At 42.2% G+C, this 72089-nt stretch overlaps 1 protein-coding gene and 1 long non-coding RNA gene across 3 annotated transcripts; both read left to right on the forward strand.

The window, feature by feature from the left end:
- Nucleotides 1–13536: 13536 nt before the first annotated feature.
- LOC143933264 (uncharacterized) lies at nt 13537–14363 on the forward strand. 2 transcript variants are annotated; one of them, XR_013263074.1, is made up of 3 exons: nt 13537–13557; nt 13717–13806; nt 14283–14363. It is a non-coding gene; the product is annotated as an uncharacterized LOC143933264 (long non-coding RNA). The 2 variants fall into 2 exon arrangements; XR_013263075.1 differs by having other exon boundaries at nt 13717–13836; nt 14283–14360.
- Nucleotides 14364–20487: 6124 nt separating this feature from the next.
- TMEM45B (transmembrane protein 45B) lies at nt 20488–52620 on the forward strand. Its single transcript, XM_077457871.1, has 6 exons — nt 20488–20625; nt 31596–31787; nt 34138–34350; nt 35287–35471; nt 46229–46374; nt 50123–52620. The coding sequence occupies exons 2-6, from the start codon at nt 31604–31606 to the stop codon at nt 50235–50237; spliced, it is 843 nt and encodes a 280-aa protein (XP_077313997.1). The 5' UTR covers nt 20488–20625; nt 31596–31603; the 3' UTR covers nt 50238–52620.
- The last annotated feature ends 19469 nt before the right edge of the window (nt 52621–72089 follow it).

Below are 72089 nucleotides of genomic sequence, written 5' to 3' on the forward strand. Positions count from 1 at the left end.
ATCGTCGCGTCAGCTTCTCCCTCTGTTCACAGATCATACGTACGACACACGCGTGTTCCGTTTTATATACAGTGCGCATTTGCGCGAAACTTCCGCCTGCCCCTGACGTTCTTTCTAGGCTATTCCCTGCCCCTTCGCTTTCGGCGCAGTGGGGAGAGCACATGGCGGAGAGAACGCAGGTGCGCAATCAGAGTTCCACTAACGAGGAGGACGAGGAAAGCCCGGAGCCTGAAACGTCCCGATCCTGGAAGAGAAGATTTAAGGCCTCAAATATGTCTTTTGGAGAGATGTTGGAGATGGTGGACATATTGAAGAGGACCGACTATGATGGGAAGTATGGACCTTACCCAAACCCAAATATCAGAAAGGCAATGATCGTGACTAAAGTTGTGAAGAGTCTTCAGAAGAATTTTGGGGTACGACGATCCAAGGATAAACTGAGAAAACGCTGGTCAGACCTGAAACTGAGGGAGCACGATCAGTACAGAAGGATCAAGCATGTTCTTCAAAAAAAGTAAGTAGTTGTCGTGTGTTCATATGATTATTCTTGCTTGCATACTGCTCCATGTGCTTTGATTTCATGTTGTACAGTTTAAAATGGCCACTTTCAAGTTCATGGGTTCAATCGTTCGTAAGAAACATCGTTCTGCAGGTAAGTATTGCAGCTTAACAAAGTGTCCACAATAATGTTCTCACCTTTGAACTCGGCCAAAAAACACAATTGTACCACACTTCCAAGCAATGTTTCATATTCCTATTTCTGCCCTCTGTGTGCTAAGTATTCCTTTTTTACATTCTCATAAGGGAGAGAAGACGCGGGAAGTCTGAGGACACCAGGGACCCCACCCCTCCCAAAGAAGGCGAAATTCCAACACCAGAAGCAGAGGAGCAGGAGGGGGAGGAAGGAGAGATCGTTGAAGTTGGACAAATTGTCACCACAACAGGTGAGTGTCGGAGACCACAGCTTCCGGTAAGCTCATCAATGTATGTCGGCATATTTATAATACATGGTGTGTTTTTTTGCTTTTTATTGTAGGTGATGTGGAAGAAGAATCACATTTTACCAGTGAAAGTGCCCAGATCCTGATTGGGGAAATAATGGGGTGCAATCGGGATTTAGAAAATATACAGCAAAACATCAATGATGCTCAAAATAAAATGAAGAACATCATTGATGTTTTGGGGAGAGTGTGAAACACCCCAAACTAGCTAGGGTTTTCTTTTTTTGTTTTGAAACAACAACTTTTGTATTTTACAAAAAGCCAAATTTGGAAGATGCACAGAGTGTGTCAACATGTGCTATCTCCCATCATGGGGGATCAATGTACGTGTTTTGTGGAAAGTGGCTGAGTTGAAGGGGTTGCAGCCCCAAAACATCTACATTGATCCCCCATGATGGGAGATAGCACATGTTGACACACTGTGTGCATCTTCCAAATTTGGCTTTTCCAGGGGTGACACCCCATGTGATGAAGGCAATATCGGGCCAGTTTGTACATACTCATGCCTGATATTGTCTTCACTTTTCAAAGTTGAACTTTGTAAGTTCCTGTGTTCTGTATGTTACGCTTTGATACATGCCTGTTTACACAAAAACACCAAGTTACCCAAAAATTACCTTAAATAATGTTTTTGATACACCCAATATGTTGGTTTGTTGTAAAACCCTTTTCTAAACGCACATGTGAATGTGCTTTGCTGAAAAAGTTAAATTATCAACAATGTGTGGCTTCCTTTTTCAATGCGCAAAAGCAGTATTTGGAGTAAAATTGTTGTTTTCGGTGACAATGGGTGTTATTTACTAAAAGCAACTCCACTTTGCACTCCAAGTGCAGTTTAAGGTGCACTTTTGCAGTGCACTTGTAGTGCATAGTGGATGTGCCTTTAGTAAATAACACCCACAGTGATGTGTTAATTTTCACAATCATGCCATTTTCATGACCCCACATATTTCTGCCATGGTGCTGAAAATGAGCAAGATTTTGGTCAGTAATGCACTACATACATTAGTTAACAAAAACAAGGTGTGTTTGTAGCAGACCCACAACATAATAAGATTATCTGAAGAAGAGACTGTCACCTCATCTCGCTCAGAACTTGGGTTTGCACTGCTGTAGAAAAAGGCACAACAACAAAAATCCAAAATTTACCTAGGAGACACCTAAAACCAAGCCAAGCAGTAAATGAAAACAAAGATTATTGTAGTTTCAAAGAAAAATGTATTACAAAAATGCCTCTCAGACATTGTCTGGCATATCAATGGCCCCCCTACCCACAAAGTACTCCATGTATTGGGTTCGGACCTCACTGGCGCTTTGGGGGGGGGGGCAAGCCAGGACGAGCAGCTTCAAGGGACGTGAGGTTCTCATTTTCAAGCAAGTCTGCATCTTGGCCAACTGAGACCACATAGTTTGCTGAATGTCTTTTTAAGAAATTGTGCAGAACACAGCAGGCAAGCACTATGTGATTTATTTTATATTCCGCCATGTGGATAGGCGTTAAAAAAAGGCGGAACCGGCTGGCCAGTATTCCAAAAGTGTTCTCCACCACTCTTCTGGCTCTGGCCAGCCGGAAATTAAAAATCCTCTGGTCCGGGGTGAGGGTCCTCATCGGCAAAGGCCGCATCAGATGGTTTGCCAGGGAAAACGCCTCATCCGCGACTAAGACGAACGGGAGTCTATTCTGATTCTCCTCTGGGGGTGGCAAGCCCAGACTGCCACTCTGGAGACGCCAGTAGAATTCCGTCCGTGCGAACACTCCACCATCCGACATCCGGCCATTTTGCCCCACGTCCACATACAAGAAGTCATAGGTCGCTGACACCACCGCCAACATGACAATACTATTAAACCCCTTGTAATTATAATAGTACGACCCCGAGTTGGGGGGTGGGACAATGCGGACGTATTTCCCATCAATTGCACCTCCACAATTGGGAAAGTCCCAATGACTGGCAAAGTGGGAGGCCACAGTCTGCCATTCCTGTAGCGTTGAAGGAAACTGTGGAGTGAAACAAGACAAAAAATGTGTAATTTTGCACATCAACATTGCAAGCAGATTAGACACCAACATTTTTGGCCAAGATCAGTATAACATTTTGGGAAATGAGTATTTAAAGCCTAAAGTATAAGGTCCCCTTATCAGAGTCATCACCCCCCCATCCCCCCCATCTGATGGGCCCTTGCAAAAAATGAGGGGGGGGGATGTTTTGGACAGGTAACCCTCTCCACTTGATTGAGAGCTGAATGCCTAAATAATGTGTGATACTTTGGGAAGCCCCTCCTTACTTACACTATTGGCAGCCCACGGACAGGTAAGAAGTGTCATAATACCAAAAATTGAAAAAAATGGAAGCACATTTTGACATTCTGCTATTACATGCTTTGGTGAACTCGTCCATAAATGTGACCATCAAAAAGCTAGGTAGAGTGTGTATTGGGTTTGGTAAAGTCAGCAGATAGAGGATTGCTATCAGCTGACCTAGCAGTTGGGGGGGGGGGGGGTTCCTAATGAGTTTGGCATAACCAAAAAAAAAAAGTCACTCTGCATGAATTGAAGCACACACATAACATTTGTAGACATTTTAGGGGGTGTTTAGGGGAAAACAATACTATGGAGCTGACAAAAGACATTGGTAAGTGACTAGACTATAGTTTTATGGGCCAAGAAGAGCATGGTGGGGAAGTTAGTGAGGCAAATATGCATGAGGACAAAAGGGCAGAGCATATGAATTAGAGCATATTGCAATCATGGTAATTAGGGAAGGAGGAAAGAAATGCAAGACATTAGCAATCATTAAATACATAGAATGTGAAGTTAAAGAATAAAACTTATCTTCATATAGTCCTTCTGCAGGACCTGAATGATGGCAAAACAGGTCTCTGGAATAATGATCCCCAGAGCCTGGAGGGAGATGCCTCTGGAGAACTTGAGGTCCTAAAGGCTTCTCCCTGTCGCCAAGTAGCGCAACGTGGCGATGAGCCTCTGCTCCGGAGTGATGGCTTGCCGCATGCAGGTATCCTGCCTGGTGATATAAGGGGACAGCAAAGCCAGCAGACGGTGAAAAACGGGATCCGTCATCCAGAGATAATTCCTGAAATCATCAGGATTATTCTCCCGGATCTCACGGAGCAAAGGCATGTGCGAGAACTGGTCACGCTGGCGCAACCAATTCTTGGTCCACAAACGCCTCCCCTCCCTGTTCATGGACCGGGCTTGTGTCAAAGTAAGAACCCCAACACGAAGCTCCTGCACAGCACAAACTCTACGACAAGTACGTACACGAAACATGGTTTGAAAACGGTCAGCTGGTCAGAACGGACAACAAAAAGCACTGATAAACAGCAATGCCTGAAAGAACGACCTGAATAGCAGAAACAAGCAGACAATAAGCAATGCAAATCAAAGCGTACTATACCAAGATATAGTCCACAATAAGAAACAAATGCTTACTGACTACATGCACTGATAATCAGATACGCAAAGACAAGCAGAAACTGAAGAGCAGTAGCGAACTGAATCACAAATCTGAAAAGCGCGAATCGTCTCACCAAACTTCTACTAACACGCGATAGACATGAGATCAGCAGAAGGAGCCCAAAGGGTGCCGCACCTGGTGCTGAACTTCCTTTTTCTAGTGCCGCCGTATTCAGCTTATGTCACCGCGTTCTTGGCAACCGGAAATTCCGACAACTGAGTCCGACCGTGTGTATGCAACATCACTTCCGGACCTCTTCCGGAATTAATCCGTCGGAATAACTGCGACGGATTTGGTTGCATAATGTGAAAGATAATATTACGCCGAGTAAATAGATACCAAACATGTCATACTTTATAATTGCACGCACTCGTGGATTGATGACAAAGTACGGTACCTAAAAATCTCAATAGGCGACGCTTTAAAATTTTTTTACGGTTACCAGGTTAGCGTTACAGAGGAGGTCTAGTGCTAGAATTATTGCTTTCGCTCTGACGATCGCGGAGATACCTCATATGTGTGATTTGAACACCGTTTACATATGCGGGCGTATGCGTTTTCTTTGCTTCGCGAGCTCGTGGGGACGGCGGGCGCTTTAAAAAATATATTTTTATTTTTTTTATTTATTTTAAAATGAATAAATTGTTTTACAAAAAAAAAAAAATGTATCACTTTTATTGCTGTCACAAGGAATGAAAACATCCCTTGTGACAGTAATAGATGGTGACAGGTACTCTTTATGGAGGGATGAGGGGTCTAAAAAAACCCCCATCCCTCCTTTACACTTCAATGTATTCAGATCGCCGAAAACCGCGATTCTGAATACCGTATATTTTTAAACCGGCGCCATTGGCAGCCGAGTAAACGGGAAGTGACGTCATGACGTCGTTTCTGTGTTTACTATTAGGATACTGGAACGAAGCCAATTATGGCTTCGTTCCAGTTCCTCCCCAGCAGCCGGAGGCAGCGGATGTGTAATCGGTGCTCCCGATCGAGCGGGAGCACCAGTAACAGCGGCGGAAGGCGGCGGGAGGGGGGACATCCCCTCCCACTCCTCCGGCATAACAGCCGAGCGGCTTTTAGCCGCATCGGTTGTTATGGCTGGATAGCCAATCGCCCACTGGAAAAAACGGTACCAGAATGATGCCTGCAGGTGCGGGCATCATCCCGGTATACCCCACAGAAGCCGAGTACGCACATCTGCGTACGCTCGGCGGGAAGGGGTTAAATGCATCATTCAATATCTCAGGAATTATATATAAAAGTGTTAACATCCATATCTACGTTCAAACCATACGGGGTATAACAAGGTATCTTATGTATCCACAACATTTCTAGTTTCTGTTAAAGACTTGCTTGGTTGACATTTCTTCTCGCTCCAGATCCTACTTGCTGTTCTACTACGCTCATCTCTGGCTCCCTGACGTTTTGGCTTTTCTGACTTTCTGTTCCAGTTCCTGAACTCTGGCTATGGTTTGACTATGTTTACTCTGTTTACCTTTTTATTATTATTATTATTATTAAACAAGTGTGATTTAACTGTACTTCTATCTCAGTCTGATTCATGGTTTCTAACAGTAGGCGAAGACCATGAATTCAGAATATGCAGTCAATCCACTTGTTGGTAATATTTTTTCCAGATTGGATTGGTTTCTGACTATTAATAAATGAATCCCTGTTTTTAACTCTATTTTTATTTATCTATTTTTAAGCTTATGAGCACTCTGTGAGATGTAGGTGATGCCCAATTGTGAACCTAATGGTGGTGGATCATCTCCCGATGAAATTTGTGTTTGTTTTGAATAAATGTTTAAGATAGGGGCTTCCATGAGACTTGCATACTTCCACCTTTGGAAAATCACCACTAGAGGCTGCTATGCCATTCAGTGGGTGTCCCCATTGAGGCTTTTTATTTCTCCAGCCTTTGATACTGGAGCTTTTCCGGTCAGTCCAATTCCCAGAGAAAATTCTCTTTAATCTCACGTCCCCTCTGAGAGGTATATGATGCCCAATTATTTACCCAGCTAGATGATGGACCTATCCCCAATCCAATGTGGTTTGGTTGAAATAGAGGTTTATTTTATGAGGTCTAATGGAAGCTGCCCAGTGAGCTGTGAATCCATTAGTGACCTTTCATTGGGATCATAAACATTGCTCGGATTTGGAATTGTAGTATCTTTCCCTTTGATTCTTGATAGGAAAGATCATTCTTACTGTCAACGAGCTGTGAGCTTTCTATTCCTCATTAGTTTGGGCACTTGCCCTTTTTCAAAATGGAGTACCTTTGGTGAGCGCTTCCTGAAGCTCAGAACGAAGTGTGGTTTTTCCTTTGGAGATACATATAAGGTGGTGAGTCAGCATGCTGCCCGTGCCCCTGGATGATGTCAGTTGTGATGAAACACATAGGGAGGAGCGACGTACTGACGTCACCGCATTCGTGCAGGTCCCAGAGCGATGGGCTGCATTGCAGAGCCAACCGGCTTGATTTTTTATGCTCTAGCTACTTAAATGTAAGTGCTATACATTTTTTACAATAAAATTACCATAAGATTTTACACTATGGAAGCCTTTTAATTCTTCATGGGGATCGTATGGCAATAATTTCCTTTGAGTGGTGGAAACCTATAAAGACGCTGTGGCTGAGACTGTTGCTGTGTTTAACAAAGGCCCTGGCTGGGTATTAAGCCGAAAGCGCTTGTGATCTCCTGTAATAGGAGATCATAGGAATTTGGTAAGCGGCAGCGTGTCTAGGTCTAGTGGTGGAAGTCGACTCTCTCTTTTATATCACGTTCCTTGGGTGCATCGTTCGTCATTTCACATTGATGTCACTACACTAGATGGACTTTATTTGTTGTTACCTGTTACTTTTTACTCATTTAATCAAATTGTTTAGAAACTAATGTAACTTATTTATTGAAAAGTCTTCAAATATTAACCCCCCTGGCGGTATTCCCGAGTCTGGCTCGGGGTGAAAATTCAGTACCATTAGCGGTAACCCCGAGCCAGACTCGGGATCGCATCGCTGGATCCAGGATGAGTATGCTTACCTTGTCCCCTGGATCCAGCGATGTCTCCCCGCACTGCAAGCGGCTCGCCCTCCGCTCAATGTATCACATCCCCAGGCTCTGTTCCCTGTGAGCGTTGCAACGCACGGGGACAGAGAACGGCGCCAAATTCAAAAAGTAAAACACACACTATACATACAGTATAATGTAATATTACAGATTACATTGCTGTATGTAATTATTTCACATCCCCTTTGTCCCTAGTGGTTTCTCCAGTGCCCTGCATGCAGTTTTATATTATAAATACTGTTCTTTCTGCCTGGAAACTGGAGATTGTCCATAGCAACCAAAACTGTGCCTTGAGGTTTTAGACCAGCTAGAAAACAGCGATAAATTAGAATCACTTGCAAAATTGAGCGATAGTGATTTGTGGGGAAATTCGTCATCAAATACTGAAAAGTAATGACAGTGACAACTGAGTATATTTCAGTGTTTTTGATTTGATTATTATTATTATAATTATACAGGATTTATATAGCGCCGACAGTTTACGCATCGCTTTACAACATTAGGGTAGACATTACAATACAATACATTTCATTATTGAATAATTTTTATTATTATATTATTATTTGGTATAATTATTTATAGTTATTTATTATATTACAATTTATGATTAAATTTTTCAAACTTTATCATACTCGGGATGTCTGCTAGACTCTGGTTTGGACAGATTTAAGTGAGTTATTCCTAAGAATTACAGGACTACAATGTAAAACGCCAAATTTTCATGCAAAATAATTGTACCGCTTTCAGCACCTAAAATCTGAAATAATCGTACCGCCAGGGAGGTTAAGCAAGCCTAAAGAGCCATTTCACTATCTCATTTAGGTCAGTCAGATCACCTCTCTCCATTTTTCATTCCGGCATATACTCCTATCAGGCAGAAACTTTTTCCAGAATGTAAAATAGTTAAAACTTGGCAAGAGGATTCTCTTTCACGGTTACAGGAATGCTTTGAAAGGACAAATTGGGAGATATCTGGGCAACAGGACTTAAGTCTGTACACAGAAACAGTGCTGGACTACATAAAAACCTGTGTGGATAATGTCACTGAGGATAAGCGCATTCAGGTTTTTTCTAATCAGAAGCCTGGATGACTAAGGAAGTAAAAGCTCTTCCTAAAAAAATGGAATAGGGCATTTAGGATAGGAGATAAGGCAATGTATAGTAATGCAAGCGCTAACTTGAAAAGTGACATAAAAGAAGCCAAATTAGCCTATAAAAGAAAATTGAGGATTATCTTAATAGAAATGATGTGAGGGAGGGCTGGAGGCGCTTTTCTGGTTGAAGAAAAGGTTTAAGATTGCGTTACCCAAGCAGGATTTGGGGTGTCCCTTAGATCTAGGAAATTGTTCCATCTAGGAAATTGTTCTTAGATCTAGGAAATTGTTCTATCTAGGAAATTGTTCTTAGATCTAGGAAATTGTTGGTCATTCACACAGGGGCGTAACTAGAAATCACAGGGCCCCATAGCAAAATGTTGTATGGGCTCCCCCCACAAAAAAAAATGAACTAATGCCATTGAACAACAGATTACCACACCCATGTGGCACAGTACCCAGGCAACAGCTTATATTCATTTTGAACAACAAAGTATGCAGTATACTGTATGCAGCCCCTGAAGGACAAACATTGCTGACCTCAATGCCTTCTAACCAATTTCTGTTCTGATTAAACTTATGTGTAAATACAAGACAGATAAGGGAGAAATAAGACAGCAATGATGAACAGTAGCCCTAAGTTTATTCTTAAGGTCTTAGGAACATCTGCACCCTTGAACCTGGCATTGCTCCCCCTCTCTATGCCAAAATGATCCTAATGAAGAAATATAGAAAACATTTTCTTCACAAAAATAGCAAAACAGTGCAAAACAGATGACAGTCTCCCACTCCCTACCTCCCGTCCAGACTCCAGAGCCTTTTCATGTGCCGAAAATCATGTCCTTTCACAGGCGCGCTCGAGCGTTCTGCCCCGCCCACTCTGCTCTCTGCTCATGCTGTATGCGGCTGCGTTTGTCGGGACAGGACCGGACTCGCGCTGCACGGGAGACTTAACAGTAATTTTACATTCCTCATCCTCACCTAGGGGTGGATCCAGAGTCTAGTCTCGGGAGGGGCACTGCCAGAAAATACTTTTTTTGGGGGCAATTTATCGGGGCAATGGCTGATGTTGGCCCTTCAGTCATCACAACACCATGGTTGGTATAGTGTCAGGATGCCAGGATGCAGGGCGGGTGCCGGGCAGTGAGAGATGATTTTATCTCTCTGCTCTGCCACCCACTGATTGGCCAGTGCATCCACCAAGCCTTCCAGCTGGCAGCTTCCCATCCATCCCAGCAAGCCACCCAGCTGCATCCGCTTGCACAGTCAGTGTGGCTATGCGAGCGCCGAGCAGACGGGCAGCTCAGTGGCTCACCAGCCACCCACTCACAAGCCAAATCACCGGGCCCTACTCGGCTGTGGGCCCCATAGCACCCGCGTTGGTCGTTTTGGCGGTAGTTCCGCCACTGCATTCTCTATACAGGAATATGAGATGAGGCAGGCATTTAAGGCTGTTAATATAAGGAAATCATCAGGTCCAGATGGAATCCCAGGGAGGGTTGTTAAAATTTTAAGCGCCCCTGTCTCCGTGAGCTTGTACGCAGAAGCGAACGCATACGTAAGTCCCCCCCCACATATGAAAACGGTGTTCAAACCACACATGTGAGGCCACAAACATTAGAGCAAGAGCAATAATCCTAGCCCTAGATCTCCTCTGTAACTCAAAACATGTAACCAATAAAAAAAAATTAAAGTGTCGCCTATGGGGATTTTTAAGTACCAAAGTTTGGCGCCATTCCACGAGTGCGTGTAATTTTGAAGCATGACATGTTGGGTATCTATTTACTCGGCGTATCTTCATCTTTCACATTATTTCACATTATTACACAAAAATTGGGCTAACTTTACTGTTTTTTTTTTTTTAAAGCATGAAACTGTTTTGTTTTTTTTCTGAAAAAAAGTGTTCGAAAAAAATTGCTGCTTAACCACTTCAATACAGGGCATTTATACAGCTTCCTTACCAGACCAATTTTTAGCTTTTAGCGCTCTCACACTTTGAATGCCAGTTATTCAGTCATGCAAAACTGTACCCAAACAAAATTTTTATCATTTTTTTCATACAAATAGAGCTTTCTTTTGGTGGTATTTAATCATCACAGGGTTTTTTTTTTTTTTTGCGGCATAAGTGAAAAAAGAAATGATAACAAACAATGTAGCGCTGTGATGTAAAAAAAAATGCAACCAAAAACTAGATAAAAATCACCAAATAAACTGGTAGTGAAAAATTTGAAAAGACAGCACACATATCACATATTGTGCGATCCCATGAAGAATGCAAAAAAAAATTTTTTGTGCTAAAATACCAGTATAAACATTGAGAAGTCCAACTATGACAAAATAACGTAAAACGTGAGTCCAGATATTCCGTTGGTATAAACTATGTATAGCCTTCCGTTCACAGCCAGAAAATATTATAGAAAACGGTGGCTACCCAACGGGTAGATTTTCAAGGGGTTAAGACACGTATGACTGCTATGTTACTTCAAGAACGTATGTCCAGTATTGTCCATGACTCTCATGCTAAATTTCTGAAGATCTGGGAGCCGTGGATCTCTTATGAGTTCCCCACGCTCCATGCCTGGGCTTGGTCTGAATTCACCTGGTGGGGCGTCCGAGCCCGAGCTTTCCCCCCTTCCTTTTCTCCCCCCCCCCTTTTTTTTTCTCTCTTTCTTTTCTGTCTTCTCTTTCTCCCTACCCTTCTTTCTTCTGTTCTCTAGTTCTCTTCTCTCTCATTAGTAATCTCTCCCATTGCTAATTAAAAACTGCTACCTCCCATGGATGGGGGTGGCAGGAACAGGGCTTACTCGCAGAACATAATTAAGAGACGAGTTGTTTGACACTGAATCAGTCTGAATTCCATTTTTTACTCATCTCACTTTATTATCCTGAGTTTATTGGAAATATATTGTGATGGTTAGCCCTTTGGATTTATATTCGTGATTAGTGGCCCCTGCGAGGGCTCACAAGGAGATGATTATGCTCTTTTGTTTACTACTGTTTATTCAAAAAACTCACAATAAACATATTGAAACAGAAAACGGTGGCTACCCTTACCGAAAGTAATGGACACAAACTACTGTATAGTAAATGTGTCATGCAGGCTTGTGTGCGTCGCGCACAATTTGCGTACATCAGGTCATGGATCACCGACCGAGTAGTCTCTGCCCACTTCAGGATCGCTACACCTCAGATCTCCAGGGGTTCTCGACTCTCTCTCGGAAGTTCCAGTAGGTTAGAAGCTCGGAGCGGGTTCACCATAAACAAAAAGTAAGGACACAATGCTTCTCATAGTGAAATTCCACCATTGAAACCCATATTGCTTTTTTATCTTTTATTCGGATCACGTGATTTTTTTGGATATTTTTATGTAATTTGGAATTTTTTCAAATAAAACCTTCAATGCAGCCCCTGAAGGACAAACATTGCTGACCTCAATGCCTTCTAACCAATTTCTGTTCTGATTAAACTTATGTGTAAATACAAGACAGATAAGGGAGAAATAAGACAGCAATGATGAACAGTGGCCCTAAGTTTATTCTTAAGGTCTTAGGAACATCTGCACCCTTGAACCTGGCATTGCTCCCCCTCTCTGTGCCAAAATGATCCTAATGAAGAAATATAGAAAACATTTTCTTCACAAAAATAGCAAAACAGTGCAAAACAGATGACAGTCTCCCACTCCCTACCTCCTGTCCAGACTCCAGAGCCTTTTCATGTGCCGAAAACCATGTCCTTTCACAGGCGCGCTCGAGCGTTCTGCCCCTGCCCACTCTGCTCTCTGCTCATGCTGTATGCGGCTGAGTTCTCGACTCTCTCTCGGAAGTTCCAGTAGGTTAGAAGCTCGGAGCGGGTTCACCATAAACAAAAAGTAAGGACACAATGCCTCTCATAGTGAAATTCCACCATTGAAACCCATATTGCTTTTTTATCTTTTATTAGGATCACGTGATTTTTGGGATATTTTTATGTCATTTGGAATTTTTTGAAATAAAACCTTCAATGGTGGAATTTCACTATGAGAGCTGTCTTTTCAAATTTTTCACTACCAGTTTATTTGGTGATTTTTATCTAGTTTTTGGTTGCATTTTTTTTTTACATCACAGCGCTACATTGTTTGTTATCATTTGTTATTTTGACTTAGTTTGTTTGTATGTTAGCTGCTGTTTTGTGTTACATCACAATTTTTTGTCACTCATTTAGGGAGCGCAGTGTTTCCCCCTCTTTTTGATTTGAACATAAGTGAAAAAAGAGCGAAAATTTTTAAACAAAAACAGTTTTTTTTAGTTTCTATGATAACATTTTGCAAATAAGTCATATATGTATAACACTTTTGAAGGTCCTGGAGCACCAGGACAATAGAATTACCCACAAAATGACCCCATTTTGGAAAGCAAACACCCCAATGTGTATTCTATGAGGCATGGGCTGCAAATAGGTACTCGGATACTCCGACGGGCTGGTGACAGGTACTCGGGTACTCCGACAGGCTGGTGACAGGTACTCGGGTACTCCGACAGGCTGGTGACAGGTACTCGGGTACTCCGACAGGCTGGTGACAGGTACTCGGGTACTCTGACGGGCTGGTGACAGGTACTCGGGTACTCCGACGGGCTGGTGACAGGTACTCGGGTACTCCGACGGGCTGGTGACAGGCATTCGGGTACTCAGATGAACTGTGACAGGTACTCAGATGGGTTGTGACAGGTACTCAGGTACTCGGATACTCAGATGGACTATGACAGGTACTCAGATGGGCTGTGACAGGTACTCGGGTACTCAGATGGGCTGGGACAGGTACTCGGGTACTCAGATGGGCTGGGACAGGTACTCGGGTGGGCTGGGACAGGTACTCAGGTACTCGGGTACTCAGATGGGCTGGGACAGGTACTCGGATACTCAGATGGGCTGACAGGTGCTCAGGTACTCGGATACTCAGATGGGCTGTGACAGGTACTCAGGTACTCGGGTACTCAGATGGACTGTGACAGGTACTCAGATGGGCTGTAACAGGTACTCATGGTACTCAGATGGGCTGTGACAGGTACTCAGGTACTCAGATGGGCTGGGACAGGTACTCGGGTACTCAGATGGGCTGAGACAGGTACTCGGGTACTCAGATGGGCTGAGACAGGTACTCGGGTACTCAGATGGGCTGGGACAGGTACTCGGGTACTCAGATGGGCTGGGACAGGTACTCGGGTGGGCTAGGACAGGTACTCAGGTACTCGGGTACTCAGATGGGCTGGGACAGGTACTCGGATACTCAGATGGGCTGACAGGTGCTCAGGTAGTCGGATACTCAGATGGGCTGTGACAGGTACTCAGGTACTCGGGTACTCATATGGACTGTGACAGGTACTCAGATGGGCTGTGACAGGTACTCAGGTACTCAGATGGGCTGTGACAGGTACTCGGGTACTCAGATGGGCTGGGACAGGTACTCGGGTACTCAGATGGGCTGTGACAGGTACTTGGGTACTCAGATGGGCTGTGACAGGTACTCGGGTACTCAGGTAGTCAGATGGGCTGACAGGTACTCGGGTACTCAGATGGGCTGACAGATACTCAGGTATTCGGGTACACAGATGGGCTGGGACAGGTACTCGGGTACTCAGATGGGCTGACACAGGTACTCAGGTACTCGGGTACTCAGATGGGCTGTGATGGGTGATGACAGGTACTTTGATGGGTGGTGACAGGTCCTCTTTATTGGGGGGGGTGGGGTAATCAGTGTGTGTTGGTGTACACTGAGCGGTAACGAGATGTTACCGCAATCTCCTCCTCACACACGATCAGTGTGTAAGGAGGAGAACCCGGTAACATCTCGTTAGCGCGGTTTGTTTACATTCTGTGACCGGCTGTGATTGGACACAGCCGGTCACGTGGTAAAGAGCCAATTTCATTGGCTCTTTACTGCGATCGGGGTTGGGCTGTGTCAGGGTGACAAGCTGCATCCCCGATCGGCGCTCTGCATGCGCCCTAGACGCGTGCACGAGCCCTATAACGGCACAGTACATGTGACCGGCTGTGATTGGACACGGCCGGTCACATGTATCGAGGGGGGGGGGGTCGATGGAGAGGAAAATCCCACAGATCAGGGATGGGCTGTGTCCGAGGGAGGCCCGCAGGAGCGACCCACTACCGAGGCCGTCTTATGACGTCCACCCAGGATGGGAATTCCCATCTGTGGCCGTCATTTGACTATGGCCCGGTATTGAAGTGGTTAAATACCGTGCAAGATAAAAAGTTGCAACGATCGCCACTGTATTCTCTAGGGTCTTTGCTAAAAAAAACATATATAATGTTTGGGGGTTCTATGTAATTTTCTAGCAAAAAAATTATGAATTTTACATGTAGGAGAGAAATGTCAGAATTGGCCTGGGTGTGAAATGGTTAAGCTACATCCCTATGAAGGTCGGCTGTGGGGATTTCCATTTAAAAGAAAGGCATGCCTTGGCATTGTCAAGAAGATGGCACATGATTGATTTTTTTGTAGACTTTCCCAGGGGCATTAGAGGCATGGAGGAGGAAAAAGGCTGGGTCGTCTGGTATTGGGTGTTCTGGGTATTTTTGGGTGATGCATTTGACCTCTTTCCAAAAGTGTTCTAGTTTGGAGCAAGTCCAAAAAATATGAAGAACGGTGCCCCGTTATTTCTGGCATCTCCATCAATAATCAGAAGTTGGAGGAAAAAATTTGTGGAACCTCACCAGCATTCTATACCATCTAGTTAAAATTTTAAAGTTAGTTTCTTGCACTTTCGTGCAGATAGAGGATTTGTACGTAAATCGGAGGATATGTTGTCGTTGTTGTGTACTGCATGAGTTACCAAAATCCTGTTCCCATTTACAAATGCAGCTTAGGGAATGGGGTCCGAAAGTGTGATGAATAAGTTGTGGTTGTCTGAGAGTCTTTGAGGCATCGCTCCTGAATCTGAGCAGTACTCCTCAAAAATTGTAAGGGGTCTATTAAAGCTGCTCGGGGACGGGAGGGATCTGAAAAAATGAGTGAGTTGAAGAACCTTCCAAAATCCCAAACTGAAGGCACCAGCCGGATTGGCAAAAGCCAAGATTGACGGCAAATTCCCCTCAATCAAGAAGTGAGAGGCCTGCAAAATACAAAATAAAATAAATTAAAAAAATTAAAAAATTAAAAAATATATATTTAAAGCGATCAAAAGTGGTAAGTGCACACACAATAAGTGTCAAAATTTCATATAAATAGTAACATCATTAAATATTGCAGTCCATTCCAAATTGATCACCGCTTATATTGGTGATATAGATATATATAAAAAATAGGCTCCTACAGCATGTGAGTACATTGACATATTTTATACAATAAGTTTGGAGTTAAAACGTTATCACACTACCTAGCCTATTTTTATATATATATATATATATATATATATATATATATATATATATATATATATATATATGATCTGGGGACAACCATATGTAAGCGCCTGAGGATACACAGAGTCCAATAACCTTGAGCCCAATGATGGTTCTACTGCTTGTCTGACCAAACTTAATCGTGCGGTCGTATCCCCCCTGAGGTGAGCACAATCACACAGGGGGGGGGGGGGGGGGGGGGGCACGTGTGAAAAGTCACCAAGAGTTTAATTCTGAAGCACTATCACAGGTCACTGAGGAAATTTCTTTAGAAGCACTATATATATATATATATATATATATATATATATATATTTATGTGTAAAATTTGTTCACATTGATTTATTGCACTGGAATATTTATAACACATATTCTATATTTTTAAATATTATTTTGTATTTGCACCATATGAATTGGAATTGTTTTATAATCATTGTGTTATATTGAAGCAGATTCATTTATGTAGTGGGACACAACATACATTTTTTTTTGCACTTAATCTTCATGGATTGATAGCATGTTTGAATATCTAGTTTGCAGTATTATGTAGAGATATTTACACAGTGAAGCACAATATTTATATATAATTGCTTGACTTAAACACAACATATGGGAGTGTGACTGGTGTCCCCTTGCCTTCCTATTAAAAACTGACCACACTAAGCAGGAGAACACAATGTGGTCAGTTCTCTAGCTGTAATGGAAATGAGGATAGTTTTTTTTATTTTTTTATGCTGAGTTTGAATAATATATACGCAGCAGTGGAAAATTTTACTGAACGCAATATAGGTGAGAAGTATGTTACAATATTTTTGTTGCAGGAGGAGGGTTTAATAACAGTTTAAAGGTATAGGGGAGTTACAAGAGTCTATTATTTACTCCTCACAAATTTATTTGCCAAGAATAGTTATCTTGGTTGATTGTAATGCCCCATACACACGGTCGGACATTCCGACCACAAAATCCGTCTGATTTTTTCTGACGGATTTTGGCCAAAACTTGTCTTACATACACACGGTCGCACAAAGTTGATGGAAAATCCGATCGTTCGGAACAAGATGACGTACAAACCGTACGACGGCAATACGTAGAGGCCAGTAGCCAATAGCTTTTGTCTCCAATTCTTTTCTGAGCATGCATGGCACTTTGTACGTCAGAATTCTCTACACACAATCGGAAAAAGTCTGATCGGATTTTGTTGTTGTAAAATTTTAGATCCTGCTCTCAAACTTTTTCCGTCGGAAATTCCGACAGAAAAAGTCCGATAGAGCCCACACATGATTGGATTTTCCGACAACATAATCCGATCAAACTTTTTCTGTCGGAATTTCCGACCATTTCTATGGGGCATTAGAGATCTATTGATTTCTCCCTAAGTTTGGCCTTGTTGCTCTTTTCTCTTCTACCACTAGGTGGCCGGGTACTTGGTGGTACTAGGTACAAAAAGGGCAATGCAAGGTCAGGTTATGGGTGTATGGGGTATCTCAGTCAATGGACAGGGGTTTTCATGAATCCCCTGGCTTGTTGGGAGGGCCTATATATTCAGGTGGAGTCAGGTGATCTGTGTTCTGTGCCACCTAGACAGCTGTCTGGGTGGACATGTGTTGTATTGCCCGAGCTGCTAGGCCAGAGATTGGGCCTATGCCAGGCACATCTGGCTGCTAGGCTGCGTGAGGGCCTATCCAGAAGCAAGAGAGCAGCGTAGGGTTGGGACTGCAGCTTGCAGTCCAACCAGAAGTGACAGTTCTGCCGACCGGAGAACCTGTTGTGGTTGGAGGTAGAAGGAAAGCTGTCGCCACTAAGGGTCCAAACAACCTATAGCCAGGAACCACAGCGAGTAACTGAAGCAAGTACAAGAGCAGTATTCTCACTAACCGAGGACGATGAAGAATCGAGAAACTTCAGTGGGTATCAAACCAGGGACCCAGCCAGCAGAGGTGAGGCTTGCAGAACAGCCTTGTGTGTCAAGCCAGGGACCGAGCAGGCCAGTGTGGTGAAGCTTGAGAGGTATCTTGAGTGCTAAGCTAGGGACCCAGCAGAGAGGCGGGAGTGACCCTTGAGAGAGATACTACCGTGAAGATTGGAAGATTGGGTTCAGCGACAGTGAATCATCTAGTCTAGTGAGAGTCCGGGAGCTCAGTGGGCTGAAGAAATACAAGGAGTGATTGTAGTGGAAGTGAAAGAAACTGTCAAGCTTTGTGTTAGGAACTTTTAAAGACTGTTGCCATAGGAGACAGCATTCCTGCACATGCAGATGAGGTGTCTTGCTGGATGCCTTTGCCTGCATGGCCGTCCTCCTATTGAAGTCTCGGAGTCTGCCAATTGAACTTGCAACTACCTAAGGATGTCCTGGTCCTAACCCTCTCTCCCCTAAAAGTTTGTTAAGAGAAATAAAATCTCTTTTGCATTCAAGAAGTGTCTGGCACCCAATTACTTTAATCACCTTTGCATGCACCCACTATGCCTCACAACCCAATACATACAGAAGGACGTCAGCTATCTCTGGCCCTAGAGGTTGTCATTAGACCAAAGGAGGCCCAATACCTTGCTAAATATTTATGGGAACATTTTGGTACAAAGTGTTACAACATCTTAGGTTTTTGTTATCTCTGTCCCCATTTGTGATATTTCAACTCCCTTCCTGGTATGGTGACAATGTTCCAGAGAGACAAAAATTGACAGGACATCTCTCCAGAAAGTAAAAAGTAACAAAAAAACTTTTTCCAGTAAAGTAAAGGTGGATTAGACTTACTAAGGGAAGGAAAAGCTTTACTAGGGGGGTCATTTACTAAAGGCAAATCCACTTTGCACTACAAGTGCACTTAGAATTGCAGTCGCTGTAGATCTGAGGGGGACATGCAAGGAAAATAAAAAACATCATTTTAGCTTGCACATGATTGGACGATAAAATCAGCAGAGCTTCCCCTCATTTCAGATCTCCCCCTAGATCTACTTCCAAGTGGATTTGCCTTTAGTAAATGGCCCCCTTGGTGTCTATGGTGCCTCATATGCCCCTTAATTTTTGTGCTTCTGTGTCACAAGTACAGAAAGTAAGTGGAGATCTCCAAATTTGAGATCACCAAAACAGTTTTAGTTCTAGTTGGTTTTCAATAAAACTCTATCAATATGCAATGAAGAGACCCCCTAGGATCTGCGTAAGCTGTTCCGGTCCTGAGGAATATCTACAACTTTTTTTCATAGCCTGTACATATAAAACTTAGACTCTGATGCTGCGTACACGCGATCGGAATTCCGGCCAGAAAAAGACAGATGAGAGCTTTTCGTCGGAAAATGTGACCGTGTGTATGCTCCATCGGAATTTAGCTGTCAGATTCAACTACGAGACGGAAGCTATTGGCTACTGGCTATTGAACTTCCTTTTTCTAGTCCTGTCGTACGTCACCGCGCTCTAAATGATCGGAATTTGGTGTGACCCTGTGTAGGCAAGACAGCTTGAGCGGAATTCCATTGGGAAAACCATCAGAGCTTTTTCCAACGCGAATTACGATCGTGCGTACGCGGCCTTATGCCGCGTACACACAACCAGACTTATGTCCGACAGACTTTCGAAGGAGTTCTGACAGAGTTCCGGCAGAGTTCTGACGGACTTTCCGAATGAGCGGACTTGGCCACACACAATCACACCAAACTCCGACGGATTCGAACGTGATGACGTACGACTCGACTCGAATAAGGAAGTTCATAGCCAGTAGCCAATAGCTGCCCTAGCGTCGGTTTTAGTCCGTCGGAATAGCATACACACGAGCGGATTTCTCGGTAGGAACTGGGTCCGGCAGAGTTCTTGCGGAAAAATTTGAATCATGTTCCATTTCTAAAGTCTGTCAGACTTTTGCGAATCAAAAGTCCGTTGCAGCCCACACACGATCGAATAGTCTGCCGGAATCATTCCGTCAGACTTTGGATGTTGAAAAGTCCGGTCGTGTGTACGGGGCTTTAGGCTGCATTCACACTTCAGCATTTTGAATCGCGAGCAGATTTGCCACGAATATGCCCGCGTTTTGAAAGCGCTGATGTGTGAATAGCAAATTGCGAGACTCTCTTTTGAGATGCCACTCATTTGAATGACACCTCAAATCGCGTTGTCGGTCTGCCGCGATTGTTGCGTGATAATTTGAAGTATGCCACCCAAAAGTAGCTCCTGAACTTTTTTCCGCGACATGCTTCCCACGATGTGTGTTGCTGCGACTGCAGCACAATTTATCGCACGGAGACATGCACCACGATTTGAAAGGATAGGAGTGTCTTTTTGTTTTTTGTGTCTATCTATAAAGACTTTGTGGCTGCTTGATGTTCAGCCTTGATTTCTGAGCACAGAGAAAATAAACTAGACATTCATGTTATGTGATGAGCATTATCTGGTATATGCCGTCGAAAGAAAGAAAGAAACTGGTCAAGCGGTGCTTATGGCTGCAATACTGTCAGAACTGGTTCTATTGCACCTATGTCATTGTGTGCAAAGGTCGCACAGGAACACACACCTCCCAGCCTTCACGGAGATGAGGTATGTGTAGAGTCTACACCTGTTCCACATCTCCATGTTCACAGTGCAGAAGACAGCAGACAGGTGAGAGACGAAACCTTATCACTTTCATTATGGGGGTTCCTTCCTGCTAGCTGCCTGGGGACAACACCACCTCCATTTATCACACCAACAAAATTTACTAAAAGTTTAAATTTACTTGTAAAAATTAATAAATTATTACAGTGCAGAGAATTCATAAGGAATTCGAAAGTTGTAGTATGTTTGCCTTGCTGCATAATGCTGGGAGTTGTAGTTCACAGCTGTTGGAGGGCTTGCGGTTTTTGGATTAGCATTTATAATGGGTACTATACCTCCCCCCATCCTCATAAATGACATTATTTGATTTAGGTGAAAACATTGTATTCACAGCCATGTGAACATACCAGTCTGATGTGTGTGCACCTTTTTCTTTGCCTTCTCTCTCCCCCACTTCTCTTTTCTCTCTCTCCCCTCTCTATCTCAGCTTTCACTTGATATCTTGCTTTTGTTTATTTATCTCTCTCCTTTCTCTTCTTCCTCTTCCCTTTTTCTTTCTTCCTCTCTCATCCTCTCTTGCTCTCTCCCTTTTCTATCCCACGTTTCTACCTTCTCTTTTCTCTCCCTCACGTTTCTACCTGCTCTTTTCTATCCCTCACGTTTCTACCTTCTCTTTTCTCTCCCTCACGTTTCTACCTGCTCTTTTCTATCCCTCACGTTTCTACCTTCTCTTTTCTCTCCCTCACGTTTCTACCTGCTCTTTTCTATCCCTCGCGTGTCTACCTTCTCTTTTCTCTCCCTCACATTTCTACCTGCTCTTTTCTATCCCTCACGTTTCTACCTTCTCTTTTCTCTCCCTCACGTTTCTACCTGCTCTTTTCTATCCCTCGCGTGTCTACCTTCTCTTTTCTCTCCCTCACGTTTCTACCTGCTCTTTTCTCTCCCTCACATTTTTACCTGCTTCTCTCTCTCTCTCTCTCTCTCTCTCTCTCTGGAAGGCTGTCCAGAAGGTTTAGGAGTGTGTATATGGGAATGTTTGACAATTTTTCCACAAGCGCATTTGCGAGCTTAGGCACTGATGTGGACGAGAAGACCTGGCCCGCAGTCTCTGCTCGAAGTCATCCCAAAGGTGTTCTATCGGATTGAGGTCAGGGCTCTGTACAGGCCAGCCAAGTTCCTTCACCCCAAACTCACTCATCCATGTCTTTATGGACCTTGTTTTGTGCACTGGTGCGCAGTCATGTTGGAACAGGAAGGGGCTGTCCTCTGCAAGCCAGGCCTTCTCATCCAACATCAGTGCCTGACCTCACGAATGTGCTTCTGGATGAATGGTCAAACATTCCCATAGACACACTCCTAAACCTTGTGGACAGCCTTTCCAGAAGAGTTGAAGCTGTTATAGCTGCAAAGGGTGGGCCAACTCAATATTGAACCCTACAGACTAAGACTGAAATGCCATCAAAGTTCATGTGTGTGTCCAGGTGTCCCAATACTTTTGACAATAATATATATATATATATATATATATATATATATATCTCAAAAGCATAGTTTCATAAAAAGCACCTGATGGTGTACAACCTTTTTAACCCCTTTACTGCCATTGTATGGATAAATTTGTTGAGTATAGCCTCAAATAGAAACACTTAAACCTAGGCATAAAAAAGTACCATCATCCAAAATGATATAGGGAAACAGGGGGAGGGGTAAGAGAGTGAGGGTAGCTGCTGAGGCTAGCCAAACAAATACTCAGACCCTCAATTTTGGTAGTGGACTATCTCGGTACTGAGAAATACAATTACAATTCCTATGCCTTGTACACACGGTCAGACATTCCGACCACAAAATCCGTCAGATTTTTTTCAGACGGATTCTGTACGAAACTGGTGTTGCATGCACACGGTCGGACAAAGTTGTCGGAAAATCCGATCATTTGGAACGAGGTGACATTCATTGCGTACGACGGGACTATGTTGCGGCTAGTAGCCAATAGCTTTGGTCTCGTAATTTGGTCTGAGCATGCGTGGCACTTTGTCCGTCGGTAATTCTCTACAATTGATCGATCAAAAAAAGTCTGATCAGATTTTTTTGTTGGAAAAAATTTGAAATCCTGCTCTCAAATTTTTTCAGATGGAAAAAGTCCGATAGAGCCCACACACGATTGGATTTTCCAACAATAAAATCCAATCGGAACTTTTTCCGTCAGAATTTCCGAACATGTGTAGAGGGCATTAGATAAAAATCCATTTATTACATATAAAAAGGAAAAAAGGACATACAGAAAATTATATTAAAATGATTGCTTAAACAATTTACAAATACTCAGAGGTTTCCCCTAGAGGTATCTGTTGGTGAAGTGTTCCCCATAGATTAACCAGACCTCAACTAGTTTCATGGTACAAACACCGCTTCGTCAGGAGGAGTAATCTATAAGATAAGTAATCAGAAGAAACACAAGAACATGCAATGAAAATTTATAACAACAACAAAATCAAGTATATAGATACAATTCAGCAAAAACAATGGAAGGTTTTTAGATAATATGTTCTTATCCTCCTGTTCAGACTTAATATGAACTGTTTGTATTAGACCCAAAACCACCAATCAAGTTCAACCTTTCATTGTCGTTCCTGTGCAGTTTTTATTCGTATCTGTTTATTTTATTTAAGAGAGATGGGTCTTTTTATAGGACACAATGGAAAAGACTTTGATTGGCATGATTGCCTTGTAGCGCTGTACCTTGGGTTGAATTGCCACCAGCAACTGATGGCACTGGGATCACAAAAACAGAATCCTCATCCAGTGTGAGAAACTGTGCGGTGACTCCATTGTACCCAAAACTACTAGTCAGTTTTGAGTGGGGCGAGGTCATGCCATGCTGCTGCTGGGAATGAAGCTTGCATTGTTAATGACAATAAGCAATGAGTACACAAGCCACAAGATGAGCGCTCAGAAGGATGTGCTGTTAGGTGGCCTGAAATTGGAAGCGGTTTTGTTGCCATTGTACCTGCTACTGTGTTTGTGTATAGTAACTGAAAACATGTGTGTATCACTGTCTGTTGGCGACGGCCTCAGGAGTCTGAGATTAAAAGTCTTGAGAAACCAGATTGTGCTATGGAAATAGAGAAGTATGTCAGACCTGATAGATTATCATCTGTTTCTGTAACATGTGATCTTGATTTTCATCTGTCTCTTTCTGGCACTGTAGAAGATAATCAGAATCTATCTGGGCCCATTCACACTTAAAGCAATTCGCTGCGGTGTGTTAATGTATGTTACTGCACCTTTTAGGACAGCTCATTGATGGTCTGCCAATGCACCGCAACGAAAGGGGAAAAAAAAAAAAAAGAATGGGCTACCTTAATCGTCACACCTGAGCGGTTTCAGCTCGTAAAACGACAGAAAAGAACGACTGGAAAACACTCAACAAGCAAAATCCTATTCATTTCACTGGCACCTGTTCAAATCTGAGCGTTTTGTCACCTGAAGCAAAACGCCTGAAAAACGCCCTAAACTCAGAAAAGAACATGAGCTTCTTTCAGGCAGATTATAGGCGTTTTTCTGCCTTTTACATTGGTAACCTGAACAAAATTGCCACAAAATCTCAGTAAAAACATGCAACTTTGAAACGCCCAGGTGTGAATGCAGCTTAAAGGGAAAGCTAGCATTTACTGTAGGTGTCAGAGTCTAAAGGAATGGCACCTCTTTAATTATCCTATTTTACCTATTATTATCCAGTTATTTACTTCAGGGTTTATGCTACACAAATGTTTTCTTTTTCAGGGCCCATTTAGACTTTGGCGTCCTGATGCAGTGCGCTAACAGGCATATTTTGACCATTACATGCGATGCATTATGGCAGCTCATACAAATAAATGGGTTGGCAGTGTATCAAAGCGACTCAAAAAAAGGACATACGCCATTTTTGGCAACACAGCGCACTGCAGATCATGGTAATGCATTCCTGTGAGTTGTTGTGCGCTGCAATGCATTGGCATTGAAGTTGCATTGTCTTAGGCTGGATTCAGTGCAGTTTTAGTGCTTTTTGCATTTTTCAGATTTGCGCTACAGTCTATTTAACACGGTTTCCTATGAAACACGTTCTGTAGTACAAATCTGTAAAATGCAAAAAGCACTAAAAATGCATAGGTGTGAATCCAACCTTAGTGAATTGGGATGCTAAAATAGCACTGCAAAGCACTAATGTCAAAAAATAATGCACTAATGTCACGTACATGCAGTCGAACTTTCCATCAGAAAAGGTCAGACGGAATCATTCCATCGGATATTCCGATCGTGTGTGGGCTTTAGTGGACTTTTTCTTTCGAAAATTCTGATGGACCTAGAAATAGAACACGTTTTTAAATCTTTCCAATGGAATCAATTCCTTTTGGGAAATCCGTTCGTCTGTATGCTTTTCCGACGGACCAAAACCGACGCAAGGGCAGCTATTGGCTACTGGCTATTTAACTTTCTTTTTCTAGTCCCGTCGTACATGCTGTACGTCACGACGTTCTAAATGATTGGACGTTGGTTTGATTGTGTGTACGCAAGTCCGTTTCAGCAGAACTCTGTCAGAAACACCATCAGGGTTTACTTCCTCTTTAATGTCTTCCAGTTGGGTTTACATCTACTTTCAAGCAGCTGTGCATCATACAATTATATTTGTTGGGATGTCCATGGACATCACATATGCTTGGGTGATGTTAGCTGTGGATGAGCTAAAAACGAATCAGTCAGGTAATTGTAGGTGGAAGGTCTAATTAATAACATCAATGCAACGGGGAAGATTAGCTGTCCCTGCAGTCTCCAGGTTCCCATGGCGTGTGAAGCTCTGCAGTACCTGTGTGTGACTGGTACACTCTCAACTGTCTCAGCCGCAATTAAACATTATGTGTGTTCACAGGTAGCTATTAACACTGGGGGAAATACAACTTTAAGAGCACAATTGTTACCAGATGCAATTTGTATGTTTGTGTACATAGCACTAAGCAGCTCAGTTAGCTCATATCTGACAGTGTACATGAAGGAACAATTCAAATCACACAAATAACATTCCCAGTGTGTAGCAAACAGAAATAAAAATTGTGATTATAAAGAGTCTTGGCTACATATATTTATTCAGTTTTTTAAAGCAGTTTATGTTACCATCAGAGGAAACCCAACACTCTTTTTTGCCGCAACACAGTAATGCATGTTAACTCATTTGATATGAGTAATGCCGCGTACACACAACCTTTTTTTCCCATCAGAATAACCTCTGATGGGTTTACTTCCTCTTTGTTTCCCTGAAAAGGCAAAGCATAATGGGCTACTATGCGTCGCTGTGGTATTAGATATATTTTACATTTAGTTTCAAATGGTTATTTAACAAAAATCATCCCTGTACAGGTCTTTTTGCAGTGGAACGTTGTTAAAAATTCTTTCCTCCCTAGATGGCTGCAGGGATTTTCTAAGCCTGAAATGCAAATTTCTAATTTTTCCTTCATGCAACCACAACATCGGCACCTTTCACATTTCCGGTTTGTTGTGACCACTGGATTCCTGCAGAAAGAATCTGCATATTCTTGCTGCTGGAATGACTGTTATTCGATCTGCAGCTGACTGCGTCCAGGCTCAGACATCTGTCCCAAACCACAGCTAATCGCTCTGTGCGTGGCTACATGTGATCAGCAGCGGCCGCTGTCGACCCTCCATTAGTTTAAATGGGCTGCTGCTGATTGCATAACCCACTATTTCCAGCAGCAGGAGTCCACAGATTCTTGGTGCAGGAATCCGGTGGCTGCAACAAACTGGCCGTGTAAAAGGGGCCTTATAAGGCACCTGCCCTGCATATAAACTATATTGCCAAAAGTATTGGGATCTCAGTCTTAGTCCATAGGGTTCAATATTAAGTTGATATAAACAAACCCAAAGATAGATCCAAGGAAAAAAAACAAGCTTTATGCCGCGTACACACTATCAGTTTTTCTGCTGAGTTTTTCCTTCAGGTTTTCCAAAACCATGTAGTGCAAGGGCCTGCCTGATTGCATACACATTGAAACTCCTAAGGTTTGACATCATATTATATGGTTTTGGTAAATCTGAAGGAAAAACTCAGCAGAAAAACTGATAGTGTGTATGGGGCTTTACTCACTGGCCAGCCCGCTGACAACCAAATCCACCTATCTAACAGTAGGGATGAGCTCCGGAGTGTTCGCACACTCCATGCAGAGCCCGCCAGGAAGTCGGCGCAGCCCTGCGCTAATCACAGGCAGTGAGACATTTCCCGATCTCTGCAGCCACACATCAGGAAATGTCTCACTGCCTGTGATTAGTGCAGCGCTGTGCCGACTTCCTGGCGGGCTCTGCGTGGAGTGTGCGAACACACCGGAGCTCATCCCTATCTAACAGTATGCATTAAAACGGGGGTTTAGTCTGCACACATTTGCAAAAAATGCTTAAGCCACAGAGCCTCGTCAAGGCACCCTGGTATCTGTGGTCCTAGTTCTAACTTATGAGAGATTCCACAGTGGAAGCACATGCATTCTGATGGATAGGTGGAGGTCAGGTGGACTGAAGGGAACCATCCCTTCTTAAAGGTACAGGAGCACACCGAACATCCAGCAAATCGCACGATGGCTGCAAAGGTGTCAGTGCGCTGCCTGACCAGTATAACAGTAATATTACAACAAAAAGGTGTCCACCACCCCCATTATAACTGGCCTTTGCAGTGAGTAGAATAGGAAGGTTACATATGATATAAACAAACCCAAGGATAGATCCAAGGAAAAAAACAAGCTTAAGGGCCGGTTCACACTGCAGGCGAGGCGAGGCGACTCCGACTTGCCTCGCCGCGACCTGCAGCGGCCTCGGCGGCGACTTGCAAATGACTTCTGTATAGAAGTCAATGCAAGTCGCCCCGAGGTCGCCCGAAAGTAGTACAGGAACCTTTTTTCTGAGTCGGAGCGACTCGAGTCGCTCCTCTCAGAACGGTTCCATTGTACAGAACGGGGGCGACTTGCGGGAGCGAGGCGAGGCGAGTCGTGTCGCCTCGCATCGCCCGCTGTGTGAACCGGCCCTTAATCACCAGCCAGTCCGTTGAAAACCAAATCAACCCTCCATTAGTTTAAATGAGCTGATGGGCTGCTGCTGATTGCATAACCCGCTAATTCCAGCAGCAAGAGTCCACAGATTCTGCAACAAACTGTCCGTAAAAGGAGCCTTATAAGGCATCTGCCCTGCATATAAACAATATTGGCAAAAGTATTGGGATGCCTGCCTTTACACACACATGAAGGCTAATAGCATCCCAGTCTTAGCCTGTAGGGTTCAATATTAAGTTGGCCCACCTTTTGCAGCTATAACAGCTTCAGATCTTCTTGGATATCTGTCCAAAAGGTTTAGGAGCGTGTCTTCGGGAATGTTTGACCATTCTTCCAGAATAGATTTGTGAGGTCAGGCACTGATGTTGGACGAAAAGGCCTGGCTCGCAGTCTCCACTCTAATTCACTGCAAAAGTGTTCTATCGGGTTGAGGTCAGGAAATGAATGAATGATTACTGGTGAATCTCCCCTCCACCCAGCGACACCCACCATGTAGGTCCTGGGCAACATGGGGGGGGGGGGAGGGTGCATTGGAAAGGGGGCACAAAGCGGTCACAGAAAGTGATCTGGTGGTTGTAGTATAACCACCAGATAGCTTTCATTAGAACGTAGACAGTCAGCTTGTGTACACATTACTGGCGCCTGTGTATAAAACCCCTTGCTGCCTCACTGCCACCCTTTTACTGCCACTGTTGTAAGACATACAGCAGTGGCAATAAAGGGGTTAAAAAGGTTGTACTCTATCAAGTGATTTTTATGGAACTATGCAATATATATATATATATATATATATATAAATATATATACAGTGGTGTGAAAAAGTGTTTGCCCCCTTCCTCATTTCCTGTTCCTTTGCATGTTTGTCACACTTAAGTGTTTCGGAACATCAAACCAATTTAAACAATAGTCAAGGACAACACAAGTAAACACAAAATGCAATTTTTAAATGAAGGTGTTTATTATTAAAGGTGAAAAAAAATCCAAACCATCATGGCCCTGTGTGAAAAAGTGATTGCCCCCCTTGTTAAAACATACTATAACTGTGGTTGTCCACACCTGAGTTCAATTTCTATAGCCACACCCAGGCCTGATTATTGCCACACCTGTTCACAATCAAGGCATCACTTAAATAGGAGCTGCTTGACACAGTAAGGTCCACCAGAAGATCCTTAAAAGCTACACATCATGCCGAGACCCAAAGAAATTCAGGAACAATTGAGAAAGAAAGTAATTGAGATCTATCAGTCTGGAAAGGGTTATAAAGCCATTTCCAAAGCTTTGGGAATCCAGCGAACCACAGTGAGAGCCATTATCCACAAATGGCGAAGACATGGAACAGTGGTGAACCTTCCCAGGAGTGGCCGGCCGCCCAAAATTACCCCAAGAGCGCAGCGACGACTCATCCAAGAGGTCACAAAAGACCCCACAACAACGTCCAAGGAACTGCAGGCCTCACTTGCCTCAGTTAAGGTCAGCGTTCATGCCTCCACCATCAGGAAAAGACTGGGCAAAAATGGCCTGCATGGCAGAGTTCCAAGGAGAAAACCACTGCTGAGCAAAAAGAACATCAAAGCTCGTCTCAATTTCTCCACAACACATCTTGATGATCCCCAAGACTTTTGGGACAACATTCTGTGGACCGATGAGACAAAAGTGGAACTCTTTGGAAGGTGTGTGTCCAAGTATATCTGGCGTAGAAGGAACACTGCATTTCATAAAAAGAACATTATACCAACAGTAAAATATGGTGGTGGTAGTGTGATGGTCTGGGGCTGTTTTGCTGCTTCAGGACCTGGAAGACTTGCCGTGATAAAAGGAACTATGAATTCTGCTGTCTACCAAGAGATCCTGAAGGAGAATGTCCGACCATCTGTTCGTGTACTCAAGCTGAAACAAACTTGGGTTCTGCAGCAGGACAATGATCCTAAACACACCAGCAAGTCCACCACCGAATGGCTGAAGAAAAACAAAATGAAGACTTTGGAGTGGCCTAGCCAAAGTCCCGACCTGAATCCTATTGAGATGTTGTGGTATGACCTTAAAAAGGCCGTTCATGCTCGAAAACCCTCTAATGTAACTGAATTAGGACAATTCTGCAAAGGCCAAAACGCTTGATTGCAGTTGTTGCTGCTAAGGGTGGCCCAACCAGTTATTAGGTTTAGGGGGCAATCACTTTTTCACACAGGGCCATGATGGTTTGGATTTTTTTTCACCTTTAATAATAAACACCTTCATTTACAAATTGCATTTTGTGTTTACTTGTGTTGTCCTTGACTATTGTTTAAATTGGTTTGATGTTCCGAAACACTTAAGTGTGACAAACATGCAAAGGAACAGGAAATGAGGAAGGGGGCAAACACTTTTTCACACCACTGTGTGTATATATATATATATATATATATATATATATATATATATATATATATATAGTCAAAAATATTTGGACACTTGCCTTGACACCAACATAAACTTTAATGGCATCCTAGTCTTAGTCTGTAGGGTTGAATATTGAGTTGGCCCACCCTTTGCAGCTATACCAGCTTCTAACTCTTCTGAGAAGGCTGTCCACAAGGTTTACGAGTGTGTCTATGGGAATTTTTCACCATCCCAGTCTTTATGGACCTTGCTTTGTGCACTGGTGAAAGTCATTTGGTGGAGGTGGGATTATGATGTGTGGATGTTTTTCAGGGGTTGGGCTTGGCCCCTTAGTTCAAGTGAAGGGAACTTTTAAGGCATCAGCATCCCAAGACATTTTGGACAATTTCATTCTCCCAACTTTGTGGAAAGAATTTGGGGATGGCCCCACCTGTTCCACCAATGCATAAATCAAGGTCCATAACGACATTGATGAGTGAGTTTGGGGTGGAGGAACTTGACTGGCCTGCACTCAACCCAATTGAACACCTTTGGGATGAATTTGAGTGGAGACTGCAAGCCAGGCCTTCTCGTTCAACATTAGTGTCTGACCTCACAAATGCACTTCTGGAAGAATGGTCAAACATTCCCATATACACACTCCTAAACCTTCTGGATAGCCTTCCCAGAGATGCTGAAGCTGTTATAGATGTAAAGGGTGGGCCAACTCAATATTGAACACTACGGACTTTGATTGGGATGTCATTAAAGTTCATGTGTGTGTAAAGCAGGTGGCCCATTGCTTTTGGGAATATACTGTACTTTCATTTATCCAAAATGACCTAGAGCACTTAGTGGGGAAATTCAAATTTTCCCCTCCTGCCTTATCTGTTGATTTTCAGGTGATGAGTCTACCATTAACACGCTTCCTGTCCCAGGATGACCACTTTCACCCAATGCACTGAATCTATGGGGGAGCAATGTTTTCACCTTAGGATGATTGACTGATTTGGACTGCAAATACCCCCCCCCCCCCATTACTTTGAGAGGAGGTGTTTTGTAGTGCAGCAGATAGCTGAAAAAGCTTACAACACTGTTTGAGAGTTCAGATTAGTCCAATGGGAAGTTACAGTCACTTTGGATTTCTGGCAGGTTCAACTTTTTTTTCTGTACTTAGCCTGAAAAGTGAAAATGAATACAGCCATCTCATTTAAGTGCCCAGTACTCGGTGATCTCCTCTAATCAATACTTATCATCTAATGATGTCTGGTATACCAGCAGAGTACTTGTTTATTAAAATTTTGTAGACAGGAGCACTTTAATGTTTAGTAATAATTTCAGTTTTCAGTTAGACTCCTGTTCAAAAGCAATTTGATTTCTATCCGTCATCAGTGACTGAATGAAACTATTGATTTTACTCTAATCTTACTCTCAGAGCCGTTAATTGTGTTGGCGCGATAAAATGCATATTGTATTACTCTGCCAGGATGATGAGCCTAACACACGCTGTGCCCAGTCATTGGGTGCCACCTCTATTAGTCTGTAATTTCAAACCATACAATCAGTCTATTAAGGTTTTCTTAATTCCTCTTCCAGAGACATAAATGGCAAACTTTAAGGGTCACGCCCTGCCGGGCAGCTTCTTCCTTGTCTTCGGCCTGTGGTGGTCTGTGAAATACCCACTCAAGTACCTCAGCAACAGAGGAAAGGAGAACTGCCACCCCAGCAAGTGTTACCAGCGCCTGGACCTCATTGAGGGCATAGTGAAGGCTGTGTTTTCTCTCATAGGTAAGACCTGGAGGTGGGTAGCAGAAATTCTAGTCTGGATATAGCTACTTAACCAAAATACTTTATTCTCAGAGGATCCTCATTTGTTATGAAAGCTGGCTCCGCATAATGTTTCTCTGCAGAGATTTCCCAAAGTTTGAATTTGGGAGACACCTTGAAAAAGCATCACAGGCGATCACAGTTTTGGCCTCATTGCCCTTGATTGTTTCATGTTTTTAGGCACATGCAGCACCCTTTGCTCTCAATACTAGATTTCCCAGTGCTCCTATCAAAATATCTACATGGGAGCAGCCTTTTTTGCTCAATATATTTAGGCTGTAGTAACTGCTTAGACGTACTTTAGTTCAGCGGCCCACCAACATTTTTTGGCACAAATGCAATTTTTTTCCCTTAGGGGTGGGACTTTAAAGTCCCAGGCTTGTGACAAAACTTTGTTATAAAATATAAAATGTTAATATTATCAAAAAGTACATGTAGCAGAGCAAAAAAGTATTAAAACACAATTTTATGCTTAAAATTACTCAGCTAATACATAGAAAAATGGCAAAAACAAATCATGTATATGGATATAATGCGAAAAACAAACTCAAGGCATCAAAGTGGGTTCTTATATACATGCTCTCAGCCTTGTGGTCATTTGTGAGTATGTTTTTTGTTCTTTGGCTTGTTAATAAATTATTTTAGGGTGTAATGCGCTACACTTTAAAACTTTTTTGTGGTGGTCTCAAAAGATTCCCCAATCGGAAGAGGACAGCATTCCAGTGGCTTTGCCTATTATATACATGTGAAGGATCATGATGCTGTTGAACCAGATTTTAAGGCAGCGCCTGTTCTTTGCATGTGTCATCGACTTTGTTTTTTGTGCATCTTTATGAGATGACAGCACTCAAAGGTCATTTCATAAATGAAACAGAAAATATTATATAAGCCAGTGTCTGAAATGCGCTGTCTTTTTCCAGTTTTTTGCAATGGTATATGATCTCTTTTCCTTTCAGTACTTTATCTGCCTGTTACCTTTTTTTAAATCTTGTAATTGACTAAAAAACTTGATAAAGCTTTGAGTAGGAAATAAAAAAAAAAAAGTGTGTGCCGTTTGTGTGTACTGCATTTGGAAAAACCTTTACTATCATTCAGCTCTTACAGAAATGTCGAACATCCAGTATTTCTGGCTGGAGTACACAGATCACAGCGGGTTGTTAGCTCGGCGCCTCATAATTTGAGAAAATATTTTGTATTCTTTTCACACTGCATTCTGTGAGTGGACGAAGGGAGATTATGATGCACCTCCTCCATCCACAGAATGTCTTGCATTTGTGAAAAGAATGCAAGATGTTTTCTCAATGGATGAGGTGCTGAGCAAACCACCCACTATGATCTGTATATTCCAATTTGAACTGTGTGTGTCTCAGCAGCTGCTGTTTGGTTTGTTACTGTAATGCCATGTACACACGATTGGATTTTCCGACAACAAATGTTGGATGTGAGCTTGTGGGCGAAAAGTCCGACCGTGTGTATGCTCCATCGGACATTTGTTGGTGGACTTTCCGCCAACAAATGTTGGCTAGCAGGTTCTCAAATTTTCCCCCAACAAATGTTTGCTGTCGGACTTTCGGATCATGTGTACACAAGTCCGTCACACAAAAGTCCACGCATGCTTGGAATCAAGTACGAGCCGGAAGAGCTCGATCTTGTAAAACTAGCGTTCGTAATGAAGATATCACATACGTCTTGTACGTCAATACGTTCGTAATTGTTGGCCAACATTTGTGTGACCGTGTGTATGCAAGACAAGTTGGAGCCAACATCCTTCAAACAAAAATCCACGGTTTTGTTGTTGGAAAGTCGGATCGTGTGTATAGGGCATAAGAGCAGAATGAAGGTAAACATTTTACCAAATGCAGCAACATACACAAATGGCACACACTAATTGATAGTATTTTTTATTTTTTTTTGCAGTGCAAAAATTGTTTTTGTCCGGAGTTTTTTTTTGGAGCTGCCATATAAATTTGGGCTCAGATTAAAATGAGAGAGGTTAAACCCTGGTTTCAGGTCACCATTGTACCCTCTGACTACTTTGGAGCTTTGTGTAACAAGGGTTGGAAAGGAGAGAGGATGGCATAACATGTCATATGATCAGCAGATGGGAATTCAGTGCTGTTTTATCAGTTCAGCATTGAGACATGCCAAACTGCATTCAGAAAACTGTAATGAGTGTGGCAGGACACTTCATACCTTAGTGGGAGCGATCAAACATTCTTAATGACTTTGGTTTGCAGCAGTTCCAAGATTGTGATATTTGTGGTAAAGCATTAGTAGCCAAATATCATATTATTAATAATTTATTGTTCAGGTATACTGGCAGAGCAGTTTGTACCGGATGGCCCTCATATGCACCTAATTAATGGTGAGGAGCACAGCTGGGTGAAGCTGATGAATTGGCAACATTCTACGATGTACCTCTTCTATGGCCTCTCTGGAGTGGTGGACATCCTTACCTATTTTCCTCTTAATGTTCCACGGGGGCTGGACCGTCTCTCACTGGCGCTGGCTGTTTTTATTGAAGGTAAGAAGGCTAATTATTATTTTTTTATTTTTTTAGGTCTTCACTTAAAGTGTATCTGTAAGCTAAATGTTTTGATTATTTGTTTTTATTCTGGATATATAAGAAAATGGTTAATCATGTTTAATGTTACTATTTTTATTTTTTTGTGCATGAAGGAAAATCCCATCATGATGATTTGTCACCAGAACTAGTTTCCCCATTGTTGATTGTTTTTTATATTGCTAAAGATAGCGGCGTAGTTGTGCTTTATGTACTGTGAACCATATTTATCAATTAGTCTGAAAAATAAATCTTTGTTGCTTAGAGCAATCAATCTGATTATGTCTTTCATATTCCCAAGCAGCATATAAGAAAATGTAGAAAAACTTCTCAATGGTTCTTAAGGGCACACACATTGTTGAGCTAAATAAAGTCCATTTGATTTATTGAAAGTTATTTTAGCTTTTTTATGCCTGTTAGTCTGTATTCCCACTTTGGCTTCTGAACACCTAGGGGGTTGATTTACTAGAGTCTCAGCTTCAAACATTTGTGATTAGATGAGGTAGCCATAAAAGTGAAAACAATATCGAGTTGATTTACTAAAAATGGAGAGTGCAAAATCTGGTGCAGCTCTACACAGAAACCAATCAGCACCCATTTTAATTTTTTTTCATCAAAGCTTAACTGAACAAGCTGAAATTAGAAGCTGATTGGCTACAATGCACAGCTGAACTAGATTTTAGACTCTCCATTTTTATTAAATCAACTCCATATTGTTTTCACGTCTATGGCTACCTCAAATGATTACAAATGTTTTGAAGCTGAGACTCTAGATATTGCTTAAAATGTTTAACTTAGTCTTTGATAGGTCCCTTTACCAGGCAGTAGAATTCTGAATAAGTTACTATTTATTTCCTTCTATTTTTCATTATAACCCCGTCATTCTTCTCTTGACAGGTCTCCTATTCTATTACCATGTCCACAATCGGCCCCCTCTGGATCAGCACATCCATTCCCTGCTGCTCATAGCAGTCTTTGGTGGCTCTATCAGTATTATGATTGAAGTGTTTCTAAATGACAACGTTATCCTGGAATTATTCCGCTCTAGTTTAACTATCCTCCAGGGAACTTGGTTCTGGCAGGTAGGTGCCCACCCAAGAGGGCATCAGGCAACGAAAATAACATTAATATATTTAAGTCAATTGATGAAAACTATGCCGAAAATCAATCCCAATTTTCATCAACGAACGAAAACAAGATGAAAATATGAAGGAGGGACATTTACCCACCTGAACTTCAGTTTTCTTTAGAGCTACGCCTATCTGTTAAAACCACAGCCCCATGACTCTATTGGCAAGCTGTATTGGCTCAGAGACGCAGGCTCTCACCAATCCTTTCCCTCTCCTATGCAGTTTCACACATTACACTCAATCACATTATCTCTTTGACATCCTCTGCTGGCCTTTTCTAAATCCACAATACAATTTCATCCCCAGCCTATAATGATAGCACATTAAAGTTTAAGCACCTCCTGCCCACAGTATAGGCATATGACATCACCCCAGTCTCACAGCAGCGCAGCGATTACAGGCATGATGTATACCTGGGACAGGGTGCGACCCCAATCTTGGTAAAGAGCTGATGACGTGGCTCTTTACCCTTGTGATCAGCTGATCACATGTAAGCAAAGAAATGCAGGTTATCGGCTCTCCTCGCCTCACACTGGCAGAGCTAATCAGTGGCATTTCCTCACAGGGGAGACCTGTACATATAATCAGTGCCCTGATTATCAGTGCAGCCCCCATAGTGCCCAACAAAGATGCCAGTCAGTGCCCATCAGTGCTGCCTTTCAGTTTCCATAAGCGCTGCCTATCAGTGCCCATCAGTGCTGCATATTATGTCCATCTCATCAGTGCCCTTCAGTACAGTCTCATCAGTGCCCTTCAGTGCTGTCTCCTCAGTGCACATCATTGAAGGGGAAAAAATATTTATTTTTGCAAAATTGCTACAGAAACAAAATTTTAAGTCTTTTTTAAAAAAAATAAAACATTTTGTAATTAAATACCATCAAAAGAAATCTCTAATAGTGTGAAAAAAAATTATAAAAATTGAATTTGGGTACAGAATTTCACGACTGCAAAATTGTCATTCAAAGTGTTACAGCGCTGAAAGCTGAAAATTAGTCTGGGAAGGAGGGGGGTAAAAGTGCCCAGTATTGAAGCGGTTAAACATGTATTGCACTACCACACAGGAATAAGTAGGGATATCTACTAAACTGCAGAAAGAAAAACAAAAATTAAGAAAAGCTCTAATTTTTTTTTCTTAATATTTAATGTTGGTAATACATTCAGGTAATATGTGCAATGGCATTACAGAGAATATATAATGTTTGCGGCATATATAATGTTTGGGTTTTTTTAGCAAAAAAAGTACTTATTTTAACTTGTAAGCAACAAAAAAAGGCCTCGTCTTCAAGTGGTTAGTACAATAAATTATAACATGTTATTAGATTCTTACTCCAGGAGTATATAATGAGTTTGGCAATTCCAGAGAAATACTTAAATGCCTCGCCAAACCCCCCCCCCCCCCCCCCCCCCCCCCGCTGGAAGTCACATGCATCTTCGCCCTTCTTCCTTCCAAGTCCGTGGACTCTGGCTGTGTGACTGGCAAGAACTGTGTGACATCACTCCCGTGCATGCGCGGGAGCCACTGGTCACGGTGCAGTGCTCTGAAGAAACAGCACAGGCGGCCGCTCCTTCAGAGCACATGCACCAATGTCGTCATCGGCACAGTATACATTAAATATCTCCTCTTTGTGAAAGTTATAGAGTCCACAAGCTATGGTGCCAATATCTGAAAATTGATCACACCTGAAGTACTGACGGCCTATTTCAATTCTTGAGACCCTAACATGCCATAAAATTACAAATACCCCCCAAATGACCCCTTTTTGGAAAGAAGACATTCCAAGGTATTTAGTAAGAGGCATGATGAGTTTTTTGAAGTTGTCATTTTTTTCCCACAATTCTTTGCAAAATCAAGATTTTTTTTCCTTTTTTTTTTTTCCACAAAATTGTCATATTATCAGTTTATTTCTCACACACAGCATATGCATACCACAAATTACACCCCAAAACACATTCTGCTATTACTCCCAAGTACGGCGATACCACATGTGTGAGATTTTTACACAGCGTGGCCACATACAGAGGCCGAAAATGCAAGGAGCACCATCAGGCGTTCTGGAGCATCCAGGACAATTCTGACATTTCTCTCCTACATGTAGAAATCATCATTTATTTGCTAGAAAATTACATAGAACCCCAAAACATTATATATATTTTTTTAGCAAAGACCCTAGAGAATACAATGGTGGCCATTGCAAATTTTTATCTCACACGATATTTGTGCAGCAATTTTTCGAACGCGTTTTTTTTGGGAAAAAACAGTTTTGTGCTTAAAAAAAAAACAGTAAAGTTAGCCCAATTTTTCCATAAAGTGAAAGAAGAAGTTATGCTGAGTAAATAGATATCGAACATGTCACTCTTCAAAATTGCACATGCCCGTGGAATGGCGCCAAACGTCGCTACTTAAAAATCCCCATAGGCAACGCTTTAAAAATGTTTTACTGGTTACATGTTTTGAGTTACAGAGGAGGTCTAGGGCTAGAATTATTGCTCTCGCTCTAACATTCACATGTGTGGTTTGAACACCGTTTTCATATGTGGGCGGGGCTTACGTATGCGTTCTCTTCTGCATGCGAGCACATGGGGACAGGGGCGCTTTAAATTTTATTTTTATTTTTAATTGTTCATTTTACTTTATTTATTTTAGTTTGACATTTTTTTCCCCAAAAATAAATTTTTGATTACTTTTATTCCTATTACAAGGAATGTAAACATCCCTTGTAATAGGAATATGGGATGACAGGTCCTCTTTACAGTGAGATCTGGGGGTCAATAAGACCCCACATCTCACCTCTAGGCTGGGAAGCCTGAAATAAAAATTAAAAAAGAAATAAAAAGATTCTGGCTTTGATCGTATTGGCGAGTTGGTAGAAGCACCGGAGGGCGGTGGGGGGGCGTCTATGGCTGGGTATTGCAGGGTATCACTGAGTATGGCTGGGTATCTCCGAGTATGGCTGGGTATCTCCGAGTATGGCTGGGTATCTCCGTGTATGGCTGGGTATTGCAGGGTATCTCCAAGTATGGCTGGGTATGGCAATTTATGGCAGGGTATTGCAGAGTGTTGGCGGGGTATTGCAGAGTATTGGCGGGTATTGCACAGTATTGGCGGGGTATTGCAGAGTATTGGCGGGTATTGCAGAGTATTGGCGGGGTATTGCAGAGTATTGGCGGGTATTACAGAGTATTGGCTAGTATTGCAGAGTATTGGCGGGTATTGGAGAGTATTGGCGGGTATTGGAGAGTATTGGCGGTATTGGAGAATATTGGCAGGTATTGGAGAGTATTGGCGGGTATTGCAGAGTATTGGCTAGTATTGCAGAGTATTGAGGGGTATTGCAGAGTATTGAGGGGTATTGCAGAGTATTGGCGGGTATTGCAGAGTATTGAGGGGTATTGCAGAGTATTGGGGGGGTATTGCAGAGTATTGGTGGGTATTGCAGAGTATTAGCTGGTATTACAGAGTATTGCCAGGGTATGGAGGGGTTAAATTTGGTGAGCAGCGATGTGGGCACTGCAGATGCAGCCCACAGCGCTGCTGACACCGATCTCTTTCCCCTCCGCTGTACCGATCGATGTTATGACGCCGGTTTGTTTACAAGTGATTACTCCGTCATTTGACGGAGCAATCACGTGGTAAACGGCCGAGATGAGCGGCCGTTTTCCGTGATGCGCCGGGTCCACTGGACCCGGCGGTCATGGATGCTCTCGTGTGTGCGCCCCAGGGGGCGCGCGAGAGCAGAATTCTGGGAGGCCGTTAATTAATGGCCTCTCAGAGTTAAACAACCGCACTGAAGCCGTTAATCGGCTATGGGCGGTTGTTAAGTGGTTAATGTAAACTGTGCCGATAACGACATTGGCGCATGCACGGCTGCCTGTGCTCAGAAGGAAGAAGGGCGAAGATGGATGTGGCCTCCAGCGGGGGGGGGGGGGCTGGGGGCGAGGGCTTTGTTTGCAGGTAAGTGTCACATAATGTGCTAGTATGCATTGCATATTATGCCTTTACACAAGTAAGAATAAAGAAAAAAAGCAGAGTTTACTTCCTGTTTAACTAAAGCCCTTGGCCTCTGTGATTCTGCTTTATCCTGGTTCTCCTCCTACCTATCTCAGCGCACTTTCAGTGTCACTTACAACTCCATCTCCTCTGCTCCTCTTCCTCTCTCTGTTGGGGTACCTCAAGGCTCTGTCCTTGGGCCCCTCCTATTCTCGCTCTATACCTCTTCCCTGGACCAGTTGATAACCTCCAATGGCTTCCAAAACCACCTCTATGCCGATGGCACCCAGATCTATCTCTCCACTCCTCAACTCACCCCCCTCGATCTCCTCACGGATCTCAAACTTACTTAATGACATATCGGTATGGATGTCACACCACTTTCTCAAACTCAATCTTTTAAAACTGAACTTGTAATATTTCCTCCTTCCCGGTCCCCCCCCCCATGACTTCACCATTAAGATCAACAGCACAACCATTGGTCCCTCCACACATGCTAGGGTGCTGGGCGTAATCCTTGACTCAAACCTCTCCTTCAGCCCCACATCCAATCACTGGCTAAATCCTGCCACCTTAACCTCCGTAACATCTCCAGAATTCGACCCTTCCTGACTAATGACACCACAAAGCAACTTATTCACTCTTTGATTATTTTCCGCCTTGACTACTGCAACTCTCTCCTTAATGGCCTGCCCTTACGCAGGCTATCCCCCCTCCAGTCTATTATGAATGCTGCTGTTAGACTAATACACCTCACTAATCGATCTGCGACTGCTGTCCCCCTCTCCCATCCTCTGGAATTTCCTGCCCCGGTATATCCGATCAGCCCCTAACCTGTCCACCTTTAGGAGATCTCTGAAAACTCACTTATTCAGGGAAGCCTATCCCACACCCACCTAACTGTCCCCGAGCCACCCCCCATCAAATCATTCCATGCGTCTATTACCTTTTGTACCACCACCCCCTCCCTTTTAGAATGTAAGCTCTACAAGCAGGGCCCTCCTGTCCCTTCTGTATTGAACTGTACTGTAATTGTGCTGTCCCCCCTCTACATTGTAAAGCGCCGTGTAAACTGTTGGCACTATATAAATCGTGAATAATAATAATAATTTTAATTGACTAAAATGTACTGGTGTCAGAAACCATGAATCAGACTGAGACAGAAGTACAGTTAAATCACACTTGTTTAATAATAATAAAAAAAAGGTAAATAAAATAAATGTAGTCAAAATATAGCCAGAGTTCAGGAACCAGAATGGATAATCAGAACGCCAAAATGTCAGGGAGCCAGAGAACAGTATAGTAGAACAGCAAGCAGGATCTGGAGCCAGAAGAAATGTCAGCCAAGCAAGTCTTTAACAGGGACACAGGAGAGCATCTCTAGAGATGTGCATCTGCAACATACTCCTCCATGGCCTTATCCTCCAAGACCAACAAAGGGTAAACCTGGCCACAGGGGGTATGGCACCAGGTTGAAGATCAATTGTGCAATGATACGACCGGTATGAAGGTAAACTACTGGCTTGACCTTTGTCAAAGACATTGGTAAAATTGTAGTACTTCTCTGGCAAGGAAGTGAAGAGGTGCACAGGACCTTTTGCTATCTTCTGGAAGCATGTCTTACTGCATTGTGGCGACCAGGAGAGAACCTCAGCACGAAGCGAATCAAAGAGGGGTTGTGCCACCAAGGATAACCAATAACCAGCAGGTGATGAAATAACTTGGAATTAGATTATCTCATGGTGAAGAGCCCCTACGGCCATGGACAATGAAACAGTCTCATGAGTCACATGGGCAGGCTGTAGAGGTCTCCCGTCAAGAGCCTCAATGGCAAGTGGAGTGTCAAGCAGCTGCAGCAGAATTGAGTGCTTCGATACAAAGGCAGCATCAATGAACAGTCCTGCAGCCTCAGAGTCGATTTAAAGCCGTATCTCGACGGACAACTCAGCCCTAGAAAGGGCAACCAAAACCAGGGGCTTATCCTTCAGGATAACTGGGGATGAAACAGCACCACCTAAGGTCTGTCCATGGCAGGACCACAAGGATCAGGCATTCCCTGGATGGGTAGGACAAGACTTCAAAAAGTGACCTGCTTGGTCACAATAAAGGCATAATCTCTCCCTCCTCCTAAGAGTTCTCTCATCTGCAGAGAGACGCGTGAAGCCCAAGTGCATGGGTTCATCCTCACTGACCTACTCGGTGCCCAGGCCAAGGCTCTCTCAGAAAGAAAAGATATCACAAAACCCACTTTGCGTCTATCCGTGGGAAACACCTCAAAGTATATCTCAACCTGGTTGAGAAACCCTCAGCTTTGGACTGGATCACCTCCAAATCGCTGAGAAAGTGGAGTGGAACCAGACATACTACTTATAAAGGTAATACTTGAGGTAGGTGTCTGCACAGAGACTGGAGCAGCAGCAGGGATGGCCTGCAACACAGGTTGTACCGGAGCAGCCACAATGGGAGATTCCAGGTAAGCCGTGGGACTCAGGAGCATTTGTAATGCCATGGAAAACTGATCCATGCAGTGATCCTGCTCATCCATCCATCTGGAAAAAATATTACCAACAAGTGGATTGACTGCATCTTCTGAATTCATGGCCTTCGCCTACTGTCAGAAACCATGAATAAGACTGAGACAGAAGTGCAGTTAAATCACACTTGTTTAATAATAATAAAAAAAAGGTAAACAGAGTAAACGTAGTCAAAAAATAGCCAGAGTTCAGCAACCGGAATGGACAGTCAGACAAGCCAAAACGCCAGGGAGCCAGAGAACAGCGTAGTAGAACAGCAAGCAGGATCTGGAGCCAGTAGGAATGTCAGTCAAGCAAGTCTTTAACAGGAACACAGGAGAGCGTCTCTAGAGATGTATACAAAAATCAGTGTAGTGCTAAATAATGTGACCATATGAGTGGAAACATCTATGCATGTGACAAAAAAAAAATTAAACACATAAATGAAGGGACTGGTAACTAAAAGTGGCCAGTACACATAAATGATAATATGGTGAGTGTGGACACTCAAACACATGCAATGAATACGTACACATGTGAACACATATAACAAAACATGTGATAGTGAAACACAATGTGGTATCACAAATGATATGTATCCAAAAAAGTGCGTAAAGATAGGAAAAAATTATTTTCCCCCAGTTTCCAGACAGGGTTTTGACATATGATCCAGATGGACCGGTTGGAAAGCCTGTAGACACTTCAAATGGATTCACAGATAAGAAGTTGGGTACTCTTACCGGGTATGGTGAACACACATGCCATAAGGCAGTGGGTCAAACGAGCATAAATCCTTAGTTCCTGGTGATACGAAGATGCCACGCTGGATACGATGATCGATTTATGACTCCAGACAGCAATGGACACCCGACACCCAAGCCAATCCAAGGAACATTGGTATAGGAAAAAGGACACCAATGCCCAAATATAGGATAAAAAAGAAAAATGGGCTCCATATGGCGCAGGTCAACCAAATATGGTTTATTGAAGTATAAAATATCATACAACGAAATGCAGGATATATCGTATTAAAAGTACCATGTAGGGTCATTAGTTAATTAGTAGGGGGATTTTAGTAGTTAAGGTCACCATCAAGGAGGGTTCTTCCTTTGTCTGAAAAGGTAAAGACATTCTAGAGTGACCAGGTCTTGGAGTATCGTTCCTGTTGGCTTTGCGCCATCAGAACTAGATCTTCCATTCTACCTATTTCCTTTACTTTTCGACTTTTTACTTTCCACATCCCTATTGTCGGGGGTTGCGGGGATTTCCACTTAAGAGGATGCAAGCTTTAGCAGCGTCGAGAAGGTGAAGAATAATAGATTTTTTGTATATCTTCCCTGGTATATTGGAAGTATGTAGGAGGAAGAATGCTGAATCATTCAAAATTTTGTGGTCTGTAAATTTTTGGAGGATGCGTTGGACCTCCATCCAAAAGTGTTATAGTTTAGGGCAGGTACAAAAAATATGTATGATGGTGCCCTTGTCTCCCTGGCATCTCCAACACTGATCAGAAGTGTCTGAAAATATTTTTTTCAGTCTCACTGGGGTTCTGTACCACCTGGAGAGAATCTTAAAATTGGTCTTCTGTGTTCTCTTGATTTTTACGTAAACCTAAGAATGTGTTGTCGTGTTGTACTGAAAGTTTTAACTAGGTCATGTTCCCATTCCTGCTTGTAGTTCAAAACGTGAGGCCCCACAGGGGTAAGTAATCATTTCACCTTACAACCAATTCGTACTGGATTAATTTAACGCATTTTACAAACGATTCACATTGGATTAATTTCATTCACCTTACAATTGATTTGTAACGGATTCATTTAATACAGTTTACAACCGATTCATATTGGAGTAATTTCATTTACAACCAATTTGTATCGGATTTATGTAATTTCACTTACAAATTAGTATCAGATTAATTTCATACATTTTACAACCAATTTGTATCGGAATTATTTCACCTTACTACCGATTCATAACGGATTCATTGCATAAATTTTACAACCGATTCATCAGAGTTATTTCACCTACAACCAAATCATATCAGATTTTTTCATTTCACTTACAACCGATTCGTATCAGACAAATTTCTTACACTTTCAGGCACAGTCACAATCGTTCATGGTTATAGTTCAATCCTACATATTCAATTTTCTGCTATCCTTATTTTTTTGTCTGCCAATAAGGTCACCTTTCTTGCAATTGTTGCAAGCATTTCTCCAGTGGCACAAAATCCGCCAACTCATCATCTCCAGTGGCATTCAGTCGAGCCACTCACCTTTTTCCTTCTGTAGTTTCTCCTTTTAGGTCAGTCAAATTCAGGTTGTTCCATCCTACAGCAGGTTGGACGTTATTTCTTCAGGTAAAAAAAACAAAAAACACACAGGGGTCGCATCTCCACCAGGGCCAGGTGATTTAAAGTTCAGTTCCAGGCTTTTTTTGTTTACAAAAAGTTTAGCTGCTGACTTTTAATAAACAGACACTTACCTGTTCCACGGTCCAGCAATGCGGCCGCACGGAGCATCGTTCCTCCCTTCCTCCTCTCCTCTCCTCGGCGCCTCCATTGAAATTGTGGCCACCCGCCAGCCGCTCTTCGCTCTCCCAGTGGACAGGCAATCTTCTGGGACCTTTCCCGTGTCCCACAAGATTGCCGAGAGGGAGGGGCCACCTAGGGGGATAGAAGGAGCCGCTTAGGTGGCCCGTAAGCAGAAGTAGGAAGTAGGACAGGAAGTCCCACTCAAAACTAAGCACCCACGGTCCCCCCCCCCAAAAAAAAATGACATGCCAAATGTGGCATGTAAGGGAGTGAGGAGTGCTTAAAGTGGAAGTTCCACTTTTGGGTGTAACTCCGCTTTAACAGGTATATAATAGGAAAAAAAAAATGGACTTGTATGTCACCCTTACTACAGGTTCCCGGTCGACTGAGTTTTAAACCTCAACTAGGACTTCACTACTAGGATGCCAGTCAGGTGTGTAGTACATGGGTCCCTGTCTGACATCATCCTGCAGCATCCTTTTACTAAATGTTTACTTCACATACACGACTGAACTGCTCATTGGGGTGTTAGTTACTGTCACGTTTCTTTTGTATGTCACTATGTTTTCGAAGAGCAACCCTTCACCTATGCAGATATGGTCGCCAAACGACTGGGCTTGTTGATAGTGCAAGCATTGGCAGACTAAGCTCACATCACGAACTACAGAACGCAACATTCCTACTTGGGCTGTACCAGACTTCAGCTTCTCGCCCCAGCACGCCCCGGGGGTCTGGTCTACAGGTTTGTGCTCAGCACAGACAGGCACCCTAAGCTATCGGTTACCAGGCCAGTCACCTCCTGGCTTACTTTGGTTGCCATGCACTCTTTTGAGCTTTCTAAATTTCTACTCAACAGCGTTTCAATGCTTCAGAACGCAACCCGGCTTCCCTACTGCGCCTGTCAATCCTTTTCCTGTCCTTCTCATTTTCCTTTGTATCAAAATTTTCTGTATCCAACTCTGCTTACTATCATACTTCTACAACTATTCTTAAGCGCACGCCCCTCTCCTTGACTTCAGCTGGAGCCATGTCGCAGGCTGGCAGTGAAGACTTCACCTTCGCCTCTGTTACCCTCCAGGAGGTCAGAGCGTGGCAGCGTGCCATCTCTCAAGGGATGGACCATCCCCAAGCTCACAGCGAAGCTGCAGCGTAGGAGTGTTCCCTACCCCAAATGACCAGTCAATTTGTCATTCACAGCTCTGAAAACGAAAAATTAGTCTGGGCAGGAAGGGGGGTTCAAATACCCTGTATTAAAGTGGTTAAAAGATACCTGATGTTTAGTTTCTTAATGTGTTACTGTATTCTGTTTTTATCCTCTTATTCAGGGACATCCATTATGAGAGAAATATGGGGTATCCTGATTCTTAGTACATTCTGGAAATGCTGCTTGCCTGTCTGTCTTTGCCTTCAGCACTTATAAAGCACCTAACTTTGAACAAGTATTCTATACGTAAAATCACTGCTCATACTATGTTTTTGAGGACAGTAACTCAGAAGGCATTTAAGCCAAGGGTTCAACATGACAGCCAGGAAGGTGATATTTTCAGAGGGAAGTAGTTATCAGTGGTAGCCCTGTATTTATCTCACATTGATTTTCATTATATAAGCTCGGTTGTCAATATCACCCAAAGTCATCTAAATTTGAAGGCCTCAGTCATGTTTTATACTCTTGCAGATTGCGTTTGTGCTGTATCCGCCAGGAGGAAGGGCTGAGTGGGACCAGAAGGATCACGAAAATATTATGTTCATTACCATGTGCTTCTGTTGGCATTATGCTGTGGCCTTGATGATCATGAGTGCCAACTATTTCCTGGTCTACTGGTAAGTAACGGCAAAGAAAATGGGATCCAATTGGGATTAGGGCTTTGTGTGTGCCAAAACTGTGGGCTCCGCCTACTGGCGGAGTTTCATTATGCAGGCAAACACAACACTAGGACAGACTGAGAGAGTAGAGATTGGTAATGGAGCAATTTGCCCCAAAGGTCAGCCTTATCTGTGTGGGGGCTAGCAATGGGATGGTCTCCTTCACACTAAGTCAATTTTAAAGAGATTGACTACTGCGCAGATCACCCATGTAACAAAAAGGGACATCTCTAGCACGTAACTATCCTGCAGGAGCATAATGCTGCCAAACCATCATGGCTGTTTCTGCTGAATTCTTCCAATAGTACCTTTTTACTACAAAGACATGACACATGGCACCCAGGGCCATCTTAAAAGCATCATGGACCCCTGGGCAAAGTAATGCCCACTTCAGCCCTGGAAGATTTGGCTGCTGAATGACCAGGCCATTTTTTTGCGAATCGGCAATGCTTCGCTATTAACTGACAATTGCACGGTCGTGCGATGCTGCACCCAAACAAAATTGACGTCCTTGTTTTCCCACAAATATAGCTTTCTTTTGGTTTTTGATCACCTCTGCGGTTTTTATTTTTTGCGCTGTAAACAAACAAAGAGTGACAATTTTGAAAAAACAATATTTTATACTTTTTGCTACAATAAATATGCCCATTTTTTTTTTTTTTTTTAAAGCAAATTTTTTTCTCATTTTAGGCCGATATGTATTCTTCTACATATTTTTGGTAAAAAAAATTGCAATAAGCGTATATTGATTGGTTTGCGCAAAAGTTATAGCGTCCACAAAATAGGGGATAGATTTATAGCATTTCTATTATTATTTTTATTTTTTTCTAGTAATGGCGGTGATCTGCAATTTTTATCGAGACTGCGACATTATGGTCGACACATCGGACACTTTTGACACATTTTTGGGACCATTGTCATTTATACAGCGATCAGTGCTATAAAAATGCACTGATTACTGTAAAAAAAGGGAAGGAGTTAACACTAGGGGGCGATCAAGGGGTTAACTTTGTTCCCTGTGTATGTTTCTAACTGTAGGGGGAGGGGACTGGAAATGAAGTGGGTGCTATATGACTTGCTGCGGCTTCTAATGCAAAATGTGAGAAGCAATGAAATCAGAGTAAGTGATTTCAGTACAGGAGAGGAGCCTGTACAACTGTGCAAGACTGAAGGGAAAGCTGGAGTTCAGCTCTAACTGATACATACTGGCACTGGTAAATTTGGCCTGGGCATCAGTGTCCAATGACCTCAGGGCATGTTCCCTTTGAGTTGAAAATTATGCTGTTTTAACATAGTATGTATAAAACGTGGGTTGCGCTAACTATTTAAATTTCACACTATTTTACGTTGTTTTACAAACCCCACAAAGTTCCGTGCATATATGAAAACCTCCCTAGAAGATATTAAATATTATGAAAGTGCTATATGCCAGTATAAGTCAAACACATACAAAATATTGGCACCACTGCAGAGCTACCCACTTAACCCGTGTTTGGGGGCTCGCCACCCCTGCTGTGGTGTCAAATAATTAAAGTGCAATACAGTGCCTCAAAACACAAAAAATTATATTGTATATCAAAAACAAACAAAAAAATCAGTTACAGAGTACTATGGATATCCCAAGTGAGTGATCACTCAAATATTAAACAATTAATTCAAGTGCTCAATGCATATTATAATTGTGCGATCACTCCAGTGCTGATCAACAACTCCTAATTTAAGGTGCTTCTTTTTATGTATAAGGTGCTTCTTGTATTCACCACCAAGTGATTCCACCACCACCAGTTGAAATGGCCACTCACCAGATGAAATCTGTGTATGCGCCTTTAGTTCATTTAGGATAAGTACTCCTTTTAGGGGTTCCACCAACTGCCTCTCCAAACAGGAAACAGAAACCTCTCGTGCTAGTTTTTCTCACAAAAATATATAAGGGACCATCATAGTGCAGTATATCAAACAAATTTATTTAAAAGTGTTAAAATGACAAAATTTACACTCACATGTGCTTGTGCCTGAGCCGGCACCAAGCATGTTGAGCCGTGTACATGGGGATATGGGTTAAAATCTGTCCCCCTATACTCTCAGTTCCCTCTGGATAGTAATGTGCGCTCCACGGTAATCTAGTGCGTTCCAAACTTCTCCCTCGTACACCGGAAATGGTAAACGGAGATCCCAGCAGCCGCTACGCATTTTGAAAGGTTCGTTGCGTCATCGTTGCGTCATGTTTCCTGATGACGCAACAAACCTTGCGTAACGCGTAGCGGCTGCTGGGATCTCGGTTTACCATTTCCGGTGTACAAGGGAGAAGTCTGGAACGCACTTGATTACCATGGAACGCACATTGCTATCCAGAAGGAACTGGGAGTATAGGGGGACAGATTTTAACAGATATCCCCACGTACACGGCTGGACATGCTTGGTGCCGGCTCAGGCACATGTGAGTGTAAATTTTGTCATTTTAACACTTTTAAATACATTTGTTTGATATACTGCACTATGATGGTCCCTTATATATTTTTGTGAGAAAAACTAGCACGAGAGGTTTCTATTTCCTGTTTGGAGAGGCAGTTGGTGGAACCCCTAAAAGGAATAGTTATCCTAAATGAACTAAAGGCACATGGCCATTTCAACTGGTGGTGGTGGAATCACTTGGTGGTGAATAAAAGAAGCACCTTAAATTTGGAGTTGTTGATCAGCACTGGAGTCATCACACACTTAGAATATGCATTGAGCACTTGAATTAATTGTTTAATATTTGAGTGATCAATCACTTGGGATATCCGTAGTACTCTGTAACTGATTTTTTGTTTGTTTTTGATATATAATATATTTTTTTGTGTTTTGAGGCACTGTATTGCACTTTAATTATTTGACACCACAGCAGGGGTGGCGAGCTCCCAAACACGGGTGGGTAGCTCTGCAGTGGTGCCAATATTTTGTATGTGTTTAACTTATACTGGCATATAGCACTTTCATAATATTTAATATCTTCTAGGGAGGTTTTCATATATGCACGGCACTTTGTGGGGTTTGTAAAACAACGTAAAATAGTGTGAAATTGAAACAGTTAGCGCACGTTTTATACATATGTTGAAATTAAATTTGTTCACAGTGTGACATTTTTATACCAGGTTGCAGCAAACTAACATATAGATTGGTATTTCCTTTTTGCGCCGGTAGATTGTTTATTCTGTTTTATCATAGGTATTACTAAAGATAAATTAAAAATTAAAAACAGACTTTTCAACATTAGTAGGCAATATGTGTATAGCATGTGTGACGAGTTTGGGAGTGAAAATCAGTTCACACACCAATATTAAAAGAAATGTGTTTTTCCCCAAGGTTAGTGAGCAATATATTTGAGATGGCATTCAAAATTTCTTATAAATGAGATTCCTCCATCCTAACTTCCAGTGGGTTGTTTTGGTGAAATTGGCCCATATCATTGATCTTACAAAAAAGATAAATCACAAATATATATATATATATATATATATATATATATATATATATATATATATATATATATATATATATATATATATATATGTATATGTATATATATATATATATATATATATATATATATGTATATATATATATATATATATATATATATATATATATATATATATATATATATATATATATATATATATTATTTATATTATTTATATTTCATTACATCTTTTTTTTCCCTTTCCAGCTGTTTGAAAAAGAGTAAAAAGATTTCTAGTAATGGCAGTATCAGCATTCGGAAGTTAAATACAAGCAACACGGAGGCACAGGCAGCCTTGCTTGCTGCATCGGATGAAGAATAAATCCTGAAATACCATGTCCAGGGAAAGACTATCCATCAAACTTCTGTGTATAAAAACAAGATTACTAATGATGGAATTAACAGCACAATCTGCATTGCACAATTCTGTATGGTACATCTCACTCCCGGATATGAAGTTTGTGTTGGAATGTTAATAATGGAAAATGAACAAGGAATTGTTCCCTATTACTCCTCAACTGTATCATAGTGCAGACAATGGACACCAGGAACCAATCAACACTCTTCACTCAGGACTATCATTTCTGTAAACTGTATTACCAAAAGTATTGGGACACCTACCTTTACATGAACTTTAATGGCAGCCCAGTCTTAGTCAGTAGGGTTCAATATTGAGTTGGCCCACCCTTTGCAGCTATAACAGCTTCAACTCTTCTGGGAAGGCTGTCCACAAGGTTTAGGAGTGTGTCTATGGGAATGTTTGACCATTCTTCCAGAAGCGCATTTGTGAGGTTAGGTACTGATGTGGATGAGAAGGCCTGGCTTGTAGTCTCTGCTTTAATTCATCCCAAAGGTGTTCTTGTTCATGATCGTGTAAAGGCAGGTGTCCCAACACTTTTGGTAATATAGTGTGTGTGTGTGTGTGTGTGTGTGTGTGTGTTTAAATAAAAAAAATTTAATTTTTGAAGAAGAAAAACACGAATAGACCAAAATTATTCTGATTACTCTCTTAATAGTAAATATCAGCCTTATTACACTATATTTAGCAGTAAAGCAAATGGGAAAAAATGTGTGCTTAGCATGTTTAATAGTACTAAGATTCTCCACAAGAGGGCAGTGCAACATCAGCTTAGGCGGCTACTCATAAGACAGTACAGTAGATAACCTGATGCCCAACCTCAGTCCAGGGGCTGTATGTGGCCCTCTGGCCCCTGTTGACAATAGTCTGTTTTTTTTCAAAGGTGGATAGTTGGGAAAGGAGGGATTATTGCGGTGCCAAAACACTCGAAAAAATAGCAATTATCATATATAAATGTTATTACAACATGATTGAACAAAAAATTCACACTACAAATGAATACAGATAATCAATTAAAGTTTGGGGAGCACAACGATATTATGTAGGTCTGTTTTTTTTCATTACCTACAATTTTGGGGCAGTTAAAGAAAGTATTTTTTTAAACTGGCCTTCTAGTAATTAAATGATCGATCTCTTTCCTACTCTCTTACTTTTTCTGTGATGTTCATTCCTATCTTTTTTTTTCTTTTATGAGTGAAATAATAAATGTGGAACAATTAATTTTTCAAGACAACCACCGGGGAACACAAATCTTACAGCGTAGTAAAGGGGGGCGGGGGTATAACAGTTCACGGTCACGGTCTCCAAAAAACATGTCTGCAGACTTTCAATATTATTCCTTTCACTGACTATTATGTGTGGATCCTAGGTGAAGTTAGGAACCACACTTGAGGTTCTCTGTGTCGAATTTGGGTAGCATTTGAGTTATTTATTTAGCAACAACAAATTCTGGAAGATTAAGGCACAAATTGGTGGAATAACGAAGGATTTGTTTGCTTATGTCTTCACTCTTTTCAAATTGTATGCTCGTTTTTGCAGCTCAGGACATTTAAAGTAATCATGACTTGTATAATACAAATATCTAATTTTTGGAATCTCTTGCACTTCTATGTTTTTAAATGACATGTGTGTACATGGGTTTAGGATTGTTATCCAGTAATGAATAACTACTTCCTGGAGCCACCTTACACGTACTGCTAGTGGGCTCTAAGAAGACATGTAAGTAGCTGAATTGAAAAGGAGGCGCAGGACATACATGACAGGGTGTAAGTGGCGTACAGTGAGGAATAGCTTAAGAAAAAGGAGGGTGTTTAAGAAAAGATCTGGTCTTACCGGATTGGAGGGCAGGATGAGACGGGGGGGGGAGTGGTATGTACGGTTTAAGATAGGGGTGGAGCAGAGGTCATCAGTCTCTGGGGGAAGAAGCGTGGTGTAACGTTCCCTCCCTTCCGCCCTAATGGAAGTGTTTCCTGTGTTTTGGTGCGAACTACTAAAGAGTGGCGTTATGGTTGGCTCCTATGACGATAGGTATGAAAAACATGAGGTATTGTGAAAACGGTGGGACCTATCTCAGGTATGGAGTCCTCCCGGTTGGTCTGGTTTCAGTCTAGATTACCGGGTAATAAGTTGGTGGGGGTCTGTGGTCAGTTAGTGAGTCCTCGAAGATGATTGTGGCGGCTGGGGACAGATGCTAACTAAAAGGTATCACAGACTCAAAAGTTGAAGATGGGGTCGTCATGGACCGCCAACCAAGTATTTGGGTTGTAGCTTGAATATTTTAAATAATGGTTATAGTTTATTTGGTTTTTGTTAATAAAAGGCCAAACAGGCCATTTACATCCAATAAGGTGTCAGCGTCATTATTCAATAGTAATGGTAAGGCTTCATGCATGTGTGGATTGGGGTAGTAAGTTATCTGACTACCCTAGTCTTGGATATTTCAAAAATTAAATAAGTCTGTAATAATAAAATCCTAACATGCTCCATCTTATGTCATTAAAAAAAAGCACCCTAAGGCTAGGTTTACACTAATGCGGTTGCAATCTTTGCACATTTCCCACAACAAAATCAATTCAAATCGCACGCCCCTTGCAATCTGCAGTGAGTGTCAGTGCAATCCTGCTGACACTGCAAATGCAGTGCATTTGCCGGTGTCTTGTGAAATAGGGTCCTCCATCAGATGCTGTCCCCTGCGTACTGCGCATGCGCAGTACACAGGAGCACAGATTCCGAAAATTGCAGAGGACGAACGGCGCCTGCGCCGTGAGTCCAGGTTCTATCCCCACTATCCAAGTGGACATAGAGTTAGAATAAAAAAGAGCCGAGCGCAGCGAGGCCGAGCCCGAAGCGTGGCGAGCGAAGCTCGCCCGCGAGGGGCCCTCTAAAATTCTAAACCCTATGTCCGCTTGGATAGTGGGGCTACCTCCTCCACTCACGGCGCAGGCGCCGTTCAGCTTCGGAGATTTTCCGAAGCTTCGTCTGCTCCGTACTGCGCATGCGCAGTACGGAACGGACACATATGGATGGCCGGACTCTATTAGGCAGAACACCGGCACAGGCTGGCTTGTACAAAAGGACCATGTGATCAGGTTGCAGCGTGGTTCCATGCGCACGTCTTTGTTGCTATTTAAGCCCATTCAAATTGAATGCGCTCAAATGTGTGATTCACATGTGGTTCGTAGTGTGAATCAAGCCTTAGCGATAAATTCTAGTTATGAATATTTTTACACCGTTACATTGGTCCAGCTTGATCCAATGTAGCTATGCATATACCATACCTGTGGGATCCCCGTACAAACTGGAAATCATGGAGCTAAGCACTGCCACTACATTGAACTCCACTAGCTTCAGGGTCCTGTGCTGAGCAGCTGCCCTGCTGCCTACTGAACTCAGGAGGCTGCCCGTTCAGCACAGGTGCCATTCAGAGATCTCTCTGCATTTTCTCTATGAATGCAAAGAGTTCTCTGAATGAGTTGGAGATTGTGACCTCACGCCTTTCCACCTTGTCCAATCAGAGAATGCTTTGCATTCATTGACAAAATGCAAAGTGTTCACAGTGCAGCAGGAAAACTGCTCAGCACAGGACACAGAAGCTAGTGGAAACGACTGTAGTAGTGGTGCCAGGGCCGGACCAAGACATTGTGCTGCCTGGGACCAAGAATGAAATTCTGCCCGCTCCCCCCCCCCCCCCAAAAAACAAATCACGCTCCCCAAAAGGCCCTCACATCCATTATTTTATATCATGATAACTAAAGGGGACCTGTCATGGCTCTATACATGTACACAGGGGTATAAAGAGGACCTATCATGGCTCTATACATGTACATAGGAGTATAAAGAGGACCTATCATGACTCTATACATGTACATAGGAGTATAAAGAGGACCTATCATGGCTCTATACATGTACATAGGAGTATAAAGAGGACCTATCATGGCTCTATAAATGTATATACAATATCTCACAAAAGTGAGTACACCCCTCACATTTTTTTAAATATTTTATTATATCTTTTCATCCAACAACACTGAAGAAATGACACTTTGCTACAATGTAAAATAGTGAGTGTACAGCTTGTATAACAGTGTGAATTTGCTGTCCCCTCAAAATAACTCAACACACAGCCATTAATGTCTAAAACGCTGGCAACAAAAGTGAGTACACCCTTAAGTGAAAATGTCCAATTTGGGCCCAATTAGCAATTTTCCCTCCTCGGTGTCATGTGACTCATTAGTTAAATTTGGTGTTATTGCTTTCACTCTCTTATACTGGTAACTGGAAGTTCAACATGGCAACTCATGGCAAAGAACTCTCTGAGGATCTGAAAAAAATAATTGTTGCTCTACATAAAGATAGCCTAGGCCAGAGGTGTCCAAACTTTTTTCAAAGAGGGCCAGATTTGATCAAGTGAACATGCTTGAGGGCCGACCATTTCGTCTGACATTCTTTAAACCATTAAAATTCGGTCTAAGTGTGTTCATCCGAGCACTAATACACGGCCTAACAAGAATTCTCTTGCCTTTGTGCTGTGTGTGGTGAACAGATGAGCTCGGGTGTGTTATTTGGATATACTGTATTTAATCGGCTTATACCACACACCTTAACTTTAAAAGGGAAGTCTCAGGAAAAAAAAAAAAAATAATCTTACATTTTAAATAAAGACATGTGAAGCAAAATAAGGGTCAGTACCCATCTGCAGCCCCCAGCTTATTGCCATGAATGCAGCCCCCAGCGTATTGCCATAAATTCAGCCTCCACCGTATTGCCATGAATGCAGCCCCCACATTGCCATGAATTCAGCCTCCACCGTATTGCCATGAATGCAGCCCACACATTGCCATGAATGCAGCCCACACATTGCCATGAATGCAGCCCCGATATTGCCATGAATGCAGCCCCCATATTGCCATGAATGCAGCCCACACATTGCCATGAATACAGACTCACCATTGCCATCAGTGCAGCCTGATTCACGTCCTCTGCAGCCTTGGAGGAGACAGGGAGGGGGCGGGATGAGTGCCGACAGACATACAGGAGAAACTCCTGTTTCTATCGACGGCCTCTTTAATTGAAAGTCCCGCCTCCTGTGATGGACAAAAGGGTTGTCCAATGGCAGCGCAGGATGGGACTTCCTTTTACACAGGACGCTATGTAAACAGGAAATACTCTTTCCTGTATCCACGGCACTTGTCCCGCCCCCTCCATGGCAGCCAGCATATCTATCTTTTGTGGCCCCCGGCGATTCGTTGGGGTCCATAAAAGATATATATGTGAACATAACCAGACGGGCCATCCGAAACCGGAACTCGGGCTGCGATTGGCCCGCGGGCCGGGCTTTGGACATGCCTGGCCTAGGCTATAAGAAGGTTGCCCTTGAAAGACCCTGAAACTGCAGCACGGTGGTCAAGACCATACACCGTTTTAACAGGACAGGTTCCACTCAGAACAGGCCTCGCCATGGTTGACCAAAGAAGCTGAGTGCACGTGCTTAGCGTAGCATCATATCCAGAGGTTGTCTTTGGGAAATAGACATATGAGTGCTGACAGCATTTCTGCAGAGGTTGAAGGGGTGGGGGATCAGCCTGTCAGTGCCCAGACCATACACCGCACACTGCATCAAATCATCAAGCACAATGTCCACTGGGCACCCGCGATCGCTCGTGACAGAACGAGAAGGGGGCTGTGTGTATGTACTAAGTATGAACACCGATCGGTCTCCTCCCCTAGTCAGTCCCATTCCTCCTACAGTAAGAACACACCTAGTTAACCCCATGATTTCCCCTTAGTGTTAACCCCTTCCTTGCCAGTCACATACAGTAATCAGTGGCTATTTTTAGCTCTGATCATTGTATAAATGTCAATGGTCCCACAATAGTGTCAAAAGTGTCTGATCTGTCTGCTGCAATGTCGCAGTCCTGATAAAAATCGCAGATTGCCGCCATTACAAATAAAAAGAAAAATAATAATAAAAATGACATAAATGTATCCCCTATTTTGTAGACACTAGAACTTTTTTGCAAACCAATCAATATACACTTATTGCTTTTTTTTTTTTTTTTACCAAAAATATGTAGAAAAATATATATCGGCTTAAACTGATGAAAAAAAAGATATCAGCGCCGCAATATAAATCAAAGAATAATACCAGTGCTGCACCTAAAATTTGTATAAACGAATACATCATGAAAAATATAAATAAAGGGTGAAAAGGACAAATAGAACAAGTACCCGGTATATATATATAAGTATTCAGTGCTATCCTCATTAGTAAAGTGCACAAATAAGTAAAACAACAAAAATATCCATGAAAAACATATGTGATCAAATCTTCTTGTGTATACTCCAACACCATGAATTTTAAAGTACAGTGTGCATCAAAATCTTGCTTATAAATTGATGAAGAAATTCGCTTTTTTTTTAGTTTTTTTTTGGAATACTTATTACAGCAAAAAGTACAAAATATTGTGTTTTTTTCAAAATTGTTAGCCTTTTTATGTTTATAGCGCAAAAAAATAAAAACTGTAGAGGTGATCACCACCAAACAAAAGCTCTATTTGTGGGGGGAAAAAAACAACATAAATTTTGTTTGGGTACAGTGTTGCACGACCCCACAATTGTCAGTTAAAGCGACGCCGTGCTGCATCACAAAAAATGTCTTGGTCAGGAAGGGGGCAAATCCTTCCTGGGCTGAAGTGGTTAAATCATGTTGGCAACAGAAACTACCCAAATGACCCTGAGTTTACATACCATTGTTATATTTGCCTGATAACATGCACACAAGTTGACACAAAGGGGTTTGAATGGCTATTGAAGGTAACCATCCTCACCTGTGATCTGTTTGCTTGTAATTAGTGTGTGAAAGTAATAGGCAGTGACGGGTACTCTTTATGGAGGTATCTGTGGTCTAAAAGACCACAAACCCCTCCTCTGCACTTCAAAGTATTCAAAACACCAAATTCTGTGTTTTTGAATACCTTAGATTTTTTAACCACTTCAGCCCTGGAAGGATTTACCCCCGTTAATGACCAGGCCATTTTTTTCGATACAGCACTGCAATACTTTAACTGGCAATTGCACAGTCGTGCCCAAACAAAATTGATGTCCTTTTTTTCCCCACAAAATAGAGCTTTCTGTTGGTGGTATTTGTTCACCTTTGCTGTTTTTATTTTTGGAGCTCTAAACAAAAAAGACCATGCGCAGGAGTGACATCCCTGTGGCCCTCGCCACTCACAGCGCCCGGAGCATGCAAACTCGGAAGAAACACCCCGGAAGATGTCAGCTGTATTAGCAGTGCATGGGCTCTGCTGGAAGGCTTCGTTCTAAGGTATCTCATAATGCGCAAGTATGTCTTTTTTTTTTCTCTGGGTTTACAACCTCTTTAAAGATAATATATTGCCAGACTAATCATTTCAACAACAATCTTCTGATCCCAAGAACTTATGTGTATTTAGCATATTTTATGCACATAATTTGTCTGTAAATTTGCAGTGGAGTGCTGCCATCTTGGATGTGATGTCAGCAACCCCAGCAGACTCAGAACTGTCACTCAAGGGACACTCTGTATTATTCCCCTCTGCTCCTATATAGGCTGCTAGATTAAAGGCTATTTTGGGAGGTGAAGAGGAGGTAGAGGAGCTGGGCCAGCACAGACAGATGATTTAACCCCTTCCCGTACGCGCTACAACCGAATGACGGCGACAGCGTGAACCTACTTTGCCAGGAGGGCGTCAATAGACCTCCTCCCATGCCCAAGCAGTCTGCGTGCCCCGAGTGCGTGGCACGCTCTGTGGTCAGCAAGTCTATAAGACTCACCTGATCACAGATCGGAGGAAGGGGTCGATCCCAGTCCCTTACCACGTGATCAGCTGTCAGCCATTTTTGAATCAAGTGGTTAAAAAATCTAAGTTATTCTTGAGAGCCGGTAATCTGCTATTTTTCTCCTCACGCTGATAGCATAAGGAGAAAAAAAAAGCAGATCACCGGCAGCTGTCAGAGGTCACGATCAAGGAGAGCAGCTGCGGAGTCATCTGTGCCCAACAGTTCCACCTGCCAGTGCCACCTACCAGTGCATAACAGTGCCTTCTATCATTGCCCACCAGCTCCACCTACCGGTGCCCACAGTACCATCCATCAGTGCCCACAGTGCCACCTATCAGTGCCCACAGTACCATCTATCAGTGCCCACAGTGCCACCTATCAATGTCACCAATCAGTGCCTCATCACCAGTGCTGCCCATCAGTACCACCTACCAGTGCCACCTACCAGTGTCCATCAGTGCCACCTATCAGGGCCATCTATCAGTGCTACCTATCAGTGACACCTATGATCAGTGACACTCATCAGTGCCATCTTATCAGTGGCCATCAGTGCTGCTTTATCTGTGCTTATTAGTGCCCATCAGTGCAGCCTCATCAGCACATATCAATGAAGGAGAAAAATTACCTGTTTGCAAAATTTTATATCAAACTATTAAACATGTTTTTTTTTTTTTTTCAAAATTTTCCGTCTTTTTTGTTTGTTTAGCAAAAATAAAAACCCCAGAGGTGATCAAATACCACCAAAAGAAAGCTCTATTTGTGTGAAAAAAAATGATAAAAATTTAATTTGGGTACAACATTCCATGACTACACAATTGTCATTCAAGTTGTGACAGCGCTGAAAGCTGAAAATTGATCTGGGCAAGAGGAGGGTTTAAGTGCCCACTAACCAACCAACCAACACCAACCTGAAGTCCATACAATAATAAGCATCCAAAATAAAGTCCCTACTAAATACTGCAAAATCTGTTATATAATAATGTAATCCCATGTGTGTGAACCATGACATGCTCACTGTTTTAGCTCATAGGACAGGGTACTGTGTCCAGTATCTGTGTAGGACTGTCAGAGCAGAACTATAACATTTCGTCAATATCTGTGCGAGGAAAAGAGGTTAGCATTCAGGCCATGATAAAAGAAATAAAACAGAACTGAGCAGAGACTGTCAGCAGCTCAGGCACAAGTCAGACTAATCAGAGAGCAGTTCAGCTTGTGGTACAATCTTAAAGTCTTAAAAGAAAAAAAGTGCAGCGCTTAACCAATAAATATTACTGAGATTATTGAACAATTAAAGTGCAAAAAGTGCCAATAAGCTAAATTTGCTCCCAGTATGGCCAACCTCTTTATGGCAAAGTGGGAAGAGGATATTGTTTTGGGGAACAGGTCACTAGAGTTGGTGGCCTGGAAAAGATTTATTGATGATATTCTGTTCATATGGGATGGTGACATCACATCTGTAGAACTTTTCCTATCCCATCTGAACAGTAATGATCATGGTATAGCTCTCAGCCATGATTTGAGTTCTACCAATATCCACTTCTTGGATCTAAATATCTCTATTGTGGAAAATAAAATAGTTACCACTATGTTTTTCCAAAAAAATGATAGGAATGGTGTAATCCCTCTGGATTCATGCCATCATAACTCGTGGTTGGCGGCTGTACCCAAAGGCCAATTTTTGAGTTTAAAGCGTAACTGCACTATCCTTGAGGATTTTCACAAAGAGGCATTGATTTAAAAAAACTGATTTTTTGGGCACGGGGTACGATGGTGACACCCTCGATTCTATTATAGCCGATGTTGGCAATAAGGATCGCCAGGCATTATTGGCTGATAAGCCTCCAAGAGTTGATAGCGCTGATAATTACGGTTTAGCCTTTATTACGACCCTTTCTAGTCAGCATTGGGCCATTAAGAGGATTATAAAGAAATATTGGCCAGTAATAAACAATGACTGTGTTCTTGGCCCTCTACTGTCGGACAGACCGAATGTTATTTTTAGAGGTGCTACTAACCTAAGGAATAGACATGTGCAGAGTGAAATATTTTGTTTCGGAATTTTGTTTTAGTCCGAAAAATAAATTTATTTAGTTACTCCCAAAATTCGTTTTTATTTATTTTGTTTTTCGTTCAAAAATTGCATTTGTCCGAAAATCCACATGAATTACGGTCGAATCTGTCTTTGAAGGCTTATGGTGTCTGTCGAATGTATAAAGAAGATTCAATGGAGCTAGTATATAGCATACTTCGTGTAAACTTTAGAACCCTATTAAAGTCTATGGGACTCCAACGTTCAAAATCTAAAGTGCTAATTTTAAAGGCTAATATGCAAGTTACTGTCCTAAAAAGTGTTTGGGGACCTGGGTCCTGCCCCATGGGACATGTATAAATGCAAAAAAAAGTTTTAAAAATGGCAGTTTTTTTCGGGAACAGTGATTTTAATAATGATTAAAGTGAAACAATAAAAGTGTAATATTCCTTTAAATTTCGTACCTGGGGGGTGTCTATAGTATGCCTGTGAAGGGGCGCATGTTTCCCGTGCTTAGAACTGTCCCTGCACAAAGTGTCATTTCTGCAGGAAAAAAAGTCCTTTAAAAATCACTTGCGGCTATTATGAATTGTCGGCTCCCGTAATACAGAGAACACTCATTGAAAGTCATTGATAAAAAAAAAAGTGTGGGGTTCCAACCAAGCAACCTTTCTGGATTTTCAGCAAATTTCAAGTACTGTTTTCTCAGATAACTTTTTTTTAAAAACATCTTGCTTTGATAAAAATTGTTTTTGAATTTATTTTAATGAATGATACAGACTGAACTGAAAAGGACACACCAGTATCTTTTAAAGCGCTAGTATCTTGTGTTGTTTTTTATCAGTAATATTTATTGGTTAAGAGCTGCACTTTTTTTATTTTATTTTTATTGTGCCCAGTATCTTGGTTATGGTGTTCAGCTGCTGATTTCTTTATTGGTTTTTGCCAAGCGCGGATTTTTTCTACTTATTTAATCTTAAAATCTTCACTATACTTGTAGATTTATGTCTAAAACATTTGCTTTTCTCTAATATTATTTATTTATTTCAGTTACTTATATAGTGCCATCAATTTACGCAGCGCTTTACATATACATTGTACATTCACATCAGTCCCTACCCTCAAGGAGCTTACAATCTAAGGTCACATTCATACATACTAGGGACAATTTAGACAGGATCCAATTAACCTACCAGCATGTCTTTGGAGTGTGGGAGGAATCTGGAGTACCCAGAGGAAAACCCACGCAGGCACAGGAGAACATGCAAACTCCAGGCAGGTAGTGTTGTGGTTGGGATTCGAACCAGCGACCCTTCTTACTGCTAGGTGAAAGTGCTACCCACTACACCACTGTGCCGCCCAATACAGTGGTACCCTGGATTACAAACATAATCCGTTCCAGGAGAATGCTTTTATTCCAAAGTACTTCAACTTCAAACTTCATATCAAAGAAAATTTCCCCATATAAGTCAATGGAAACAAAGATAATTTGTTACGCATTGACTTCTATTACATGCAATACCGCATGTGGCCAGGGGGGGGGGGGGGGGGCGTAAATACTCGGGGACAGCTCGGCTGAACTCGGAAAGCCTCGGAAACACTCGGGAACAGAATATTTCCGAGTGTTTCCAAGTATTTCCAAGTCATTCCGAATATTTCCGAATCGTTCCGAGTGTCCCCAGATCCCCCGCACCTCTGGCCAAATGGCACTGCTCTATAGTGTGAGTCCACACCATCAATGAACTTCCTTATTCTAGTCCAGTTGTACGTCATCACGTTCGAATCCGTCGGACTTTGGTGTGCTTGTGTGTGGCCAAGTCCGTTCGTTCGGAAAGTCAGTCGAAACTCCGCCAAAAGTCTGTCTGGAAGACCATCGGACCTAGTCCGTCGAAAAAGTCCGGTCGTGTGTACGTGGCATTACTTGTGCTGCTGGTGATCAGCATTGAGAGGTCTCCCTTTCTTCTCAAAGTCACCTGGTGTGTGAGAGGAGAAAGAGAGGCTACTGGAAAACACAGCCATTGCTTACATTATTGTGATGGTCACATGATTCCGAGACAATTTCTCTGACACTATAACTTATTTTTGTGAGCTGCTGTGCCCAATAGGGAGCATGCAAGAACACAGTAAAAAAAAGGACACTTAAAAATGGCTTCCTGTAATGAGGAGTGCACCATTTGTCCTCAACACAACAGATGGACAGCAAAAGGTTAATTGCCTTCATGTGTAGGAGTCTTTAGTTACATTGTTCCCAGCTCTGTTTGAGGAGTACAGAACCCCTCACTTTTATGTTTTAGAGAAGAGTGCTGTAGTCCTCTTCTAAGGTGACAACACTGCTCCTCCTAAATATAGTGCGGTGAGTGAGCATTGTTACTCTAGGACAGTGGTCTCTAAACTGTGGCCTGGGGGTCAGATGTGAACCTTTGCTTGTTTTTAACTGGCCCTTGGCTCATTATTCCCCCCACTGTCAGCAACAGTGAGATCTTGCCACTGACACCGACAATGAGGTACTTAGGTCCTCTGACTGATACCAACAATGGGGCACCATTCCTCCCAATAAAACCCAATGGTGGGTCACTGTTACAGTGCCTTGCAAAAGTATTTACCCCCCCCCCTTGGCGTTTTCCGTGTTTTGTTGCCTCGCAACCTGGAATTAACATGGATTGTTTGAGGATTTGCATAATTGAATTTACAGAACATGCCACAACTTTGAAGATTTTTTTTTTTATTGTGAAGTAAACAACAAATAGGACAAAATAACAGAAAAAGTCAATGTGTATAACTATTCACCCCCCTAAAGTAAATACTTTCTAGAGCCACCTTTTGTGGCTATCGCAGCTCCAAGTCGCTTTGGATAAGTCTCTATGAGCTTGCCACATCTTTCCACTGGGATTTTTGGACATTAGTCCTTGCAAAACTGCTACAGCTCCTTCAAGATGGATGGTTTGCGCTTGTGAACAGCAATCTTTAAGTCTGACCACAGATTTTCTATTGGATTGAGGTCTGGGCTTTGACTAGGCCATTCCAACACATTTACATGTTTCCCCTTAAACCACTCAAGTGTTGCTTTAGCAGTGTGTTTGGGACCATTGTCCTGTTGGAAGGTGAACCTCTGTCTTAGCCTCAAATCACACACAGAGTGGTACAGGTTTTGCTCAAGAATGTCCCTGTATTTAGCATCTTTAGCATCTTAGCATTTAACATCTTTCCCTCAACTCTGACCAGTTTCCCAGTCCCGACTGCTGAAAAACATCCCCACAGCATGATGCTGCCACTACCATGGGGATGGGGCTCTATGGATGATGTGATGTGTTGGGTTTGCGCCAGACATAGCCTTTTCTTTGATGGCCAAAAAGTTCAATTTAGTCCCATCAGACCAGAACACCTTCCTCCATACATTTTGGGAGTCTCCCACATGCCTTTTCCGCAAACTCAAAACGTGTCATTTTGTGTTTTGCTGAAAGTAATGGCTTTCTTCTGGCCACTCTGCCATAAAGCCCAACTCTATGGAGCGTACAGCTTATTGTTGTCCTATGTACATATACTCCAGTCTCTGCTGTGGAACTCTTCAGCTCCTCCAGAGTTACCTTACAGTGTGCGGCTGTCTCTTGGCAGGTTTGCTGTTGTGCCATGTTCTTTCCATTTGGTTATGATAAATTTGATGGTGCTCCTAGGGATAATCAAAGATTTGGATATTTTTTTATAACCTAACCCTGACTTGTACTTCTCAACAACATTGTCCCTTACTTGTTTGGAGAGTTCCTTGGTCTTCATGGCAGTGTTTGGTTATTGGTGCCTCGTGCTTAGGTGTTGCAACCTCTGGGGCCTTTCAAAAAGGTGTGTATATGTAATGACAGATCATTTGACAGTGAGATTGCACACAAGTGGACATCATTTCACTAATTATGTGACTTCTGAAGGTAATTGGTTGCACCAAACCTTTTTTATAGGCTTCATAACAAAGAGAGTGAATAGTTTTATGTATATATTTTTATAATTTTACTTCATCGCCTTAGCCCTTGTACACACGGTCGGAGAATCCGTCGGAATGTGTCCTATCGGACCGTGTTGTCGGATAATCCTACTGTGTGTGGTATGCATCGGACTGATTCCGTCGGAATATCCGTCGGACCCAATTTTCCAACTTGTTTGAAATATTTTCCGACCAACTGGTCCAATCGGACATACTCCGATCATGTGTAGAGAATTTTGATCGGACCAGGTGCCACACATGCTCAGATCAAATTCCTACATCAAAGCTATTGGCTACTAGCCTGAATGTAGTCCCATCACGTTCTGAAAGATCGGATTTTTCGTCAACTTTGTCCGACCGTGTGTATGCAACAGTTTCGGTCAAGATCCGACGGACAAAATCCAACGGACAAAATCCGATGGATTTGGTTGTCGAAATCTCCGACCGTGTGTACAGGGGCTTAGACTATTGTGTTCTGATCCATCAATCCATATTGCATACATTGAACCAAAGGCTGTAATGTAACAAAATAGGTAAAAATCCAAGGGGGTGAATACTTTTCCAAGGCACTGTATGCCCAATGACACCAATGATGGGGCACTATTATTTACACTAACGCCAATGATGGGGCACTATTCATCCCACTGATGCCAATTGGGGGGGGGCACTATGACAGGGCATTGTTTACTCTCACCAACACAAAGATATTATCTTCTCCCACTGGCCACAGTCTGCCCCCCTAAAATCTAAAGGACAGTAAACTGGCCCTTTGTTTAGAAAGTTTGGAGACCCCTGCTCTAGGATATGAAGTGTGTTACCAGCAGGACTATAAAGTAAAATTAAAAAATGCCTGGAAAAATAAATCACATCAGCACATTTAAGGATTGGTAAAGGCCAATATATTACATTTTGTTCTTGTTTGGATAAACTTTAAATGAAAAAGAATAAAAAGGAGGCAGGTGTGTAGTCATATTACAGATAAATGACAGGCCTCAGTAATGTGTGTGGCCGGTATTATAACACAGATATTTTAATGTCCGTCTGCCCTGCACTGGATGGCACCACTCTGGGTGGCCCCATAGGTTCTGTGAAGGTTCACTCAGTGATGTGTCACTAGTTTAGAGATTGTGAGCAATGCCCTCTACACAAATCCGATTCTATACAACTGATAACATATCTGTGAAGAGTTGCAGAAGCTTGTTTTGCAGTTTGGGAAAATATTTAAAGAACCACTAAAAATATTGTATTCTGATAATTGTATGCAGATGATACATGCAATTAAAATATTCAGTATATAAATGTCTTTCATTTTCTGTGTCTTTAGTTATATTTTCAATCTACCTGCATGCAGGTAAAGCTGTCAAGGAAAATTAAAGGTGACATGGGTTGGGACAATTATACTTCCAATTTAATTTTTACTGTAAACACAAGTCTGTTGCTGTTCTAGCACCCCTATTCGTGTTATAATGTGTTAAACACCTGTGATATAAAAAAGGAATTCATAAACTTAATACTATCAGTACATACAGTATATTAACCACTTTAAGAGTATAAGATTTTTCATGATTGCACTATTGCAATAATTCCTCCATTGCACCATTTTTTAACTTTTTGGCATTTTTTTCACGTTGGCATAAAAATAAGATTCTTTATTTTCCTCATTTCCACCAATCACACCCTGACTTCAGGGTCTCAGCACCAGCGAAAGATTCACAATCTATAGATCCAAGTCTTTTCTTGGTGATCATACTGATCACAACAGGCCACGCACAATCATTGCTGTTCCCACTTGGTTATACAGCACTTTGTAATGAATAAATTGATTTTATTACATTTTTTTGTGAATGTGTGCCAAATCTCTCCCACCTCACTTAAAGTCCCAGGGCTACATGTTCGTTCTTGTCTATTTTGGGACCATTGACATTTATACAGCGATCAGTGCTATAAAAATGCACTGATTACTGTGTAAATGTCAATGGCAGTGAAGGGGTTAAACACTAGGGGCGATCAAGGGGTTAACTTTGTTTCCTCAGCATGTTCAAACTGTAGGGGGGATGGGCTCACTAGAACATGACAGAGATCACTGCCCCCAATCACTGGGAGCAGTAGATCCCTGTCATGTTGCTAAGCAGAACAGGGAAATGCCTTGTTTACATCTCCCCATTCTGCCTCTCTGTGCCATGATCTCAGGCCACCGGCAAGCACGTCGTTTTGTACACCCGTGCCACTTTGCCGATGTACATCGGCATGAGCTGGTCGACAAGTGGTTAAAGAGCACCTGTAATTCAGATCCATCATGGCAGCACCTGTTAGTGGGCATCCGCTCACCTGCTGCCACCATATCCCTCACCTTGTGGTGTCACTGCCGCATCACCAGCCGTCCCATTAAAGTGAATGGGACTGTCGCTGAGTCAACAGCAGGTTAGAGGAGGAGCCGCTCAGGACAGAGATGACAGTTGCTCTTTAAAAATTAGGATTTAAATCGAGTTGATTTAAATCAAATCCGCCCTGATAAAAATGAATGTAAAAATGTATCACTGAAGATATCTTACATATCAGATTAAACATGGTAAAAAGTAGGCAGATTGTCCAAACATAAGTTGAATAAATGTGTTTAAAATATAAGAGCAGCTTGCGAACACTTCCATCTCTTGCTGTCCATCCACAAATTAAAGAAATTTCCTAACTCGTAGAGATTCCACTCCACTGGGTTCCCATAAAGATAAGTACATAATATAATATGGGCTCCATAGCTAAAAACTATATAGCAGAAAATCACTCATGGTGAATCAATAATTTTAATTTAAACTACATGCCCCAAGAAGATATAGCTGCGAATGTTTGGTGAATTTCACATTCGCTGCTTTAAACAGTATACTGTCTATACCCCTAATAAGCACACACACCACTGTTGTGCAAATTAAGCTATACCGCCCATGGCAAATAAAACATTTGATACTTATTTTTGTTTATCTTATATTACTGTTTTTTTTTTTACAGGTTTTCGAGGTGAAAGTTTCCTTTTTACTAAATATTTAGATGAAACTTGTCTACAAAATAGAAAAAAGGGAGCTATATGATGCTCTGAATCACGCACAACACCACCCTTACCACAGCCAGAACGGACAGCTGCCAGAGAGGAAGCCAGTCTTTCTAAAACCAAACTCATAATCTCTTAAGATCAATTGTACAACTATCAGTCCCACTTCATAGTGTTATGCCGCGTACATATGACCGGAATTTTTGACAGCAAAGGTCTGACGGGAACGAATCTGTTGCACAATTCGATCGTGTGTGGGCTCCATCGGACCTCTGCTTGACAAAAATCCGACTGGCTTTAGAAATAGAAAATGTTTTAAATTTTCCCTCCAGAACTCCGCCAGACCCAGTTCCTAGTGGGAAACCCATCTGTCCGTATGCTGGTCTAACAGACCAAATACAACGTGCGGGCAGCTACAGCACCTGCCCGCGAGAATGTTTCCAGCACGATCCTATCACGCTGGTTCTCAACGACGGTGTACTGTACATCTCGCGCTCCGCACATTTTCCTATCGCAGCGAGCACGAGGGACAATGCCCCTGCAGGGGCATACCAGGCCCTTGGGTCTGGTAGGGATTTTAAGGGGAACCGTTTTTTCGGCGTAGGGAGTTCCTCTTAAAATTCATATCAGGCGATGGGGCTCACAAGGTGTCAATCTCGCCGATAAAACCGGTGAGATTGACTTCCTTTTCTAGTCCCGTCGTAACTCATCACGTTCAATATGAACGGACTTTAATCCGTGTGTGGGCAAGTCCATTCATTTGGAAGTCCACTGGAAAGCCATCAGAACTCCGTCGGGAAGTCCGGCAGAAAGTCCGGTCATGTGTGGACAAGTCCGTTCTTTCGGAAAGTCCGCTGGAACTCCGCCGGAATTCTGGCGAAAGTCCATCGGGCCCTAGTCTGCATTAGGTGCAGTTCTGACCTTTCTTTTCACCCCCACATCCATTCCCTGTACAAATCCTGCTGCCTTACCCTCTGCTACATTTCCAAAATATGACAATTTCTAAGCAATTACAGCACCAAACTACTGATCCATAATAGCCAACATTTTAAAACAATTTACAAGAGAATGTTTCTTGCTGTGTTTCCAGCAAGCAACTGTAGGTTGAGAATGTACTTTAATTATGGGTGTCACGTTTTAGCATGGTTCTACAAGAGGCATATTTATTTACATAAATTGAGAAACAATTATGTGAAATCTGTAGTTATGGGGCTAATGATACATAAAAGTAAAGAAAAACAACAAAACATTGCTAACATGTTAACATGTTAACAGTGATTCCAAAAAGGTGGGTGAGAGGTGCTAGGACAGGTACACAACAGCTGATCCCAGAACACAGTGGATAGGGGACAACTAAATTTAAAGTGGGACTGTTCTGGCAAATCCGGGGCAGTTGATAAGTATGCTAATCCATTCACTTGATACTTCTCACCTTGACTGCACCCTACTACACTCAACTCCCTCTTCTTTGGTCTACCTCTACCATAGTCATGTTCATGAATGCTGCTGCCAGACTCATTCACTTTACCAACTATTCTGTATTCATTTTTCATGTCTCCTCCTCCCATGCTTGCCTCCAGGACTTCTCCAGAGCCTCCCCCATCCTCTGAAACTCCTTACCCCAATCTGAAGGCTATCTCTTAAGTACTTTCAGGTAATCCCTGCAAATTCATCTTATCAGGGAATTCCACCTTTACTTAACAACTGATTTTTACTTTCGCAAACAACTCAGCCGCCTACAGTTATTGCCTTTTGTATCACTTGTTCTAATCTTTCACATGAAGGACCCTCCTAACTCTCTTGTCTTTTGTTGTAATGTAACTGAACTGTCTTACTCTATTATGTAAAGCATTGTGCAAACTGCTGGCGCTATATAAATCCTGCATAGTAATACAAATAATAATGATCTGCCTTTCTGCCAGTGGAGGGCACTGCTGTTCTCTCTATAAAGCAATTTCAGCTTTTCCCAGGCAGAGTTGGCTATCATAACCAAAGGTTGGAGCATCACTTGTGACAGAAGGGACTGGTGACCAGTAAAACAATGCAAATTTGTACTATATTTGTACTTTAAAGAAATTGTTTAGTATTTGGGGAGATGTACATTGATTAATCATAACAAAGGGACATACATGTAGCCAGTTCAGAGGGAAAAAATCTGCATAGTGATTAGCCTGTAGTTTTATTATACAGAATTTATATAGCGCCAACAGTTTACCCAGCACTTTATTATATAAAAAGGAGATAATACAGTTCTAATACAATTAAATACAAGAGAATTAAGAGGGCCCTGCACAGAAGAGCTTACAGTCTAATAGGGTAGGGCAGGTGGTACAAAAGGTTGTAACTGTGGGGAATGCGCTGATGGAAGTGGCAAAAGATTAGTTGGAGGTGTGATAGGCTTCCCTGAAGAGATGAGTTTTAAGGGATTGCCTGAAGACAGCTAGTGTAGGAGATAGCCGGACAGTTAAAGTAGAGAGTTCCAGAAGATGGGAGAGGCTCTGGAGAAATCCTGGAGATGAGCATGTGAGGAGGAGGCAAGGGAGTTTGAGAGTAGGCGGACTTGACAGGAGCGTAGAGGACGGTTTGGGTGATATTTGGAGACAAGATTGTCAATGTAGCTCATGGCAGAGTTGTGAATGGCTTTGTATGTTGTGGTTAGTATTTTGAATTTAATTCGCTGGGCAATCGGGAACCAGTGTAAGGCTTGGCGGAGAGGGGTGGCAGACACTGAGCGGTTGGTAAGGTAGATGAGTTTGGTAGCAGCATTCATGATAAACTGAAGAGGATATAGCCTATGGAGAGGTAGGCCAATGAGAAGGGAGTTGCAATAGTCAAGGTGAGAGATAACGAGGGAGTGAATGAGGAGCTTGGTTAGTTAAAAAGGGGCGTATTTTAGAAAAATGAGGGAGGTGAAGTCTACAAGCATTCACGTTACAGTTATTGTACCGCACTCGACTTTTGATTCTTTGAAAGCTTTTCAAAGGCTCTTTTGGTCTGCCCGCCATCCTCCCCGATTCCCTAGGCGAATAATGTCAGTGTCACCCCAAAGCCTTCAGGGATATGTGACATGCATGCAGTATCTCAAAAAAGTGAGAACACCCCTCACATTTTGAAAATATTTTATTATACCTTTTCATGTGACAACACTGAAGAAATGACACTTTGCTACAATTTAAAGTAGTGAGTGTGCAGCTTGCATAACAGTGTAAATTTGCTAATTAAAACAGAGGGATAGGGTGCGCTATGGAATCTGTTATACAGAGAGTATATAGTGTAATATAGGTAAGAGCAGCCTCTATTATGTTTCCATCCAGATGGATGGAACAGTAAAGTAAGTGAAAGAAGGAGAATAGATGTGGCGCTATACCTTATTAAACTCACTAAAAAATATAAAATATAATATAATATAAAATAAAATTGTACAAATTTTCCAGCTTGCTGGCTAGTATTTTTTAAAACCAGCGAGAAACCTTAATGGACTGTATAGTAAAATCAATAGTAAAATCAATAAATAATAATAAAGTGCTGGGGGTTAATCCTTATTAAATAGTGAATGCAAAGTGAATATAAATTTTCCAGCGTCTTTTGCGCGATTGGTCACTATACCCTATAAAAGTGGAAAGGTGTATGAAGATGGCCGCTCCAGATGACGTCTGAATGACGAAACGCGTAGGGCGTGGCCAGATACGTACACCTTCAGCGCAAACGGCGTGTCAGCCGAGTGGATGTTCCGAACGCTTTTAATACAATACGTGTTTTTTTCGTACTAAATGTGAGTATTTTTAAGGTTGTTTCAAATAAACTGAGTTTCAAACATACTACACCATGGGCAGTCCTCTTTTCTATCACATGTAAACGAGGTACAACATCCCCACGGAAGAACGAAGGATCTCCCCAGCAGCATAGCAGAGACAGCCCAAGAAGCGACACAGTGGCTTATACTGTGGAGGCTGATCCACCCCGGACGGGGTCATATCTCTGGTGAGAGCAAAATCCATAAACGTTCACTGCAAACGTTCACTGCGAACGAATATCGAAGTCACTTTCCTCACTTACCTTTTTCATCACCAAATATTCGTTTCATGTTTAAATATTAATTTTAAACTCTATTCAATTGGACTTTCACATTAGACTTGTCACCGCAAGATTTTTTTACTTTTTACTTTCTGGACTAAATTTTTTAATTTTTTAATCTTTTATTTTTTATTTCTTATCTGCATATAATTTTCTATTTTTTATATTGTGGTATTTTTGGCATGTTTTGAGATTTGACACAGTGTGTTTACACCCACCACCCCACCAGTATTCACGTTTATATAGTTTTGATTGTTCCCCTTGTGTCCATTTATTTGGTTGTGCTACAATCACAGTCACAAGCAACTTTAGCAGTTTTCACTATTGAGTATTGATTGATTCATGATAGTTTTACTATTTATTTATTTATTCACCTTTACCTAATTTGAGTGGACCGTACAGTTTTATTGCATTTACTGACCAGCACGCTGGAAAATTTATATTCACTTTGCATTCACTATTTAATAAGGATTAACCCCCAGCACTTTATTATTATTTATTGATTTTACTATTGATTTTACTATACAGTTCATTAAGGTTTCTCGCTGGTTTTAAAAAATACTAGCCAGCAAGCTGGAAAATTTGTACAATTTTATTTTATATTATATTATATTTTATATTTTTTAGTGAGTTTAATAAGGTATAGCGCCACATCTATTCTCCTTCTTTCACAGTGTAAATTTGCTGTCCCCTCAAAATAACTCAACACACAGCCATAAGGGCCGGTTCACACTGCGGGCAATGCGAGGCGACACCGACTTGCCTCGCCGCGACCTGCCGCGACCTCAGCGGCGATTTGCAAATGACTTCTGTATAGAAGTCAATGCAAGTCGCCCCGAGGTCGCCCAAAAGTAGTACAGGAACCTTTTTTCTGAGTCGGAGCGA

The sequence above is a fragment of the Lithobates pipiens genome, unplaced genomic scaffold (assembly GCF_037356315.1).
Source record: "Lithobates pipiens isolate NorthernLeopardFrog02 unplaced genomic scaffold, aLitPip1_a1.2 Scaffold_27, whole genome shotgun sequence".
In the NCBI taxonomy this organism is placed as follows: Eukaryota; Metazoa; Chordata; class Amphibia; order Anura; family Ranidae; genus Lithobates; species Lithobates pipiens.

Excerpts from the sequence above, each read along its gene's own strand:
- TMEM45B (XM_077457871.1), top strand. The coding sequence starts at position 31,604 with ATGGCAAACTTTAAGGGTCACGCCCTGCCGGGCAGCTTCTTCCTTGTC. Across the intron at positions 34,351-35,286 it reads GCTGGCTGTTTTTATTGAAG|GTCTCCTATTCTATTACCAT; the intron begins GTAAGAAGGCTA and ends TTCTCTTGACAG. Across the intron at positions 35,472-46,228 it reads AGGGAACTTGGTTCTGGCAG|ATTGCGTTTGTGCTGTATCC; the intron begins GTAGGTGCCCAC and ends ATACTCTTGCAG.